The 70,610-nt window shown below is 51.7% G+C and overlaps 1 protein-coding gene across 3 annotated transcripts; it reads left to right on the forward strand.

Moving 5' to 3' along the window:
- Positions 1-21,474: 21,474 nt before the first annotated feature.
- On the forward strand, positions 21,475-55,422 carry GRID2IP (Grid2 interacting protein). Of its 3 annotated transcripts, XM_065892332.1 has the most exons (22): positions 21,475-21,891; positions 29,805-29,959; positions 37,902-38,150; positions 38,380-38,465; positions 40,992-41,061; positions 41,555-41,649; positions 41,981-42,164; positions 44,735-44,889; positions 45,900-46,055; positions 46,311-46,408; positions 46,588-46,705; positions 47,479-47,834; positions 48,249-48,665; positions 50,460-50,547; positions 51,341-51,418; positions 51,958-52,154; positions 52,482-52,637; positions 52,762-52,848; positions 53,714-53,843; positions 53,933-54,051; positions 54,950-55,114; positions 55,351-55,422. In XM_065892332.1, exons 1-22 carry the CDS (start codon positions 21,478-21,480, stop codon positions 55,420-55,422), a joined length of 3,645 nt encoding a protein of 1,214 aa, XP_065748404.1. In that variant the 5' UTR covers positions 21,475-21,477. The 3 variants fall into 3 exon arrangements, with proteins under 3 accessions (XP_065748404.1, XP_065748403.1, XP_065748402.1); XM_065892331.1 differs by lacking the exons at positions 21,475-21,891; positions 29,805-29,959 and adding an exon at positions 31,042-31,055 and having other exon boundaries at positions 45,903-46,055; XM_065892330.1 differs by lacking the exons at positions 21,475-21,891; positions 29,805-29,959 and adding an exon at positions 35,193-35,227.
- The last annotated feature ends 15,188 nt before the right edge of the window (positions 55,423-70,610 follow it).

The following is a 70,610-nucleotide window of genomic DNA, read 5'->3' on the forward strand; positions in this document are numbered from 1 at the left end:
CCTATCCTTCTTTTGAGGGGAGATGTCTGTGATCTCCAAACGCTGGCATTAAAGCGCTTCTCTTTTGCGGTCTTTGCTACCTACCCAGCTTACAGCTTCTTAATTTTTTTTTTTCCTTCTTAAATAACTTACCAAGCTGGGCACTTTCTGATACATTGTGTGAAAGGCCTTCACGAACTTGTGGACACAGAGTTGAAAAACAAAACCCCCAAATCAAAATGTGATACCACCAGGGAGGACTGTGGTTATGGATGGAGCCTCATCACGTATGCAGAGTGGCTGGACTTCATCAGTGTCTCCAGCTGACTCCTCACCCTGCTGGTTCATTCTGAGCCGGTGGTTAAGTATTTTAATTAGCTTTCCTCACTCATAAATGCCGAATTTTAGTTTTAACCCCATTCATTTTTTTTCTCTGGATGGTTTCATTTGAGCCTAACTTTGATCTTCGTTTGATTACCTGTGGTATTTTGCGCTGGACTGCTTTTCTTTCGTTTCTTAAAATTTATGCAAGTGATACAATGTTGTGTTCTCCTTGTAAAAGAGTCAAACTATACAAAACAAAACCAGAAACCTCCCTTGACCATCACCCCTCCCAAATCTCAGTCCCTCGGCAGGATTAATCACTTATTTAGTGTGTATCTTCCACGACTCTTTTATACATTTATACATATGTACTTATTAAACAAATATGTATTGAGTACACAGTATATGCCAGGCACTGTTTTAGTCACTGGGAGCATAGCAATAAAACAGAAAAATCCCTGAACTTCATAGTTTACATTCTAGATTGTACATACACATTTATAATTTTTTGTTTACCAAAATAGCATTATCTTATACATAATGGCTCTACATCTTGCTTTCCTTTTACTTCCCCCAAAATATGTCTTGGCAATCCTTCCACACCAATACGTATATATTTGCTATATCGTATTTACCTCATTATGTGCAATTCGTTGTTTAGCTGAGCCATAGCTCATCTGCCAGGGTCCCAAACTCTAGTGCCTACAGGGGATATGCAGGTAACAAATCAGTAAAGTGACAAAGTGGAGCAGGTGTGTTTTGTTCTAAGCAGAAGTAGCTATTTATTTACACAGACCAAAGGATTGTTAACTTGAATTCCAGTGTTTTAAGAGTATTTGAAAACCTGGCTTTTTATGACATAAATCAAATTTTTTAATGTTGGCAACTAATTCAAGATTTTAAAACACTATTCAGGCTAAGCACAACATACCTTCAGGACAAATCTAGCCTAAGGGCCACCAGTTTGTGACCTTTAATATAATGGTCCTATTACTAAACATTTAGGTTAATTTCACATTTTGCTATTACAGACTGTGCTGAAGTGAAAATACCTTCATGAACTTCGTTACACACAAGTAGGTGTATTTCTCTAGGACAGCTACAGGAAGTAGAATTTCTGGGCCACAGCATAAATAGGCATTTTAAAATTTAATAAATACTAAATGGCTTTTGCACTACAAATGTCTGAAAGAGCCTGTTTCTCCAAACCCTTGCCAACATTTGATAGATCGGCTTCTGGTTTTTTTTTTTTTCTTTTTGGCCCTGCCATGAGACTTGTGGGACCTTAGTTCCCCGACCAGGGATTGAACCCCAGGCCACAACACTCTGGACCGCCAGGGAATTCCCAGATCAGCTCCTTTAATATGTACGTTCTGATGGGTTAAATGGCGTTTTATTTATTTATTTGCTCACCACACACTTATGTAGCACCTACTGGGTACCAGGTACCGTTCTGTTTAAAATTTTAAAATATTTATCATTTAATCTTTATAGTAACTCTATGAGATAAGTACTATTATTAATATAATACCACTTTTATAGATGAGGAAATGGAGGCATAGAGAAGTTAAATAATTTTCCTTCAGGCCGTAGAGTTAAAAAGTATTAGAGCCATGATTCAAACTCAGGCCATTGGGCTAAAGAATCAGTGTGCTTAACTGCTGTGCTGGGCTGTCTTCACTACAGCTGGCTGGTTTCTAGTGATGTTGAACATCTTGTGTGTTTATTGGCCAATTGTCTATCCTCTATTGTGAACTGCTTACAATTATCCCTTGCCACTTTTATTTGTTTACCATTTTCTTGTTGCATTGTGGTAATTATTTACGTATTTTATGTATTTGTTAGGGAACAGGCTAAGGTGCTTCTCTTAGTTCAGGCTCCCTAAGAGCAAACCCCAAGACAAGGATTTGGTATAAGTAGTTTGTTTGGGGAGAGGTTCCCAAGAAACATGGTGAGGGATTGGGGGAGAAAAAGGAGAGGAAAGCCGGGAAAGCAGATGTTGATGAGTAGAGGGGGGCATGTGGGGCTCAGTCCCACTGGGGATCATCTGAGAGGCTCCACAGAACACACCTCAGGATTGTCCCACGGAGGAACAGCTACTTCTGGGACAGTAACTCCCTAGTCCTTCGGGCCCGCCCACACATAGGCCAGCCCAGCCCCACGTACAGAGGACACCTCAGGCAGACACTCAGGAAGCCATCCATCTCCACGGAGGGCTGTGGGGATACAGGCAGGGCACCTACAGTGTCTGCTCTGCTGTTATAACAGAGAGACCCCAAAACACAATGGTTTTATTAGGAAAGAAGTTTATTTCTTTCGCATGCGATAGTCCAGAGGTAGGTGGACAGTCCAGGCGTGGTAGGCAGTTCCGCTCCAGGAGATCCATGTGATCACACAAAGACCCAGATCCTTCCTATCTTGTTGCTCCACTGCTTGGTAAAAATTTCCAAACCTTCTCTGATTACATCACCCCTCAGGGACTTAGAATTTTTTTTCACAGAGCACCTCAGCCAAAAGAAATATCTAATAATCCCATCTGTTAAATAATTATCTCTGAACAACTTCATAAGTATTTGTGTCCAAACAACTTAGTGCCCCTTGCACACTGCACAGTTTATCAAACTTTAAAAACAGGTTGAAAACCACCATTCTCATTCCTGCTCCACATTCCAGCAGCACTTGCTTTCTAAATCCATCTTCACAAAGATGAGACGTCAGGAATTTCTCCATCTAACGGCTGAAAATGTGAACTAACTCAAGCTAGCATTTCATGTACAACACAGATGTTACTTTGTTTTCTCAAATTTTTAAGATATCCCATAGCATCCCCATGAGTTTGCTGTGGCACCCCCCCCCCCCACCTCCCCGGCACTTTGGGCACAGTATGGAGCCACAGCACTAGGGTGTTGCCCTTACGCCAAGGTCACTACCTTCCAGCCCCTGAGTAGGGGAAAGAAGGAAATGAAAGGCTGTTCACTTTCAAGAATGGAACTTTCCAGTTGCACTTAGCCTTTCCTGCTCAGATCCAATTGGCCAGAACTTAGTCACATGGCCATACCTGTCTGCAAGGGGAGCTGGGAAATGTAGTCTCTGGCTGTACTGCTGTGTGTCTAGCTAACACTTGGAAGGTTGTTACTTCTAAAAGGAAGAAATAGAGAGACATTATTCTCTATCTTATTCTGGATATTAATCCTTTGTCTATGATATCAATTCCAATTATTTTCTCCTACAGATCACATCTCTGTTAACTTTGCTTATGGTGTCTTTGTCATACAGAGATTTTAAATTTGGAAGTACTCACATTTATCAACCTTTTGTTTTGTGGCTTTTGGGTTTTGTTTTGTTTTATTTTGTTTTGTTTTGGCCGCGCCCTGCAGTGGAAGTGTGGAGTCTTAACCACTGGGCCGCCAGGGAAGTACCAAGGGGCTTTTGTTTTTGTATCGTATTCAGCAAGGTATTCTTTATTTCTTTTTTAACTTTTAGGTGTACAGCAAAGCGATTCAGTTAAATGTATACATGTATCTATTCTTTTTCAAATTCTTTTCCCATTTCGGTTGTTACATAATATTGAGCAGAGTTCCCTGTGCTATACATTAGGTCCCTGTTGGTTATCCATTTTAAATATAGCAGTGTGTACATGTCAATCCCAAACTCCCAAAGCGAGGTATTCTCCAATATTACATATACCAAAAATAAAAAGCACACACACTCATACACACAGATATATTCTGCAGTGTTTTCTTCTAGTTGATTTAAACTTTTATCTCGAATTCATCTGGAGTTTCTTCCCCTGATGGCTGAGATCATTTCAGAAGGGAAAGGAAACATTTAAACTGGTAGCCAAGGCATTATGTATCTATATATCTTTCTCCATTTACAATGGAGTTACCTTCCAATAAACCCACTGTAAGTTGAAAATATCGTTAAGTTGAAAATGCATTTAGTACACCTAACGTACCAAACATCATAGCTTAGACTATCCTACCTTAAACGTCCTCAGAACACTTAACATTAACCTACAGTTGAGCAAAATCATCTAACACAAAGCCTATTTTATAATAGTATTGAATATCTCATGTAGTTTATTTAATACTGTAGTGAAAGTGAAAAACAGAATGGTTGTATGGGCACAGTATGGTTTTAAGCGTATGTTGTTTACCCTCGCGATTGTGTGGCCGATTGGGAGCTGCAGCACACTGCCACTGTCCAGCATCACAAGAGAGTGTTGTACCACAATTCGCTAGCCCAGGAAGAGATCAAAATTCAAAATTCGAAGTCTGATTTCTCTTGCACCATCATAAGTCGAACCATTTTAAGTCAGGACTGTTTGTATTAAATTCTCAACTGCCTTACAACTCTCCTTCCTGCTTTTCATGGCAATCTTCTGCACACGTTCCACATGGAACAGTGAACACTGGTGTTTCCTACCCAACGTGTACACCACACACCTCCATGCATACTCTTTGGGTACGACTGAACTACCCCCACCTCTAGGAGTGGGTCTTAATTGGTCTCAGCCAATCAGGGTAATCCTATCCTCCTTATCACAGTAATTTTTCAAAACAAAAGCCAATGTCTGGAATGCATGACCAGCCTCTGGGATGCAGTGAACCAATTAGAATGAAGCTAGGATTCCTTTCCAAAGGTGTCTCCTCTCCCTTAGATTGACTAAAGATATTAAGGAGGAAGCCTGTACCTTCACTTCCCTTAACTCGTAACTATGAGGAAAGACAGCCTGAGGATAAAGCCTACATACTGGAGAGGGCAGACCCAAGAGAGGCGCAGAGAAATGAAGTCAGAGCCCTGATCAAACTCTGCCTGAAGCCCACCCCACATCTGGACCTCCTAGTTAGATGTCCCCTTTATTTTTTTAAACTATGTTGAGTTACATTTTCTGTAACTTGCAGTTGAAGGCGTCCTGATCCTAAAAGAAACAGGTAGTCACTCAGCTCTTTTTCCCCTACCTCATATTTTTCTCTTTAAACTCATTTAAAATTTTATAGAAATGTAGAAATAAACAGCAAAGAAAAAGACTGTATTTTACTATCATAACTGCTACTTTATTATTGTGTGTTTCTATAAACATGAAAATGTGAACTTTATATGCGTTTAAAAGGTTTACGTAGCTGTAACCGTAGTGTCTAGACAATTTTTAAGTTTTGCTTTTTAAATTTAGTTTATCATAAACTCTTTTACTCTATCTAGATAATTTTAATTATTATTCAGGGATACAACATAATGAGCTTAATCTTATCATTGGACATTTGTATTATTTCCTACTTTTCAGTATTATAGTTTTGCAAGTATTCATATTCATAGCTTTTATTTTTATTCAGTTGAATTACTTTCTCAGGACACATATCTCAGTGGTCAGTCAGTTCCTGAAACTCATGTATTTCTGGAATTTTAGTGTTTCCCTCTGTTCTTCAAAACCTCCAAGCATGAACCTTGACACTTGTACTTTTATAAATAGCAGAGGAGAATACATGCTACTTAAGCCTAAATCCAAAATTTTAATTCAAGTGTGATAGGAAGGATTGTATCACCCATGAAACATGTAGCAAAGAATCCCCCTTTGGAGCATTCCTAGGCCCTCCTGTCAACCCCTGAAACTGGACCTGTGGTATCAGTTTTTTACCTGCTACAAGATCGGTTGACAGGATCAACCACATTTTATACCGCCACCTCTTGTCCCCAAGGGAATGACTGAAGCAATACTTTGGAAAGGGGATACGGGACTTCATAGCTACCCTTGCAAAGACAAATATACCACATTATGCTTGTTTACAAACAGTGATTTACTGGTCAGGAGGAATTTTACAATGGAGAAAAAAAGAAAAAAATATATAAAGGAACATGACCAAAGTATTTTTTTTGGAGGACAAACATTGGGTCTGTATTTGCTTACTATTGTATCCGTATCAGCTATTTTGGTGCCTCGTTCATAGTAGATGCTCAGTAAAAACGTGTTGAATGAATGAAAGAAAAAGGATGAATTCTACCCAAAGGAAAATCTATATCCTGGATAGCAGCCAAAACAAAAATTCTTCTGGCCAGTAGGTGGGGCCATAGAGTGTCACCATTAACCAGCGTGAAGCATTACATAGGTGTGGCCAACTTAATACTTTCCAATGGGCCTTTGCTTCCTTCATTGCTGCCCCTTAAGGTAACTGTGTTCAGCTCTCAGTTCAAAGGGATTGTCAGAGCAGAATCTCCATTTCCCGATCACTTCTGGTCTTGTCTTAAGCCTGTGCCCTGTTCAGCTCTCCTCACCCCAAATGCTCTGTCATTCCGGGCACCAATACTGCAGTCCACTGTCAACTGTGGTATCTCTCAAAAGAGGGAATAAGAATAGCTATGCTAAAAAATTATCCTTCGTTTATCTGAAATTCAAATTAACTGGGAGTCTCGTATTTTTATTTCCTAAATCTGGAGAGCCTATCTCTAGCTACCTATCTTAATGCCTCTCAACAGAGATTCTCGTTTTCTACCCCAGTTGAGACCAAGAATTAGTTTTGCAGTTGGAATCTGGTCATCCCCTGGTAAGCAGGGTTGAGCAGAAGGAGAGTCCAGCCCTGGACATTGAGCTGGGGCTGAGCTGTCTCTGGCTGACCCTGAGACATTTTCAGAAAAGAGAAGCCACCTGACAGCCCAAAGAAAAGGCAGACAAGCAAGAGATTCCAGGCTGACTGATGGAGGATGGCCCCTCCCTTCACATAAAGTATACAGTTTGTTCTTCACTTGTTTGGTTTGTATGTTACACAGAAAGAGGCTGGAGAAAGACAAGGGATGATGTTGTGAATACTGTCTCAGAGCAGTGGGGAAGAAATGAGGGGCACTTCTTGGTCAGGGTCCCAGAGTCACGACTTCCTTGTTAATGCTCCCGACGCCAAGCAAATCAGGACTGACACTGGGCTCTGTGAAGGGCAGACATGAGTGTCATCCCAGGAGGAAATTCAGAATGAAAATATTCGGTGGGAAGTCATGTAGGGGTTAAGAAGATGAGTGCAGGGGCTTCCCTGGTGGCGCAGTGGTTAAGAATCTGCCTGCCAAGGCAAGGGACACGGGTTCGAGCCCTGGTCTGGGAAGATCCCACGTGCCGCGGAGCAACGAAGCCTGTAAGGCACAACTACTGAGCCTGCGTGTCTGGAGCCTGTGCTCCGCAACGGGAGAGGCCGTGACAGTGAGAGGCCCGCGCACCGCGATGAAGAGCGGCCCCCACTCGCCGCAACTGGAGAAAGTCCTCACACAGAAACGAAGACCCAGCATAGCCAAAAATAAATACGTAAATTTATTTTAAAAAAAAGAAGATGAGCTCAGGAATCAGGCTTCCTGGGCTCCAGTCCAAGATCCACCTCGTCTAGCTGTATGGTTTTTACTTAACCGCTGTGAGTCTGTTTCCTCATCAGTCAAGTAAGGATAAGAGACTCTACCTCAAGCGTTGTTGGGAGGCTTAAATGAGATACTGCACGTAAAGCACATTCGATCAACACTGGCCACTGCTACAGATGTTAACAAATGCGATCAATACAGGAGAACAAAGTGGGAGGTACTTCTGACCTCTGAAGAGGTTTGGGGTATCAGGGTTCTTTATGTTGCAAGTAACATTAAGCCCAACCCAGATGGGAATAAACAACAAAGGAGATTTCTTGGCCTCTGTCACTGGAATATCCAGAGATGGTGCAGGCTTCAGGAATGGTTCGAACCAGCAGCTCAGTGACATCATCAAGGACAGAGGTTCTTTTTGTCCCTCACTCTGTCATCCGAGTATCAGCTTCGTCCTCAGACCAGCTTTCCTTCTGGCGGTAGGCTAGCTTGCCAGCCACAGCTGGGGCTTCATGCTTCCCCATTCACTTCCAGATGTTTACCCTGGTGTTCCAAGTAGGAGTGCTGAGCTTCACCCTGGCTGGCTTGCAGCAGAGGCTCACTCCTGCACCTTGAAGGGCTGGGAAAAGGGACTGTGCCTTTTGGTGAGTTAAACAAGGCCCCCTGCTGAAGCTGCAGGGGAGATCGATTTCTTGCAAATCACGTGAGCTGCTCAGGGGAGAGGAAGATTCCAGACAGAGACCTGGGTAATACTAGAAAGGGCATGGATGCTGGGTAGGCACTCAATAAGTGGGCATCTAATAAGTTGTATCTGGGATGATGGGTACAATAAGTACAAAATGTTCCCCCAGTTAAGAGTGAGCCCAGGATGAAATAAGTTGCCACAGTGAAAACGTGGGATGAGTGGGGCGTAGCAGGAGCTCGTGGTGGATGCCCTTCGTCTCCCAGACTCAAAGGCAAATATATTAATAAAATTCCTTCCTGGCAAGCCGTCTCCTGGTGTAAGTTCGAGAAAATGTGTATTCAAAGGAAGAGGGAGGAAATTCTAGCCACAAAGCTGCTATCTCACAGTTCTGCAAGGTCACCCAGAATGGATGCAATTCCTTAGGAAGAGCAAGAGGCCTAAAGAGAGAAGAGGCAGAGGCTCTCCAGCATCACGGGGTGGCAGGCAAAGAGGGGCTGGCAAAGACAGCCAAGTTAGGGTGGTCCGCCAAGAGGGCCACCATGGAAGCCAAAGGAGGAAGTGTTCTCTAATCTCTCCAGGGGGGGCTCCAACAGGGGAGGCAAATGGGAGGCCCTGGAATGAGCGTCCCACAGACGTGAAGAAATGTCCCTGGGGAAGCGAGGTGCCCCCTATCCTGGCACAGGTTCTGGCGGCCCTTCCGGTCCCCCGAGCTACCACAGCAACACCTCTTGCTACAGATGGCACGTTGTGGGCTAGGAGCTCCAGAATCCGCAGGATTAACAGCTTACAAACTGCAGCCTGGAGAAGGCCGATCCGGATCCTGCCGTGTTGGGAAGCAGTCCTGCATATTAGCCCGAAGCCAGAGGAGCGGAGGGAGAGGCTCCTGGGATACACAGAGTGTGCTTTTGTCACACACAACACAACGAGGTCCTGCCGCACCCTGACCGTCCCACTCTGCTGGCGCTCCCAGGAGTAGAGCAGGGCGCCGAGGGGGCGTGTGTAGCCGACAGGAGCTCAAACTGCCCCCAAAGTCAGCTGTGCCAAACGCAACCTCCTTCGTTTCCCCATAACTGGACCGAGCTTGGCTCCCATGACCTGGGTTCTAGTGGGGCGGTGGGTCTGCTCCTCCAAGCCTTCTCCTAAGCCTCCCTCCTTGCCCACTGCTCCAATTCTTACTTCTTTTGGGTGTGAAGGAGGCTCTTGGTCCCAGTGAAAGCAGTCTCACTCTATGGTTTATGGTGTAAACCATAAGCTTTTGCGATAATTTTTTTTCCCCTTCCAAAATCCCCAACTTGACACCAAAAAAAAAAAAAAAAAGAGTTTGTATTTCAGAACTTGATCTTTCGCCAGACACACTAAAGTCCACGAAAGAGGTTGAAAGACCAAAAGGTGCTCTTTTAAGGCTAAGTCTCCCCATCACACACACACCCCAAGTTCCCATCTAAAGCTACCTTGACGACTGAGGGAAGAGCAACAGGTATAAGGGATAGGCAGGGCGACTTCTCCAAATCTCAAACTATTCTCCACCACATTTATTTAAGGACAGGTGCTGTCTTATTCCTGGCAGGACTGGAGACGGTTTACATAGACATACAAAACAAGATAAAATAACTTTCAAATGAGTAGAGGGGAAACAAGACAAAGGGGAAATGAGCGTAAGAAAGACAAGGTGCACCAGTGGGTGGATCTCACTTTCGTCGTGGAAGCAGGGGTGCCAGGAGAGGCTCCTACCGGCACTTGGCTCACAGACCAGCTCTACATGCAGCTCAGGCCAAGGCTCGTGCCAGGGGCTGAGCAGAGTCAATCCTGCCTGGACCCGGACGTGACAGCTACTTTGTTCTTCACTGTTGTTTTGCTAACGCTTCCTGTGACATGGTGGTGGGATCTACAGTCCCAAATGCTGCTCATCACACCACACTCCTCTCCAAAGAGCACCCCCAGCAACTCCCATCCTTAATTCACACCAGATCCGTGGTCAAGTAAGCCCCCAACTTTTACCCTGTTTACCACTAAGCCAACTCTCCTACTATCCTGTTGGATTGAAACGATTGTGGCAACCGGCATCCCTGACTCTGGAGGCTGAGTCCCCACCCACCATCTTCCTCAGCATCCCAACATTTACAGGCTGGGTGGGAAGATGAGTGTCTTTATCTGTGGTAGGGACAATGCCAGGTGCTTACCACCCGGCTGCCTCTTCCTGGGCACAAGGGAAGCTGACATGTCCCAGGCTCCTTTGAAGTTTGTTCTGGGCATTGAAAAGCAGGCAGAAGAAATGTAGGTCACTTCTAGACCACGCCCTTAAAACATTCCCGCACAGCCCTCTGGCAATCTCTTCCCCTTCCATAATGACTTCTACAGGAGTGACCACATGTTTACGATGTCGGCATCACAAGATAGAAGGATCTAGAACCCTGTGTCTTTTCCTGGAGGTAGCCCCCACCCCCGACCCAGGAAAGCCACCCAACCCATGCCAGACTGTGATGTAGGCAATAAATAAAACTTTATTATGTTAAGCCACTGAGACTGCTGGTCGTTTGGTACCACAGCCAACGTGCACCACCCTGACTAATACACTAGCCAAGTTGATGTCAGTCATCAAAATTCCATTATGACTCTGGTCAACTTCAGCTCTCATGTCACAGGGATGGACAATCATCTGGACCAGCCCCTCCGTCCCCTCAGTAGGCTGTTGCCTATTCCCCTGCCTTTGTTACCCAAGGTCCAAAGATACAATGCAGATATACTCAGAGGCTTTGGGTAGGAGTGTATGACATGACTGCAAGATATCAGTGCCCAGTCCTCAGTCCTGGGTGGCTGGATGTGTCAGGGTAGACTTGGCATGGAGAGAGGAAGACACGAGCCAATTTTAAACTGATGTCCGGGTCTTCCCACTCAATCCCTGTTTGCCCACATTTGCTCTCCTTGGCCAAGGCCACTCACCTAGCTCTTAACACATCCTGAGTGAAGAGCTCTTTAACCATATTCTGATGAAACTTCATTACAGCAATGCATAAGTTTGCTAGGGCTGCCTTAAAAATACCGCAGACTGGGTGGCTCAAACAATAGAGGTTAATTTTCACACAGATTTCAAGATCTGAGATCAAGGTGTTGGTAGGGTTGGCTTCTCCTGAAGCCTCTGTCCTTGGTGCTGTGTCCTCACATGGTCTTTCCTCTGTGCACATGAATCCCTCGTTGTCTCTTTGTGTCCAAATGTCCACTTCTCATAGGGACACCAGTCAGATTGGGTTAGGGGCCACCCTAACAGCCAAATTTTAATTTAATCACTTCTTTAAAGATTTATCTCCAAATGCAGTCGCATTTGGCGGTACAGGGGTTAGGAATTCGACATATGAACTTGAGGGGACACAATTCAGCCATAACAAACAAGATCCATTTTGTGGTGTTCACAGTCATATTCCTGTGGATTATTTAAGGAGAAAAAAGCATCTTCTTATGGGGGAAGTCAGATCAACTACAATATACTCTTAACAGGGCACCAGGACTGGGCTGGATGTTTCCAAAGTTTGCTGGAAGAAAAAACTTAGGAGAAAATCTGTACAACCTTGAGTTTGGTGATGGGTTTCTAGGTACAGCAGCAAAAGCATAATCTCCCCCCTGCAAATTTAATAAACTGGACTTTATTCAAATTTAAAATTTGGCTCTGTGAATAACACTGTAAAGAGAATTAAAATACAAATTACCCACTGGAGAAAATATTTGTAAATCACATAACAAGTGAAGGACTTGTATCCAAAACACACACCAAAAAACTCCTAAAACTCAACAAAAATTTTAAACAGACAAAATACCTGAACAGACACCTCACCACAGAAGATACATAGATGGCAGATAAGCGTATGAAAAGATGTTCAACGTCATTTGACATTAGGAAGAAGCAAATTAAAATATCAATGAGATACCACTATATACCTACTAGGGCTGAAACCCCAAATAACCTTTACAATACCAATTGCCTATAAGGATGTGAAACAACAGGAACTCTCGTTCACTGATGGTGGAATGCAAAATGATACAGTCACTTTGGAGACAGTTTGACAAAGCTAAAGTCTGTCTTACCATATGATACAGCAATCGTTTGTATTTATGTACAACTCCTAGATATTTACCCAACTGATTTATGTCTACACAAAAGCCTGTATGTGAATGTTTATAGTAGATTTACTAATAATAGCCCCAAACTGGAAGCAACCAAGATGCCCTTCATAGGTGAACGGATGGTGATCCATCCAAACAATGAAATGATGTACAAAAGTAAAGAGGAATGAGCTATCAAGACACAAAAACATGGATGAATCTTAAATGCATATTACTAAATGAAAAAAGCCAGTCTAAAAAGGCTGTTTGATTCCATTTATATGACGATCTGAAAAAGGCAAAACTAAAGAGACAGTAAAGAGATCAGTGGTTGCCAGTGGACTGAGGGAGCAGGATTGATCGAGCACAGGGGGTATTTTGGGGCAGTGAAGCTCCTATATGCTATAGTAATGGTGGACACATGACATTAATCACGTGTCAACATCCGTGGAAAGTTAGAGCACAAAGAGTGAACCTTAATGTATGCAAATTAAAAAATCATTTGGGAAGTCAGGGCATCCCAAGATGAAAGACAGAATGCGACCCCCCCAATTCAAACTGTATTACAAATGTATGAAATAAACTCAATGAAGGGCATGAGGGGAAAAGATGCTGACCTAACTTGGGAACTGAGTGGAGACTATATGACTAAAGGTGCAGAAACAAGGACACCCCAGTAGGAATGAGCACATCCAGTGCCAGATCTTAGTCTCTAATATCATTCTTCGAGAAAAGAAACCAGAGCTCCTCGGAGAAATGGCTGATTCTAGGGGTGGGATGAGCCTGGCCTGCGTTGTAGTAGCAGAAAATAAGACAGTGTAAAACACACGTATGATCTGAGCAACAAAATAAATAATGTAGGACTGGATTATGAAACAAAGTATAAAACAAAATATCCATGAGTCTATACAGATACAAATGATTGAATAAATCAACAGAGGAGAAGAGACATGTCTCCTATGCAGAAGGATCCCAAATAATTTATGTAGAGCGTAACTCCCCAACTTTAAGTGACTTCCAAAGAAGGCAGTGTGCAGGGGTGGGGGAGGGAGAGCTGTACAGGGGAGAAACCTGACAAACGGGACCTCAGTCAGGTGATCAAGTTAACAGCATGTAAATCACGTTGATAGCATGTTCCCTTGATACGCCGCGATGAGAATCGCAGTTTGCTTCTCTGGTCTTCCTCCCCCAAACCCACAACCAGTCTAACTATGAGAAAATATCAGGCATACCCAAGAGAGGAACATTCTGCGGAACAGCTGACCAAACCTCTTCAAAACTGTCAAGGTTAAAAAAAAAAAAAAGTACTAAAGAACATATTCAATGAATCTCTTATGAGCTATTTCCAAAAACAAACCAAAAAAAACCTGTCAAGGTTATCAAAATCAAGGAAACTGCCACAGATTGGAGGGGCCCAAAGAGACATGACAACTAAATGCGGCATCGTGGATGGGATCCTGGGACGGATAAAGAACCTTAGGTGAAAACTAAGGAAATCTGAATTAGCTGATAATAGTGGATCAATTTTAGTTCATCGGTTTTGACAAATGTAACATGTAGATAATGTAAGATGTCAGAGATAGGGGACATTGAATATGGGGTATACGGGCACTGCACTATTTTTGAAATTTGTCTGTGAATCTAAAACTACACTAAATAAAACTACTCTAAAATATAAAGTTTCTATTTTAAGTGGTTTGTGACTTTGGGGAACACAACTGAATTGTCAGAAGAACCGAATAATACTGGATATAATAATGATCACAATACTTACCATGTGCCATACTGGGGCCCATCCTGGAGATTCTCTTAAGGTTACTAAGGGCAGGGGCTTCCCTGGTGGCGCAGTGGTTGAGAATCCTCTTGCCAAAGCAGAGGACATGGGTTTGATCCCTGGTCGGGGAAGATCCAACAATGCCCCAGAGCAACTAAGCCCGTGTGCCACAGCTACTGAAGCCTGTGTGCCTAGAGGCCGTGCTCCACAACAGGAGAAGCCACCGCATAGAGAAGCCCATGCGCCGCAACGAAAAGTAGCCCCCGATCACCGCAACCAGAGAAAGACAACGCACCGCGATGAAGACCCAACAGAGCAAAAAATAAATAAATAAGATAAATTAATTTTTTTAAAAAAAGATTACTAACGGCAGCCTTGGGGAGAGAATACACTTCCTTCTGTTTGAGGCATACAGCGTGGCTTTATTTATTTATTTATTTATGGCTGCATTGGGTCTTCATTGCAGCGCACGGGCTTTCTCTAGGTGCCGCAGGCGGGGGCTACTCTTTGTTGTGGTGTGCGGGCTTCTCATTGCGGTGGCTTCTCTTGTTGCGGAGCACAGGCTCTAGGCGCGCAGGGTTCAATACTTGTGGCACGCGGGCTCAGTAGTTATGGTTCGCGGGCTCTAGAGCGCAGGCTCAGTAGTTGTGGCGCAGGGGATTAGCTGCTCCGCGGTATGTGGGATCCTCCCGGACCAGGGCTCGAACCCATGTCCCCCGCACTGGCAGGCGGATTCTTACCCACTGTGCCACCAGGGAAGCCCAAGGTTTTATTCATGTATTCATTCATTTTACAAATATTTATTGAGCACCTGCTACGCAGCCAAGCACTGTTTTAGGTACTACAGATACAGCAATGAACAAAAGAGATGGATATCCCTGCTCTCCTGGGGCTTGCACTTTAATGGGGAGAGACAGACAATAAAAAAGTTAAATCAATAGGCCACACGGCAGGTCAATTGGTGAGAGTGTTATGGGGGAGGGAAAACAGAAACAGGGGACAGAAGGAGTGCTAGGGAACCACTCACAGAACAGGAGACACCGGAACAGATTCTAAGGGGGAGGGGGAGGGGCGCGTGCAGACATATGAAGGAAAACAATCTAGGCAGAGGGAAGAGCTAGTGCAAAGGCCCTGAGGTGGGAACATGCCTGGCCCTTGCACAGAGGGAGAGAGCAAAGTGTAGTGTAGCAGGCGGAAAGCCAGGGATTTGCGAGGGGCCTGACTGGGTGGGGTCCTACAGGCCACTGTGAGGAATTAGTGCTGGGCTGGGTTTTGAGCAGAAGGGTGACACGATCTAACTTCAATTCAACAGATCATTCTGGCTGTTACATTGACAATAGAGTGCCGGGGGCAAGGGAAGACCAGTGAGGAGGCCGAGGAACCAGTCCAGGAGAGGGATGATGGCGGCTTGGACCAGGATGGCAGCAGGGGAAGTGGAGAGAAGCAGGTAGGTTCTGGTTATCATTTTAAAGTCCAAGATAGAGTCCGTAGGATTCAATGATGTTTGAATTTGGGATGTAAAATAAAGAGAGGGGTCGAGGGTGCCTGCTCTTTTCAGCAGCATCCACCAAGGGTCTCCAGAGGTTCCTTCTTCCACACCTACAGACATCCCCCTCCCTGACTCCCACGAAACCCTGGAAACCTGGGCCTGGCCTCCCCCACCCCCCACCTGCCGGCATGCCCACACCTTGGCTGGACCTTCTGAGATTGGGGTGGGAAATGCCCAGGACACATTGTGAGCCTACTGGGACATGCTGGGCAAAAGAAGGTGGAACCCGGAGGAGCATGGAGAAAGTATCTAGGCTTGGGGGGCAGAGATGTGCATTCATCTGCGGTCAGTTCTATAGGACCATGAGTCTCCCTGAGGGCTCAGGTCGAGGAGGGCAGAGATGGTCAAACACCATCTCAGCCACTCATGAGCTCGTGTGGCCCTGGACAAGTCACTTAACTCTCTGAAGCTCTGTTTTCTCCTCTCTGAACTGGGGCTAACAATTCTGACTTTGTTGGGAGAGTCGTGACCATCACATGCGATAACAAATATATGACAATTGCTGGCACACGATGGGGTCTGGCTCAGTGTGTGTTACTTTCCCAGCCTACATAAGTTACAGGGTTTAGGAGTGTACCCCTCAAGTACTTCAAGTTTCTAAACATCACCTTTATCGAGGTATAATTTATATGTAAGAAACTGCAGGGCTTCCCTGGTGGCGCAGTGGTTGAGAGTCCGCCTGCCGATGCAGGGGACACGGGTTCGTGCCCCGGTCTGGGAGGATCCCGCATGCCGCGGAGCGGCTGGGCCCGTGGGCCATGGCCGCTGGGCCTGCGCGTCCGGAGCCTGTGCTCCGCAGCGGGAGAGGCCACAACAGTGAGAGGCCCGCGTAACGCATAAAAAAAAAAAAAAAAAAAAAAAAAAAGAAACTGCATACATTTAAAGCGTACAGTTCAGTGAGTTTTGACAGGCACATCCCTGCCAAATTACCACCACAATCAAAATACAGAACATTTCCATCTTGTCCAGAAGTTTTCTCACACCCCTTTGCAGTTCATCCTTGCCTCTACCTCGGCCCCAGAAATCACTCATCTGCTCTCCAATGTTATAGGTCAGCTTGTATGTTATAGATTTTAATATAAATGGAATCATAGAGCCTTTCATTACCAGCTTCTTTCACCACGGAGCTTTTGAGGTTCATCCTTGTTGTTGATTGTATCAATAGTTCATTTCTTTTTATTACTGAGTAGCATTCCATTGTAGAGACAGACCACAATCTGTGTCTCTATTCGCCAGTACACGGGTATTAAGATTGTTTCCAGTTTTTGGCTGTGTGAATAGTGCACACACTCTTTTTCATATTCTTTTCCATCATGGTTTATCACAGGATATCGCATACAGTTCCCTGTGCTATACAGTAGGACTTGTTGTTTATTCATTCTATATATAATAGTTTGCATCTGCTCATCCCAAACTCCCACTCCATCCCCCACACACACACTCCCCCTTGACAACTACCAATTTGCTATGTCTGTCTGTTTCTGTCTCTTAGACGAGTTCATTTGTGTCATACTTTAGATTCATATCTTGATATACTTAGATCACATAGAAGTGATATCATATGGTATTTGTCTTTCTGTTTCTGACTTCCTTCACTTAGTATGATAATCCCTAGGTCCATCCATGTTGCTGCGAATGGCATTATTTCATTCTTTTTTATGGCCGAGTAGTATTCCATCGCATATATGTACCACATCTTCCTGATCCATTCATCTGTCGATGGATTCATGTCCAAGTCTTTGCGTGGGCATATGCTTTCATTTCCCTTGGATAAGTCCATACCCAGGAGTGGGATGGGTGGGTCATTTGAAAAGTGTTTAGTATGTTTAGCTTTTTAAGAAACAGTATTCCATAATGGTTGTACCATTTTACATTCCCATCAGTGCTGTTAGGTAACTTAATTTTGTACCATATAGACTCTGTCAGTCAGGAGGACAAAAGAGCAGCCCAAGTGAATCAGCCACGTGACTGCCCTGGTTTGTGTCCAATTACCATGCAGCACAACAGTTCTGCAGCCTAACAGGCACTCAGAGTTGTGCTTGAAGACGTACTCAATTACAGCATCAGTCACTCTTCCACCGGGCTCTGGGGACACTCCTGTTCACTCACAGTTTTTTTTTTTTTTTTTCCAATGAGCATATACTGTAAGCTTCCTAGCACAGTTTATAATGTACATGAGACTAGAGCACACATATATACACTTCTCTCTCTCTCTCTCTCACACACACACACACATGCACCTATGGTTAAAGCAGACTCTGGAAAGCATCCAGCTCAATCATGATGACCTATTAAGAGTACCTTCTAATCTGTCTGATCCCCATTCCCCACATCCTGAGAAAAGGATTTTAAAATAAACTTTTAATTTTAGAACAGTTTTAGGCTTGCAGAACGTTGGGAAGACAGTACAGAGTTCCATCTTACCCCGTACCCAATGTCCCCTATTGCTGTCATCTTACATTACTATGGTCGATTTGTCACCCCTAATGAACTGATACTGACCCATTATTATTAGCTAATTCAGATTTCCTTAACTTTTCACCTAACGTGCTTTCTCCATCCCAGGATCCCATACTGCATCTAGTCATCAGGTCTGCTTAGCCTCCTCCAGTCGGTGACAGTTTCTCATACTTTTCTTGTTTTTGATGACCTTAACCATTTTGAAGAGCTACGTATTTTCAGAATGTCTCCCAATTTGGGTTTTCCTGAAGTTTTTCTCGTAGTCAGACTGATTACGGGTTTTGCAGAGAAGTCCACAGAGGCAAAGTGCCATTCCCATCACAGCAAATAAAGGGTCCGTGCCATCAACCTGATTTGTCCCTGCTGGTGGTGACCTTGATCACCTGACTGAGGTCATGTTCGTCGGGTTTCTCCACTGCAAAATACTCTCTCCCCACCCTCGCATCTGTCCTCTTTGGAAAGAAGTCACTACGCTAAGCCCACACTTAAGGGTGGGGAGTTCCGTTCCACCTCCAGAAGGAGAAATAGCCGTCTAAATTATCTGGAATTCTTCTGTACAGGAGATATGTCTCTTTTCCTCATTTATTTATTCAATTGTTTATATCAGTGTAAACGTGCAGATATTTATTTTATACTTTGGGTTGTAACCCAACACTATGTTATTTACTTTTTTGCTCAAATTGTTCCAGTTTTGGCCACAAGGAACCCTTTCCTTCAGCTCCTGTGTCCCTTTGACAAACCCCATCGTGTGTGTGTGTGTGTGTGTGTTTAGCACTTCCTTACTCTCCAGCACTAGAAGATGCTCCAGGCTCACCTTGTATATTTCCTGCCCCAGCCCTCGAATCAGTCATTTCTCCAGGGAGCCCGGGCTCCTTTTACTGGGCAATGATATTAGAAATCAAGATCTGGCACTGGATGTGCTCATTGCTGCTGGGATGTCCTTGCTTCTAAGCCTTCTCAGCTGACAGAGCAAGCGAACTGATGTGCAGGTACTAACCTATGCCTATGCGCATATCTGTAAAGATTTCTCTGTGTATCTATCTGCTGTATAGTAGGCTAAGCATGAGTTCATACCGCTGTTCCTGACTAATCCAGTGCCTCGCGGGTCATTCCAGCTTTCCCCCTTTGCTCATCTGTAATCTCCCACTCCAACAGGGAGAAACCTGGCTCCCACGATCCACTGACTTAACTGTTCAGTGCCAGTGTGCACGTACAGTGTGGTTTCAAAATTGTCAACCCGCACCCCTGTAGGGAACAACTTTCCCAACTAGAGCACAGTGTTATGCACAGTTCCTTTTGCCTTTCGTTTTACAGACCCTGCTCGTTTCCAAAATTACTTAGGTCAGCATCTTTTCTCCCATCCAAACGTCTTTTTCTGGACTGGGTCTCCCTTTCTCCTGCCAATAAACCTGGCCTGTGGGGCTCCGGAGGTGGTGTCCTCCGTGGGGACTGGATCTCCATGCCCCAGTGAGTCTCATCAGTCCCCTGTGCCATCACCCCCACTCCCAAACAGCCCAGTTGAATCCTCTTGACCCACCTGTCAAGCTCTGTGACCTCAGGGGTGGACCTGGCCCCAGCCCCAGCTCCAGTCAGACTTCACTCCTGCCTGAGGACCACTGCGCATCCCCCAGGACCCTACAGCAGGGGCCGGCCACTCTGGGCCCTGGCCAAGCTGTCCAACCATCCTGCTGGTCCACCTGGTAACCGGGGCCTTCTCGGGTTACTCAGAGGATCACTTTGCCTTAGAAACTCCAGCTGTCACCTCGGACGCATCAGTAACCAATGCCAAGGCCCTGAGCAGCAGAGGGCCGGCAACAAGCGAGTGTCCCCAGGTGTCCCGCGAGCACTGTGCTCTGTCACTGCAGCCACTGCCGTCACCAGGGAGGAAGGTGAGCAAACCTGGAGGGAGGTGGGGGACCCAATATTCTGGGATGCCTGCCTCTCGTAAGCCCTGTTGGGAGCCTGGAGTCCTGTTTCCAGGGGAAGATGAGGGAGGAGAGTGACCCAGACGGGGAGCTCTGCACGGGTGAGAGAGGGCTTTGGTCAACCTGCAGGGCTGCGGACGCACTGGAGGGCTGGACACAGCTCAAATGCCCAGCAGGGTTCGCTTGCGGGCAGCCTCTTTGGTCGTGCAGGCTCCCCAGGTTGGGTGTAGATGTGTTAGGAGTTGCCTGTTCTGGCCTCTGATAGGCAGCCCTGCCAGAGGTCGCTGGTCAGAATAGGTGTGCGCAGTTTCCAGCCAGCCCCTCTTTGATCGTGGAGGAGCTGACTGCTTCTCTCGTGGTACAAGAACTGAGCTCAGGCCCATCCAAGACACGGGGATGCCCCCACCCCGCCTGGGCCCAGCAGACCCAGGAGTCCAGTGATACCACCATGTGACAGAGTAAGTGTCCCTGAGGCTCCATGGTGGCACCATTGCCTGGCGGAAGAGGACCAGGTCCCTTGGGGTGGGCTCGGGAGTGAGCCTGCTAGCCTCGGGGTATGGCAGCTCCCCCCCCCACCAAGTGTGAGGAGTTCTCACACCGTGCACTCTGGTGGCAGGTGACACAGGTTCTCACTGAATGTCACTCAGGGACATTTCCTCCCAGAGTCCATGATGCTCCTGGAAGCCTGGACCTCCTCCCTGCCCCCCAACGGTTCTAAGAAGTGTTCCCCAGGTGTCCTGGGAGAGGCCAGCTCCTGGGAGAGGGAGCCAGTGGGAGGATGACACCCATAGTGTGGGTGGAGGGCTCTCCAAACACCTTCGGAGGGCTGAGGGGTACCGAGACCAGGGCCTTCAAAATCCAGCCCTCAGACGTTCTTCTAAGCCAGCTTCAAGAAGTTCTCAGAACTATGGACTCTTACCCAGAAAACTAAGCCTCACCTATGACGTGTCAGCCTCGCCTCCCCAAGATGTGTTTGCGTCTCCAGCCCACACAATCATCTGCTTTTGGAGGACAGACTCACCTCCCCTACCCCGAGCCTGTCCTAAGGCCAGGAGCCCAGAGCCCCCAAATCAGCCATATCACGCTTCCTCAAGGAGGGCAATTCAAAGGGCAAATAACCCCCAAAGTCAGTAGGAATTTGTGAGCTCATACCACTGGGAAGTCCCATTGTCCCATGGAAGTTGGTGAATCGGGCACAACTGGATCCAAGAGTTCAGACAATATCCTAAGAACTCATCCTCCACACGGAGGCAGAGAGGAAGAAGTAGAGACTCGGACCAGCACAGGCCTTGAGTCTTCGAGCGGCACGCAGCCCAGTGTGCTGTCTCTCTCCCTCTCCAGCTGCTCGGACACCACTGCCATGCCAGCCACCAACCAGGGCTGGCCTGAGGACTTCGGCTTCCGGCTGGGCGGCTCGGGTCCCTGCTTCGTCCTGGAGGTGGCCGAAGGGAGCAGCGCACACACAGGGGGTCTGCGGCCTGGGGACCAGATCCTGGAGGTGGAGGGGCTGGCCGTGGGCGGCCTGAGCTGCGAGCGCCTCGTGCGCCTGGCCCGGCGCTGCCCGCGCGTGCCGCCCAGCCTGGGCGTGCTCCCCGGCCCCGACGGCGGCCCCAGCGTGGGATCCGGCTGTGCACCCTTGACCACAGCCTCGCGGCCCCCTCGCTCCGGCCGCGGCCTCTCTCTGGGCCGCGAGCTGCTACGCCTGGCCGGCCGCAAACGCCCTGACGCCGTGCACCGAGAGCGCAGGCGCAAAGCCCAGGAGTTCAGCCGCAAGGTAGGGCGCCCAGGGCAGGACGGGGCGGGGCCCTAGGAGGCGGGGCGGTCTGGGGGGCGGGGCTCTAGGGGCTATTGTTCTGGGGGGCGGGCACTGTGGGCGGGGCACGTCAGGGGCTTGATTTGTGGGAGTTGCTTTTTATTTATTGAGGTAATACGGATGCACAGCTCAGTAAATCTTACCTAGGCATACACCATTGTAACTACCACCCTGATCAACCTGTAGATTAATAGCATAAAGACAGTAATAGAATGCAGAGCATAGAATGATTCCTTCACCTTCTCCTTCATGAGAAGTTTCTCATGTGATCCTTTCCTTATCTGCCCCAACCAGAGGTAGCTACTATGCTGACTTCCATCGTTATAGATGACGTTTGCCTGTTTGTGAACGTCATATAAATGGAATTATATAACATGTACTCTTTGGTGCTGGGCTTCTTATGGTCATGTTATATCTGTGACTTTCATCCCTGTTGTGTGTGGTAGTGGATCATTCTTTCTATTGCCCGTATTAGTAACATACTGCCTTAGTCTACTGCGGCTGCTAAAATGAACTGTCAGAGTGTGAGTGGCTTATAAACAACAGGAATTTATTTCTCACAGTTCTGGAGGCTGGGAAGTGCAAGACCACAGTGCCAGCAGATCAGTGTCTGGTGACGACCCACCTCCTGGGTCACAGACAGTGGCCTTCTTGCTGTGTCCTCACAGAGTGGAAGGGGCTAGGGATCTCCCTTGGGTCTCTTTTATAAGAACACTAATCCCTTAATGAGGGCTCTACCCTCATTACCTGAACATCTCCCAAAGGCCCCATCTTTGGGGGTTAAAATTTCAATATATAAATTGGGGAGGGGGACACAAACACTCAGACCATAGTACATAGTGTTATTTTTATTTTTTTTTTATTTTTTATTTTTTTTGCGTTACGCGGGCCTCTCAATGTTGTGGCCTCTCCCGTTGCGGAGCACAGGCTCCGGACGCGCAGGCTCAGCGGCCATGGCTCACGGGCCTAGCCGCTCCGCGGCATGTGGGATCTTCCCGGACCAGGGCACAAACCCGCGTCCCCTGCATCGGCAGGCGGACTCTCAACCACTGCGCCACCAGGGAAGCCCCATAGTGTTATTTTTAAAAGAGCCACACCTGGGCTTCCCTGGTGGCACAGTGGTTAAGAATCCGCCTGCCAATGCAGGAGACACGGGTTCCAACCCTGGTCCGGGAAGATCCCACATGCCGCGGAGCAGCTAAGCCCGTGAGCCACAACTACTGAGCCGCTGTGCCACAACTACTGAAGCCCGTGTGCCTAGAGCCCGTGCTCTGCAACAAGAGAAGCCACCACACGAGAAGCCTGCCCACCGCAAGGAAGAGTAGTCCCCACTCACGCAACTAGAGAAAAGCCCATGCGCAGCAACGAAGACTCAACGCAGCCAAACATAAATAAATAAATAAAGGAACCACACCTATTTCAAGCCCCCACAAAACCGGGATCTGGCCCTGCACAGCAGTCTGGATGGCAGGCTGGCCACAGGAGGCCCAGGTTTGGGTCCCCCAAACCTCCAAAGGCATCGCCTGTCAGACTTTGGCACAAACAGGCTCTGAGTGTTCTCAGGTGGAAAGTTAGGACTTCCCTGAGGACTGAGAGTTAGGAGCCTGAAATGGCCAAGGCCTCCAGCCGAAAGAGGAGCCCAAGGCCTGAGTCACCTTCAGGAAGTGAGGGGTAGCCACCAGGAGAGGTGGGGACCCGGGGCTGGGAAGGAAAGGCTGAGGATGGTGTTGGCCTCAGGCCAGAATCCCAAGAAATCCCTGATTTGCGGAAACCTATCCCTTTACTGGACCAATCCAGGCAAGCCCGAGAAACCTGGGATGTGACACATATATGAGGAAGAGGCTGCCCAGTACGATCACGTCTACCGGGAAGGTCTCAGTGCAGCAACTACCTCAGGCCATCCGCCCTCGTATACCTACGCTCCAGGGCCTTCAGATGTGGTCCAAAGGCCCTCATTTGACTGAAACTCCAACTGAACAACAAGTGAGCCAGGAAAGAGTCTGGAGCCTAGACACTCCCCTCACCCTGCCTGGGGTTCAGGCCCCATGTGGATGCCAAGCCCAATGTCCTGGAAACTTCGTATCGGCTTGGTACTTGGGACACTTGAGTTCAGATACCATTCCTTGTCCTCCATGGAAGTGGATTTGCTCAGTCCTGCCCTTGGCAGGGTTTGGCCATGGGGTTTGGGGGCAAAGGGGCCAGGAAGCCATGCTGGAGTTTGGCCATTGCCCAAATGGCTCCCAGCTCACTGCCCAGGTATCAGATCCCCACCCACCTGGCCTCTTCCAGCACCTAAGCTTGGCCCAGTCCTCCTTCTAAACTGACCCCCCTCAGGAGCCTCACCTCTACCATGTGCCCCAGGATAAACCATTGTCTGGGCAGGACCTCAGCTGAGCCTTTCAGCCCCGTTCCCCCAAGCAGGCCAGCCCCTAGCCAGGTCCAGGCAGTCACTCACACATACACACAGGACTCAGCTCTGGCCTTCCTAGGTCACCAGAGTCCAGCTCCTCAAAAGATGTGACTTTTTCCTATCTCCATAATAAGCTCGCCCGAAACAACAAACATCAAAGATACGGATGCCTTTGCACCCACCACAGTTTATTTTTACCCCCACTTTTAGTCCTCTAAGTGTCCAGAGGGCTGACCTCTACATGAGGTCCCAGCATTCCAGACTCCTCCATCTCAACATGACGCTCAAAGATTCCCATAGAAGAGGAAGAGAGCATAAAAGATTGTGCCTCACAAAATTAAAATTCTAAGCAATACTAACAAGGAATATGATAGGGTGATAAGTGGAGGCGAGCTGTGTTCCATAGTAAAGTATCATAAATTTCTTTTCTTATCTAGGAAGGGGCCAGAGATTAATGTCAGACTTCGGGTCATTTTCTTTTTTTGGTTGTTTAGTTAAATACATGTGTTAATAATTTAATGGTAACTACTTAAAAAATTAAGAAAATATTCATTAAAAAAGAAAAGAAGATTGGGCCTCAACTCTTAAGGGAGGAATCCACCCGCTGCACCTCCCGTCAATGCTCATTGGCTAGAACCAGTCACACTGCTGCTTCCAAAGGATGCTGGGAAGTATAGTCCTCTGTGTGTTCCAGGAAGGAGGGGAGACCTAGAGATATTGGTGAGCGCTAGCACCTGAATCCATTCCAGCTGTTGTAAAAAACTACCGCAGATTGGGTGACTCATAAACAGGAATCTATCTCTCACAGCTCTGGAGTCTGGAAGTTTGAGAACAGGGTGCCAGCATGGTTGAGCGAGGGCCCTCTTTGGATTGCAGACTTCTGGTTTTGTCCTCACATGGTGAAAGGGGCGAGGGAGCTCTTTGGGGCTCTTTTATAAGGGCACTAATTCCATTCATGAGACCTCCACCCTCATGACCTAATCACATCCCAAAGGCCCCACCTCCTAATACCATCGCCTGGGGCATTAGGTTTTCACCGTACAAATTTTGGGGGGACACAAACATTCAGACCATAGCAACTAGTAAAGTCTGCTGTAATGCCAGATGACCTGCTGTAGAACCAAAGGTCTGTCCCAGACTCCATGCAATCCTTGGAGAGTCGGAAGGGGGCCCATCAGAGGCCCCAGAAGGGCAGGGTGGACATGCAGACTTGGCCAGGAAGCAGGGCCAGGGGTCATGACCGAGGGAGGAATCTGACCAGCTGCCCAGGTCAGCTGTGGTGCATTTTCTGGCAAGAGGGAATGGAGAGTGGTAGATTCTGGTTAGAGCTCCCCAAGCAGCTCCACAAATCCCAAAAAAGGGAAGATCAACAGTGTCTGTGGAGCGCCTCCCCCCACCATCCGCCATTGGTTTTGAACAAGCAGCTCCCAGATTCTCGCCAGCACTCTTCCTGCCCCAGATTGTCCTCCTTGAAGAGTCTGATATTTAATAGAAAATCCATTAGTGTCCCGTGATGGCGCATCATGCTTAGATGTAGGTTGAGAGCATCTCGGTAATAGCTGACACCAAAACCGCACTGTGGCAGGGGCCCCAGGAGGGAGGAACTATTTTTTCCTCTTTCTTACATAAAACATCTTTCCCCCTAGCCATGTTCTCCTTTGAATCGAGGCTGCAGCTGACTTTGATTTCAAAGCCACTAACCTTCCTCGGTCTGGCGGGTTCTCGAGGAGGGGTGCCTGGTACTGCAGCCTGCCCCACGCACTGACAGGGAAAGAAAGGTCAGCGGGGGAGCTGCAGGAAATGCGCCTCGAGAACGGCTGGCCACTTGCCAGCTCTTTGGTTCAGTTCTGTAAACGCTCACTGAATGCACCAAGCCCTGTGCTCGGGTCTGGATAGGAGTAAGATGTCAGGTCTATGTCTCGGGCCATCACACCTGGTGAGGGAGACCTGGTGTGCAGGTGCCGGGACTCAGGCATGCACAGAATGTGGCCTCTGGCTGGATGCCCTGGAAGCCACCTGCTAATACCTGCTCATCCTCTATGGTGTCACCACCTCTGGAAAGCCTTCCTTAATCCCCTTGTGCTACCACGTAGAAAGCAGCTGGATGTACAGTTCTGAAGTTCAGGAGAAAGCTCTGGGCTGAAGATCAAGATCTAGGCGTCACCATCTGGGGTCCTTGTCCAGAGCGGTGTCAGGGAGCACTTGTGGCAAGTCAAGGGGTGGACTGTGGCAGGTAAGGACAGTCATATGGAAAGAGCAAGTATAGACAGTTCTGAGCAGGAAAAAGAAGAGGATGGTGGGGTTGTGGGATCAGGGAGGACTTTATTTACTGGGAGAGATGTGAACATTTGTATGAGCTGAAGGGAAGGAGGCTGTGGAGACACTGAAATCCATGCATTTTGCCGCTGTTGATCGTAGCCCTCTGATGAGCGAGGGCTGGGGAAACGGCTGTGAACAGGACTGGAGGGGAGCCTGCTCTCATAGCTGCTGACATGCCTGTGGGGAAAGAAATGATGAGCACGTGGACAAATCAATAAACAGTTATTTCAGATGATGATCAATTAAGGGAGGAAATAAACAGGGAGATGAGAGAGTGATGGGGCCCCCTTGAACGGAGTGGTCAGGAAAGGCTCCCTAAGGAGGGGACTTTCAAGCTGACAGCTGAGTGACAAGTAGGTGGCAGGAAGAGAGGGTGGGGACTCTGGTGTGTGTGTGTGTGTGTGTGTGTGTGTGTGTGTGTGTGTGTACAGTGTAATGTCTGTGGCCTTGTGGGTTGGCCTTGCCCAGGAGAGTGGAGGGTGGAGGGGAGGGATGCTGGGTCTGTTGAGAAGTTTGGAGGTGGATGGAAGGGGGTACCGAACAGCCCCACTTCTGGCCGAAATTGCACCTGCACGGTCCTGAGAGAGATGCATGGCAAACTCCCAGACTCACCAAGTGGCCCAGCCTCCACCCCCGCTTCAGGGTTAGCTCAGGACGTCAGTACCCAGAGGCACCCCCAGACCCCGGACTAACAAGGCAGGGATCTCCTGGAGTATGGACAGACAATGGTTAACTGCTGCATTTTTTAAAGTATTAGTGGGAATTCCCTGACAGTCCAGTGGTTAGGAAGCTGAGCTTCCACTGCAGGGGGTGCAGGTTCGATCCCTAGTCGGGGAACTAAGATCCCACATGTGGTGAGGCAAAAAAAAAAAGTATTGGTGCCAGGCACAAAAGCCCACATAGTATATGATTCCAGTCATAAGAAATATTCAATGTGAGCATCCATAGAACAGAAAAATAGATTAGTGGCTGCCCAGGGCTGGGGAAGTAGGGAATGGGGAGTGACCGCTTAATGGGTACAGCGTTTCCATTTGGGGTGATGAGAATGTCCTGGAACTAGAAGGTGGTGATGGTTACACCACACTGTGAATGTACTTAATGCCACTGAATTGTACATATGAAAATGGTTACTGTGGTAAATTTTATGTTATGTGCATTTTTACCACAGTAAAAAAAAAAGGGAAAAAAAGAAGCAATGACAACATGTATGCCTTTTCCTGACTGTATAAGTCATATAAGCTCACTGTTTAAAAAATGGAAACCATTGACATAAAAATAATCAAAATCACTATAAACCTTAGTGCATATTCCCTGTGCAGACATATGTGTAATTATCTATGATAAAAATGTAATACCGTGTGTTCCATTTGATAACCTGTTTTTTTCACTTACCTGTTTATCACAAACATTTTCTATGTATTTTATAACAGCTTTAGTGAGATGTATTCATATACCATACAATTTATTCATTTAAAGTGTACACTTCAATGGTTTTTAGTATATTCACAGAGCTGTGCAACTATCACAGAACTTTTAGAACTTTTTAATCACCCCAGAAAGAAGCCCTGCACCCATTAGCCATCACTCCCCATTTCATGGTTTTTAAATAAAGACCTACAGCATCATTCTCTCTGGCCAAATGGTACCACATTGCATCAAACCTTAAACACTGTCAACTGCAAGATGCACTTGTTTTATTTACCACCAAGAAAGAAAAATCCCTGCCAACTGACCCGTGACACATGCTTCCTTATCTTCTTGTCACTTAATCTGTAGTTAGTGGAAGAGGGCTTTTAGACTTATTTGGACATATTTAGTACTCGCAATGTATATGACTCAATGGAAGTAACAATATGAAAGCTATGACCAAATTCACACATGCACAGGAATGACAACCAGCCATAGGACACAACCTGATTTCAGAGATGTTAAAAATTTTTTTTAAAAAGTGCTCACCCTAGAATCAACGATATCCAATATTGCAGAGTATGGAGTGAACTTGGCTGTGAAACAACAGAAGTTGACCCCGCTAACTGAGGCAGAAAAGGAATTTGTGGGAGGAAGAGTTCACAGAATCAGTGCTGGAGACCTAGGCTTAGGACCAAGAAGGGATGGGCCACCTGGAGCACAGCTGTCCTAAACACCCTTCAGGATGAGTCTGCTCAGGGCGCGCTACAGGGCTCTGCCACTGCCCTGAACAAGCTCCGTGTCCCCACATCTCTGCATCATTCCTTCAAGAGCAAAAGCCCTGGGCAAGAGCCTCCGATTGCCCGAGGCTGCAACATAAGGCCCAGGACCTTGCCTCTCACCTGGTTGGGGATTTCCTCCCATCTTGGCTGCATAGCCAAGGAAATATCCCCCAAATGGATGTGCTACAATTATTTAGCCTGTAATGTCAGATATTTATACTGCTTCCAATGTCTCAGTATCATAAACAATGCAGAGGTGAACCTCTTCACTCATGTATCGTCGTGCACTTGTCAGGACACGTCAAGGATACATTCGTCGATGCACGATCATTGGATAAAATGACAGGCGCATTTTTAGGCTTTGGACACTCTTGCTGCCCATGTCCGGTAGGCTCCTCTGAGTAGATGAGCTCTGTCTGGCCTCAGCTGGTTTACACAATAAGGTGAAGAAAACAAAAGTCCAGAGGGAGCATTGAGGAAACCAGAATTTGGGGTGACACGTGCACCCCAGGGCCTTTTTGTGGAGCCAGAACGTTCTCTGTGGGATCTCTCGGCGGAAGAGTACGGTGGAAGGGGATATGGTGTTATGATGATAGTAACTAGCAATTACAGAGTGCTTGACGTGTTTTAAGCCCTTGCATGGATTCCTTTAATCCTTACGATATTCAGTAGAAGGGCTGTCTCTGGGTTTGAATCCTGACTCCATGGCCTTGAGTAAGTCACCCCACCCCTAGCAGCCTCAGTTTCCTTAGATACGGAACAAGGATACTGGCCCCGCCCACCTCGTTGGGCTACTGTGAGCTCTGAAATGGCATGGTCTGGGTAAGGAGCTCTCACGGGGGCCCAGAGGGGACTGCCATGTCAGCTGTCCTGGGGGAGAAAGGGAGGGAGGTGACTGATTCCCTGGTGTTCTGCCCTGGGACCCTTGTGGCCACTCATCAGACCCTTCCCCGCAGGTGGATGAAATCTTGGGGGACCAGCCGATGACCAAGGAGCGGATGTTCGCTGCTCTAAAGCAGTTCGCGGCTGAGCAGCGGGTGGATGAGCTGGTGTGGGCGCTCACCCTGGTGCTGCCCCTCGAGGCCCGTGGGCCCCTCCTGGAGAACCTCAGGTACCTCAATTGGGGGACAGGATGGGCAAGCAGGGGTGTCCACTCTCCCACCACCACCCCGGGCTCTGCTGCTGCTGTTGCTGCGTGGCCCGCCCCTGAGCTGGACCCCAACACCCCGTCAGCTCCAGGATATGGGTGGGCCAGTGACCCCGAAGGCTGCTGGGAAGGGCAGCTGTTGGCTTTGCTGGCCACCAGGGCATCACTTTGAGTGAGAAGGAAAGGGCTGCTAACTGCTGGGCTGGGACGGGCTGCAGAGAAGACCCACCTCCTGAGCTCAAGTCACAGTCTGCCCTGCTCTGTCCCAAAACCCAGATCACAGAAATCTCCAATGCGACACCAAAACAATCCTAGTTCTTCACTGAGAGGGAGTAATGGCGCAGTGTCAAGGCAAGGAAGCCTGGAGCTGTGCTGTGTCCATCCCGGGCACCGCCCCCCTCCCCATCCTATAAACAGTGTGTTCTCTCTGCCCTTTGATGATGACAGCTGCGTGCCAAGAACCTCGCCAGGTCCCTAGACAAACACTCTCTCACTGAATCCCACCAGCACTATTATTGTCCCCATTCCACAGAGGTAGACTGAGGCTCAGAGAGGTTAAGGGACTGGCCCAAAGTCACACAGCAAATGAATAGCAGTCACAAGAACATGAACCAGTTAGCTGTGCACTTTCTGCTCAGCTTTGGACCTTCTAAATTCCTCCTTCAGGAAAAAAAAAAAAATCTCCCAGTAGGTCCACACCTGGGAATCTCCTGAAACCGGCCCCCCACCTCCACCCCCATCCTGCCCTGCACCGCACAGCTTTGATTAGGCCCCCGTGGGCCTGAATGATGTGTTCCCTGCACGGGTCCTGCGGGGCTGGCTCTCCACCCCCTGCCTCCAGGGCCTGTGACGCTCCCCCACCCCCGCCCCTCCCCCTTCCTGGGCTCAGCCCGCCCCCTCCCCTCGCTGCCATTCACCCCGCAGCCTGCCCCTCCCTCTGGGCCTGGCCAATGTCAGGGACCGGGCTGGCCACCCCCACTCCCCAAGCCCGGGCGCAGCGTCTCCGCTCTGCAGCAGAGTACAGAAGGCCACCAAAAGAGGCCACCATGAGCTGCCTGGGGTGAGTTAGGGGCCTGCCCCTTGCTGGGAAAATCCGGAGAGAAAAAAAGTGATTTCTAGAGCCAAATTTGCAGAGCAGATGATGCGCTGGCGCTGGGGAGGTGATGGATGGGCAGCCCCCCACCCCGCCCCTCCGCACCAGTGCTGGGCCAGGGGCCGGGCGGCCAGGCTGTCCCTGGGAAGTTGGCATGCAGGTCTTAAGGCTGTTAGCCGCCAGACTCAGCTGGAGGCCCCCTCGGTCCCTCATCTCCCTCCGGCGCTGCCCAGGCTTCCGTCCCTGCCGCCTCTGCCGGGTCAGCCGGTCTGCCTCCCGGGACAGCCCCTACGCCCGCCTTTCCCGTCCGCGGCTCGTCCCCCGAGCGGCCGGCAGAGGGTCAGGAAGAGTCGGGGTGGAGAGGCACCCCCTTGGGCATGCTCGATTTAGAGCCTGGGAACCGGGAACCCTGGACACCTGGGATGCCCAGTCCCCGCAGCGTCCCCGTCCCCGGGGCGCTGCTGGGGAGGATGAAACAGCAGCCTCTTGTCCGAGCGTCAAGGGCGACAGGAAAATTGGGGAGGCTGCTGGAGGGGGGGGCGGTGCCCAGCTGGGCTCTGCAGGGAGAGGGGTGCCCTGGCAGCCTGGCTTCAGCCACCCATCCCGCTACCTCCCCACCCCCCCTCCACCACCCCTCTGGTGTACTGGTGTACTCTGGTGCCCATGTACTGGGTTCCAGGGATGAAGCGATGATCCCCACGCAGCACCTTCCCGAGAGAGCTCAGAGAAGGCATGGAGGAATCACAGACAGTTTTCTGTGATTCTGAGAGCTGAGCATCAGCCGAGGGGCAGCTGAGAATGGACTCAGCACAGGGCAGTCAGGGCAGGCTGCCTGGAGCAGGCAGCAAGTTCCGGTGCTGGAGCCTAGACAGTGACCGGTGGGGTGTGGCATGCACCCTGTGGAGGTGGGAAGATAGTTCATCAGGGCCAGGCATCTAGCCACAGAGGTGGAGCCCGGACAGCCAAGGCGAGGGTGGTGCCACACACAACCCAACCCTGGGTACCCAACTGTGCCTAGCTGTGACCCACCCTGCCTCGGTAGAGGGCCATGAAGGGCTCTGGCCTTGGGACCCCCCCGACTGAGGAGAGACAAGGCTTGAATGAGAGGTGCAGCAGCAAAGATACACGTGTGAGCGTGTGTTGTGCTCATGTGTGTGCACCCTCGACAGAGGCTGGAACCCACCCAAACCACCGTGTGGCCTCTGAGGGGTGGTCCCAGTGGCCCAACTGGAAGACTTGGGGAGAAAGGAGAAGGAGCAGTGAGACCACGAAGTTGGGCCATCCAGTGCAGTAGCCACTAGCCACATGTCACTCTTTAACATTGAATTTAATGGCTATCAAATAGGACTTAATATTCAGCGTGGCCTCATCGTCTTAGCATGGCTGTGAGGGTGAGATTTGGGTCAGTGGCGATGTTGTGAGTAAAGGGTCTTATCTTTCTTTACGACAGCCGTTACCCCTGTGGCTCAGAGCCTAATTTGGGTCTATCCCCAAAGGGATTCCAGTCTGATGAAGTGATAAAATGACTTTCTAATTAGGGCAGGCCAGGTAGTTTGGAAAGCGTGACGTGGATAGGAGGGAACAGGAAAGCAAAGTCAGCTTTGTGCTCTGCTAGTACGCCTCCACCACACAGCTGAGGTGGTGGAGGAAGCTGTGCTTTGAATCCCAGCAGACCTAGCGAACCCCCAGTCCACTCACTGGCTGTGTGACCTTGAGCAGTTTCACTAACCTCTACACTTTATCCATAAAAATGGGGTTGGTCATTTCTACGTGTTCCCCGTGGGGTTCTTGGTAGGAAAGCATGTAAGTGGACTCTGCCAATGGCAAAGCAGAGAAGAGATTAGTTGAGAACCTGGGGGATAGGGTGTGAGCACCTCCTTCACCCTCCTCTGCTTTAATGATAAGCGCCACCATCATACAAAGCTCCTTGGAAAATTCTATGACACTGTGTAGGGGGAAGTGCCAGGCATCTCGTATGTGCTCCGTTAAATTGGTTTCCCCTAGGGAAGGTCTCTTTCTCCCTAGAGAAGTTCCTTGACCATGGCACTATCGACGTTTGGGGCCCCGTGTTTCTCTGTTGCTGGGGGCTGTCCCGCATGTTGTAGTTGGCAGCATCCCTGGCCTCTGCTCACTAGATGCCAGTAGCACGCCCTCCTCCCACTTGTCATTTTGTGACAACCAAAACTGTCTCCAGACAATGCCAAATGTCCTCTGTGGGGCAAAATCGCCCCCAGTTGAGAAACACTGCCCTGGTGTGACCTGCCTTTGGTAGCACCCTCTTGCTGGGGCAGACACTTCAGCAGGACCAGCCTGGCCCACCCTATACTGCCATGGGTCATCTGGCCAGATGCACCAGCTGCCGGCCCCTTTGGTGCCTTCACTGTGCTGGGGGGGGGGGGTGGGGGGGGTACCTGGCCCCAAGGCAGCGAGTGCACTGCTGGCTGTGTCTGGATTCCAGCAGGAGCATCGGCTCCATGGTCGTGTCTCCAGTGCCCACGGCAACGTGGACGGTCTTCACAGCCTCAGGGCCATCACAGCTGGTACCAAACAACCAGAAATGGCTCGATCATGATGGGACGGCTGTGGCCCTGTGGATGACAGGGAGCTGTGCTCACCGTGAGGACTTTCAGACACTTCTCCCCCTGGCAGGGCTGAGGTCAGGCACGGGGAGGACACTGAATGAGCACCGGCTCAGGCTTCCTGCTGTTGCAGGGGAGACATAAAGCCGTGAGAGGTCACCCCAGAGTGGTGGCCTCCCTGGGGCCAGGCATGCAGGGCTGAAGTGTGTTGGGCAGCATGGCCTGGATAGAGGACAGAGACTGACCGTCAGGTCTGCAGGGGCCTCCCTGTGACGGGCTGCGGGAAACACGCAGGCAGGATCATGGAGGATGTTCCCCGCAAAGACGGAGGCGGAGGCAAAGTCCCCAGGGTTTCCTGCCTCTGCGGTTCCAGCCTGTCTGGGTGGTGGCCGCCTCCTTGTGCCAACCCCCCTGCCCCCAGCGCCCTGCCACTTTGAGGCTGTCCCTGAGAGACCCCTCCCAGGATGCCCTGGGCTGGCTCCCCGGCATCTATCCTTTGGTCCTCAGAACTCAGATTCTCACCCTTTCCAGCCTAAAGCTAGGACTCGGATCAGCAAGAAATGACAATGCAGTGGGGGCCCTGGGGCCTGCTCCTGCTTTGTGGCAGGCCCAGAGCTGGAGGAGGGGTCCAGGCCCCCTTTCCCCTTATCTCCGTCTCTTCCCCTTAGCTGCTCCTCCCCTCCCCTCTCCCAGTAGGACACGCCCATCCCGGGGAGGCCCTCTGTTCCCCCCACTGCCCTCACCTGGGACTTGCCCCAACCTGGCCACCCCCTCCTCATTTCCACTCACTCACCAGGTCTCATTAACTTGACTTCCTGTGTTTTAGAATCTGGCCACTTGTCCCATCCCAACATCCTTTGCTGTGCCCCTCCCAGCATCACCCCTCCCCTGGTGTACCAAAACCTTCGGGGTCCCTCCACCTCCCCTTAAATCCTTATACCCTCCCGCGGCTCCTCACTGTTCGGGAGTGCAGCTTGAGCGGCTGACAACGGCATTCAAGGCCTCCTTCTCTAGCCCCTTCTCCTCTGGAGCTTCCCCCTGGGTGGGAAGGGAGGGTCTCTCTGGACGACACCTGCTGAGTCCTCGAGTCCCAGCGCAAAGGCCACCTCCTCCAGAAAGCCTTCCCAGGCTCTGCACAAGGCAGTCGGAGCTTCCTCTGAACGGTCGGGTTCGGCCTCGCTGCATTCGGGTGTTGGGGACTCTCCGGAGCGCCGCGGCCCGAGGGGTCGGAGGCGAGGCGCCTGGGGAGGTGCTCGTGGAGGGGGGCCAGAGGAGGCTGCGTGACGGCCTAGACCAGCCCCAGCTCGCGGGGAGCTGACTGAAGGGTCCCCCGGAGGGGCGGGGCCGGGAGGGGCGGGGCCACGCGAGAGGGGGCGGGCGCGGGGCCTCGGGCCCAGCCGGCTCGGGAGGGGCCGAGCGCGCTCGCCCAGCAGAGGCGCGCGGAGTCTCGGCGCCCTCGCTCTGCTCGCGGGCTCCGCCACCCCCTGTCCATCGGCACCTGCCGCGCCGCCGTCGCCGGCTTCAGATGGGGAAGGACCAGGGCTTCTCTCGGCACTTTCGGTAGTTTCCCCACTGCGCCCAGAGGCCCCGGGAACCGCGCACCCTGGTGCGACGCACCCGCCTCCCGCTGACCTGAAAAGGGGTGGGGCTGGGGCACCGAGGGGCTTCGCTGTCCTGGGTGGGCACCCACCGAGCCTGGCTGGGAGCGGGGGCTTGGGAGGGCAGGCATAAACCGGAAGGTTATTAAAGGGGCGAGTTTCCCGCGCTAGGCACCCGGAACCCGTCCGAGGCCCTAGGGGTCAGGATCCGGGTCGGGGATCAAGGGCTGGGATTGAAAAGCCCTTTTTCCTTCCTACGACTGGACTGACTGAGGGAACTGGGCAGAGAACAAGGCGGGGAATGTGGTGGAGAGAGAGGACCCTATGGGAGCCCCGGGTAGGAATCTGGAGTTGGCTTTAGACCTGATCCCCCAGAGAGAAGAGAACTGACTCTGAGTGCAAGGTCATTGTGTGGCACCCAGAAGAGCCCTGTGGCCACAGAGAAGCTTCTTGGCATAGCAGGGACCTGGGAGTCCTGAGGCAGCCATAGCCAGGCTGTCAGGTCAAAGGGGCATCAAATCCATCAGCCACAGTGGTCCATGAGACCCCACCCACTGCATCTGGATCTGCTGGGCCAGTCAATTCAGAGCAGACCCAGGGCTGGGGTGCCTGGGCCAGACCGAGCCGCATGGAGGGCCCACACCAGCCAGAAAGGGCGTCTGGCACACCAGGCAGCCTTGGCTTCCTTCTCAGCCCCAAGAACACCAAGGAGGGAACGGGCCACCCAACTTTCTCCTACCTATGCAGTTGGTGACTCACCTGGCTTCCACTGCAGGGGCAGGGTGGCGGCTGCCACCCTCTATTGCTGCTAGAGGGTGGCAGGTTGGACCTAGGGGCTGGGGGTGTTGGGCTGATACCTTCTGGAGCCTGGTGCCGGAGCCAAAGTGTAAGGTAGACAGTTTCCGGCTTGTCATCTCTGCTTTGCCTGAGCATGAGGCATGTGGGGAAGGTGCAGGCCAGGCGGAAGGAGAAGTCAGGCTCTGGAGACCTTGACTGACCATGTGGGGAATGCGACCGAGGCTCTAGATTTTCGGGAACCACTGGGAGTGGGCAAGGATGAGTGTATCAGGCGATGACTCTCCTGGCAGAGTTGAGCAGGCCATCATTCTAACCTCCTGGTTGCCTGGAACATGCAGATCTGAAGCAGAGCTCACTGGGGGGTGGGGGGCAGGCCCTGATGCACCCTCCTCCCCGAGGATCCACATCCCTTCCCTCCCACCAGGTAGCTTAGTCTGTCCACTGACCTTATTAAACTACCCACAGAGATCGGGGGAACTTAGCGGGGGCCACCGTGCGACATCAGAGGCGTTGTATTTCAGCTGTGGCTGCAAGGCCTCTGCTCCCTCCCCTCCTCCCATGCCCTTGGCAGTGGCTCCTGGTCGAAAGAACAGGAAAGGGAGCCTTGGGATGCAGCCAGGGAGGCCTCGATAGCAACCAGACCTTCAGGGGCCCTCGACAGAGCCATGCCACAGTGCGGAGGTCCAGAGGCTGGGCTTCCATCTCAGCTGTGCCAAGGGCAGCCGAGTAACCCTGGAAAGTTAGGGATCCTCTCTGAGCCTCAGAATCCTCTTCCATGGGCCAGGGAGTCCACCAGGATGTTAACTGCCATTACTCAGAAGTATGGGTGGGCCACTGGTAGACCCCCGTTTACTGAGTCTCTGAGCCCCAACCACGTGCCGAGCCCTGGCTGGTCACTGTCGGTCACACCCGGGCTTCAGACCCAGCCCTCTGAGAGCTTCCAGCCTTGCCGAGGAGACCTATGAGCACCAAGGAAACATTCCAGGGTGTGGACCCCAACAAGGGACTGTGTGAACCTCCCCACTGCCTCTCATCACTTCCGGGGTGACTCCTTTTAGAGCAGGGTCCACAGTGCCTTCAGCTTTGAAGCCGAGCGCCTGGCTGGCACAGAGAGCAGAGACTTCCTAAAACATGTTGGACAAAGCAAGGAAGGCCAGTGTTGGGTGTTGAAGGGTGAGCCCGGTTTAGCTAGAAGAGCAGAGAGAGTGTGCTAGGTGGGGGCCACAGCCTGGGCAAAAGTGTACAAGACAGGACTGGATGTGGTGGTCCTGGTGCTTTCTGAGGTGGCAGCGGTAGAGAGGGCTGCTGGGAGAAGCAAGCTGGGAGCTGGGGAGTCTGATGAGGGTCTGGGCGAAGTCTGACCCCGGAGCAGATTGTGGCTTCAGTTTTCTCCAGCAGAGCTGCCTGGAATCAGGCAGGGAGATGGTGGGTGGTGGGGACCCCTATCTGCTGTTTGGCCTGGTGCGAGGGCATGAGATGAGGGAGTCTGGGAGAGGCCAGAGGTGGGAAGACAGAGGCAAGAGGAGGAACGGGTCCACGGACGGGCTTTGAGGGCACTGAAGGCCCCGAGGCCAGAGTAACGGGGACAGTGGGAACGAGACTTTCCCTGAAGTGCAGCAAGCAGGGCGCCGTGGCCTTTGTGTGGCCCGGGCCCGTTGGGGCGCAAGTCCGGGCACCGAGGGGGACACTTGGGGTGTGGGCTGCTGATTCCCCCGCCACCCTTGGGTGGAGGGGAGAGCCAAGGGCAGCGCCCACGAAGAGAAGTCTTTGGGCCGAGGTTTGCCGAGTTCAGGGCGCGATCAGGGGGCGCGCCCCGACTCTGCTGTCCTCGCCCGCAGGATCTTCATCCCCAAGAAGCACCGGGCGCGCTTTGACGAGGTGGTGTCTCAGGGTCTGCTGGGCAAGCTATGCCGCGCCCGGCGGGCGCAGGGCGCGCAGCGGCTGCGCCGGAGCCGCAGCGAGGAACGGCCGGAGCGCCTCCTGGTGTCCACGCGCGCCAGCGCCGCCCCGCGCCGCCCCGACGAGCCTCCCCAGCGCAAGGCCGCCTCTCTGCTCGGCAGCCGCGCCGGCCCCGGGGGCGCGCGCAGGTACCCGAGACGAGTGGGCGCGGGCTGCGGACGCCTCTCGGTCGGTGGGCTCGGCATGGAGACCCGGGCGGAGGGTGCGGGGGCGAAGCGAGGACACCTGGGGGTTGGGGTCCAGGAGAGGTGAAGGGGAGCGGGACACTGGACGTCGCCATCTCCTGCACCCCCCAGGCTCCTCTCCCCAGGGGAAGACGCGCTGCCCACCCCCCACCCGCCCCTTCTTTCTCCCCAGGACGGTCCGAGTCTACAAGGGCAACAAGAGCTTCGGCTTCACGCTCCGCGGCCACGGACCTGTCTGGATCGAGTCTGTCCTGCCTGGTGAGGTGTGGGTGGGTTGTTCAGGATGGGGTGAGGGAGTCTGTTAGGCCAATGCTCAGCAGCCCCTCCCCCTTTCAGGTACCAACCTCAAGTAGCCTGTGTCCTCTGAGTGTCCCAGAGCAGCAGATCCAAATCACCCACCTTCCCCAGTCAGGACGAACCCCCTCCAAGTTCAGGGTCACCCCTGTGCCACGTGAGCCAAGTTCTCCATCCAGATCTTCCCTATGTCCACAGGGAGGGCAAGGGGCACTGCCTGAGACACGGGGGCAGCCGGGACAGAGCTGGTGCCCGCCCAGGCTGAGCCCCAGACAACATTCCCATTCCCTGGGAACTGGGCACTTGCTGGGCGGGCAGCAGGGCTTCAGGGCCTCTTCCCACTATATCCAGCCCCCAGCCCCCCAAATCTGGACTCCCCTCCTCCTCCCACCTGGCCAGCCCCTTCTTGCTCCTGGAATGGTGCATCTTGAAAAAGGCAGTCTTCTCAGTGAAGGAATTCCTTCTTCCCACCCTTCCAGTGGGGCGTTGAGGGGAGGGAGGGGAGAAACCCATTTATTGTGGAGGCAGCCCATTCCCTTGTGGAAGGTCTCCGTGGACAGACATGTCTCCTGGTACCGAATTGATCTCTCCCTCCCTGTAAGCAGCCCACAGGGCTGGGTCACCTGCTCTGTCCTGTCCCCATCCCCTCCCAGCACCTGAACACGATACGCCTAGGGAACCAGCCCCATCGGTGCCCCTGCTGCTGCTGAGTTCTTTCTACCCTTCTGCATCTCACATCTCCAGTGCACGGATTTGTGAGAAGGGCTCTTCTGATCGCTGGGAAAGTGCCTCAGTGCCTTTGCATCACTGTTCCGGCCTTCGGATCATTCTGAGACCCAGTCCATCTTGGATTTGTACATCACTAAGTCATTGACACACTGTTGTAGAGAAAAGGCCCAAGGCTGCTCTCTGGGGAGCTTCCTCTAGACATGATTAATCTCTCCTCTTTGGATATGTCTCTTCCAACTTTGCCATCACCCCCACCCCCACCTCCCTGCCTCTCCCACATGTGTAGCCAGAGATACTTGGCCTGGGGCCATGTTAAAATCCAGGGGTGCTGTTCTCCCCAACCCAACCTCCAGGCTGGTAACCCCATGCCTTCCTCGTCATAGGAAGCCAAACGGGTGCTTCGATGGGAGCTTTTACAGATGAGGATACAGGCTTGAGAGACTCTGGCAAATCAAGGACTAGAACCTGGGATCTCCTGACTCCTGATCCAGTGATCTTTCATCCCTTGCTACTACCTCTCTGGCCTTTCCACCCCAGCCTGGCCCAAGCTTCCAGGCAGGCCATGTTGGATTTGTCACCATCGCCCTTGCCCCCTTTTCAGTCCCAGGAAAAAAAAAAAACCCCTGGCCCCCTCTGTCAGGAAGTCTTCCCTGATCATTCCCCTTCCTCTCCTGACGAATCCCACCTCAAGAGAGAACCAGTTGCTCACAGTCTGAGAGTATATTTAGGTATCTATCATTTCCCCCCACTTGCTTCCAGATCAAATTTAGAGTGATGAATAATGAAAGAGGCAGAAAGAAAAAAAGTCTGTATCCACAGGAGCAAACTTAGCAGCTCCCCCTTCTCCAGGTATCAGGTACTGGGTTAGGGCTGACCTGCAGGGCCATTAAGGCAGAGTGAGAATTAGCTGCTCCCACGTGCTGAAAATGTAGGTTTTATTATTAAGACATGGTGAGGTCAACAGGTCAGGAGATGACTGCCATTAAAAAGATGGTGTGTTACAGCTGCCAAGAGGAAGGGGCACGGCACACCATGCCACAAAGGGCCACACAGGGAAGCACCAGGATTGGTCACGAGGCAGAGGGAGCAAGAGAAAACGTGGGCAAGAGTCCTTTTTTTTTTTTTTTTGTGAATAAATGGGTGAGGCAGGGTAAGCCAGCTAAGCAGGTTTACCCGGACCGTGCGAGTCCCATAGAGGAAGGGTGGGGGAATGGGCTTAGGATTGGTTGGTTGGCACGGGAAAGATGCACTTGCAGACCAGTCGTGTACCATCTCTAGGGATTGGCTAGCCCTAGAGGGACAGTCCCTCCAGTGTCAGCAAGGTCCCAAGATGTCGAAACATGATTAATTCTTCATGTTTCCCAGCCTGAGGGAGGAGCCTCCCTCTAGACACATTTTCTCCTAGTGACAAAGGCACAGAGGAATTTATGTTGTGGACCTTTGTACGAGGGGTCGAGAATAGAGTATAGAGTAGGGTCGTCTGCGGATGTGCACACCTTCCTTTTCTGCTCTCCTCCCCCAGCTCAGGGCTGACCAGTGGTCCACGCCGGGTCCCGAGCACTCCCACCCTCGCCAGGCTATCACTCCCTGCTTCGAGCAGCTGGGAGCAGAGGGGCGCTGGCTCTAATGTGGGACTGCTGGCCTGAATTTGGCTCTCCTCTGCCACCCGTCCCACTTCTCGCCTGTAAAACAGGAGGACGACACAGGGATCCCTGAGTGGGTCACTGCTCAGCTGACCGCACCCTCTCTCCTTGCTTCCAGGGAGCCCGGCTGACAATGCTTCCCTCAAATCGGGTGATCGGATCCTCTTCCTCAACGGACTAGACATGAGGTCAGAGGCTATTGGGGTCACTGGAGCTTGGTGGCAAACAGTCCCCAGGACTCCTGACTCTTGGGATACCCCGGCCATGGGCCTCTGACCAGCTGGTCCCCAGTTTGTCCCTCTTCTCACAGGAAGTCTTGAATCCACCCTCCCACCCTCTCCAGGATGTCAAATCGTCCTTCCAACCAGGAAACACCCCAGCTCCGTGCAGGGGGCACAGAGTTGAATGGATCATGTGTGTCTGACCCTTAAGAGGGGACCCTGCCCAGGGGTGGCATGGTCATGACCCCTTCTGTACCCAGAAGTGTCCAGCTGGCCCTGGGCCTGGAGCTTCTCCTGCAGAGGAGATTAACAAGCAGGAGAGGCAGGGCCCTGGCTTCTGGCCCTGGCCCAGCCGTGGGCTTGCTGTGTGGCCTCCACCGGCGGGACAGGGAGGTCTGGCGGGTGGCTTTGGGCAGGGCTCATCCTGGGCAGGCCCTCCTGGGCCATCTCTGCTCGGCAGGAACTGCTCCCACGACAAGGTGGTGTCCATGCTGCAGGGCAGTGGTGCAATGCCCACGCTGGTGGTGGAGGAGGGGCTCGTCCCATTCGCCAGCGGTGAGACCCCCACTGGCCCTTGGCCGCCTTGGCCCACATACCCTGCTGGGGTCGCCATGGGTGGGATTTATGATTCTACAGAGGACTCTGCTTGTCCCCCATCTCTGCAGCTTCCCTCTCCAGGTGGTGCTGTAAAACCCAGTGGGGTGGCCTCAGGGACGCTGCCTGGGGCTCTCCCTCCTCCCCCAATGGGGCACATCCCCAGGTGTGCCTCCCAATGCATGGCGCTCACCCCAGTTCGGGAGGTCCCCTGGCCCCAGCTGCCAGGAAAACCGCGCCTGGCCTGGGGACGCTGGGTCACCCGGGCCTCTCCTTCCCGTGGCCCCTGCAGACTCCGACTCGATGGATTCTCCCAACCCGTCGTCGGCACTCACCTCCCTGCAGTGGGTGGCGGAGATCCTGCCGTCCAGCATCCGGGTGCAGGGGAGGACCTTCAGCCAGCAGCTGGAGCATCTGCTCACGCCCCCCGAGCGCTATGGGGTCTGCCGGGCCCTCGAGAGCTTCTTCCAGCACAGGTGGCTGGGCCAGGGCGGGGGTGGGGACCTGCCCAGGGTAGACCCCAATTCCTGCCCGGTCTCACCATCGGGGTCTCCCTGCCTGAGCTTCCTAAGCCCCCTTCTCCCGAGGGAAGCTCAAAGGACCCGAGTTGGGGTGGGGACCATCGGGGCTGCCCTGGAACAAACCCTGACTCTGAAACCTCCTAGCCAAGTGCCCTGGGCAAGTCACAGCCTTCTCTGTAAAGTGAGGCAGGCGGCGACCCCCTGCAGGGTTGTTGGCGGGACCCTCACAACACCCCCCGCTATGGGCACTTGCCACCAGCCCCATCCTGTTAGGCTTGGTTTAGCACCTTTCTTTTTGCACCAGCAGCAGCAAGAGTGCTTATCACACGCCTTAACTTAGCCCAGAGGGTCGTTTCATGGTCCCTGCAAAGCCAATCACTTGTTCATTCCCTTTTTTTGTTTAAACAAAAATGTATATTTGTTGAAATATAATCCACATATCATACAATTCACCCATTTGAATGTACAATGCACTGGTTCTTAGTATATTCACAAACACATGTAACCGTCATCATACTCAATTTTAGAACACTTTCATCAGAAAGAAAGCCCCAGCCCTTTCACTGTTGCTCTCACCCCCTGCCACTCCTCCTTCACCTTAAATAACCACTAATCTACTTTCTGTCTCTGTAGACTTCCCTGTTCTGGACATTTCATATGATGGAATCATACAATATGTGGACTTTCATGTCTGGCTTCTTTCATTTAGCATGTTTTCAACATTCATCCAAGTTATAACACCCACAGTCGGTCCTTATATCCATGGGTTCTGCATCCATAGATTCAACCAACCACTGAACAAATATATTTGGAAAAAATTCCATAAAGTTCCAAACGGCAAAACTTAAATTTGCCAGAGTTCCCTGTTTGTTTTATGTTTTATTTATTTTTTTATAAATTTATTTATTTTATTTATTTTTGGCTGCATTGGGTCTTCGTTGCTGCATGTGGGCTTTCTCTAGTTGTGGCAAGCGGGGGCTACTTTTCATTGTGGTGCGCAGGCTTCTCATGGCAGTGGCTTCTCTTGTTGCGGAGCATGGGCTGTAGGCACGTGGGCTTCTGTAGTTGTGGCTCGCGGGCTCTAGAGCGCAGGCTCAGTAGTTGTGGCGCACGGGCTTAGTTGCTCCGCGGCATATGGGATCTTCCTGGACCAGGGCTCGAGCCCATGTCCCTTGCATTGGCAGGCGGATTCTTAACCACTGAGCCACCAGGGAAGTTCCTCTCTGTGAGTCTTAGGTTCCAATTCCTTGTTGATTTTAGACATTGTAAATATCTTCTCCCATTTGCTACTCTACTGTTACTTCCATTATATCTAATATTTTGTGTGTGTGTGTGTGTGTGTGTGTGTGTGTGTGTGTGTGTTTGCGGTACGTGGGCCTCTCACTGTTGTGGCCTCTCCCGTTGTGGAGCACAGGCTCCGGACACGCAGGCCCAGCTGCCATGGCTCACCGGCCCAGCCGCTCCGCGGCACATGGGATCTTCCCGGACCAGGGCACGAACCCGTGTCCCCTGCATCAGCAGGCGGACTCTCAACCACTGCGCTACCAGGGAAGCCCCATTATATCTAATATTAACAGCTCCAAGTTGTGCTTCTTTGAACAAGTATTCTTGATTTTGTATCATCACATTCAATACATTTGGGGCCTATGGCTTTGGCTTTTGAATTTTTGTTTAAGAAGTCCTTCCTTGCCCCTTGGTCAAAAGATATCTCCTGCATTATCTTCTATTAATTTTATAATGATACCTTCCACACTTTGGTCTTTTATCCACCTGGAGTTCACCTTTATGCGTGGTGTTACATGAGGATCAGTTTTATTTTTTCCATACAATGCAGCGATCAGCAAACTATTTCTAGAAACGTCCAGATAGCAAATATTTTAGGCTTTGCAGGTCATGTAGTCTCCATTGAAACCATTCATCTCTTCTGTTGTAACTTGAGAACAGCCATAGACAAAATATAAACCATAGGCTTATATAAACCATGTTCTGATAAAACTTGCTTTACAAAAACAGGTGACAGGCCAAATTTTGGGCCTCGGGCCATCGTTTGCCAGTCCCTGATATAGTGAGTCAGCTTTCCTAACACTTTCTATACGTTTTAATCTTCACAACAGCTCTGCGTGGTAGATGCTTTCTTTTTTTTTGGTGTAGCACAACTTGTGGGATCTCCATTCCCCGACCAGGGATTGAACTCAGGCCACAGCAGTGAGTCCAGAATCCTAACCATTAGGCCACCAGGGAACTCCCCAGTAGATGCTATTTTTATCTCCCATTTTACAGAGGAGGACACTGAGAGCAATTAGTAGCAAGAAAGGTCACTTGGCTGGTTAAGTGGCAGAGCTGGGATTTGAATCTGGGCAGCCTGTCCGCAAAGCCTACCTTCCTTCCCACTTCTCTGTCTTGGGGAGGAAGGGAAGGGCATGAGGCTGAATTCTGTGGCCTGGAAGTGCCCCCTTGTCCACCACCCTGCCCCCTCTGTTGAGCCCCTGAGTCATGAACTCCTTGCTCCTGCACGCCACCCCCAGGAACATCGACACCCTGATCGTCGATGTCTACCCGGTGCTGGACACGCCCGCCAAGCAGGTCCTCTGGCAGTTCATCTACCAGCTGCTGACTTACGAGGAGCAGGAACTCTGCCAGGAGAAAATCGCATGCTTCCTGGGCTACACGGCCATGACAGGTAAGCAGCCCCTCCCCCTGCCCAGCCCGCCAGGTAAAGGCCAGACACCTGCTGTTCTCACCTGTGAGGTATTACAGCCAACCCGGGCTCCTCCCACACACAGACGCACCCACTTGTCCTGGAGATGCACACCCAGCACACCGGGGCTGGTCCCACGCTTTGCCCACGGATGTGCTTTGCCAACTTGACCCTTAAGGCAGCATGACCTTAGACTTTAGACACCCCACCGAACGCCTAGGGTCTCAGGTTTCTCACCCACAAAATGAGGGTGACCACAGTGGCTGTGCTTTGCACCCTGGGAAGTGTGGCACAGATCAAGAAGTTCACGTGGACACTGTTTACAGACCTGGATTGTGAGCGCACGGCCAGGTCACACCTGCCTAGTGTGCTCTGGAGCCCACAGACTCACACAAGGGCCTACGGGGCCCCGTGCAGCCTCAGCTCCCCGCTGCTGCCCCGTCACTGGGTGCCCCCGTGCCCACACCACGCACGCGCTTCATCACTCGGCTGCGGGCATCGAAAGTGGGCTAAACCCTGGGCACCTGCCGTTCGCCTGCCCGTCTCTGTGCTGGCCCTTGTGCGCCCACCAACCCTAGTCCTGGGGACCCAGAGTTTGTTGGGGGGTTGAGGGTTTGAGCTCAGGTGCAGGCTGGGCAGCAGATGTCCCACACATCTGCCCTGACCTGGAACCTTCCATTTCACTCTGCAGGCCCCTAGGGGCAGCAGCGCCTGCGTGTTGAGACCTGGGAATCAGGGGGTCCTAGGCTCTCGGCATGAGAAGGGGCCCTGAGGGTGGGTTGTGGCCACCTCCGCCCAGCCTCTATCCTCAGGCTGGCACCACCCCCATGTACCTCCTGTGCCCAGAGCCCTGCCTCTCACCCTAGGGTTCCCAGCTGTCCTAGAGCCGAGCAGGCCCAGGCTCACAGGTGGGTGCCCTCACCCTCCCTGTGTTTGGAGGCTCCTTGTCAGGCTGAGAGGACAAGGGGCCTGTCTCCCCTTTGGTCCCACAGCAGAGCCAGAGCCCACACTGGACCTGGAACCCGAGCCGGAGCCGGAGTCGGAGCCGGAGCCAGCGCCCGAGCCCCAACCACGGAGCTCCCTGAGGGCCTCCTCCATGTGCCGCCGCAGCCTCCGGTCCCAGGGCCTGGAGGCCAGCCTCAGCTGTGGTGAGGCCCTGGACCAAAAGGCTGGAGTGGGTGAGAGGGCGCGACAGGGCTCAGTTTTCCCACCTGCAAAATGGGCTTGGCGAGATGAGAAATCCCTGGGAATGGGCTGAGCAGTGGCCCCTCTGGGCCCACAGGGCTTGGCGGTTCTTTCTCCAGAGGCCCTCGCTGGGTCTGGGCTGGGGCCTGCGTCTTAGAGCTCAGGGGTGGTCACTAGACCCCCGTGTTGTGGACTTGGCCCTCCTGATTCCCCGGCAGGGCCCAGCGACTGCCCGGAGATGCCTCTTCCTCTGATCCCAGGCGAGCGCCAGGCGGGCGATGGCACATCCCTCCCCGAGACCCCCAACCCCAAGATGGTGAGACCTTCTCTCTGCCCTGCTTTTGGTGTCAGTGGGGAGCTGGGAATGGGTGGCCCACGGAGCTGGGGCAGACCCTCGCCTCCCAGGCCACCCAGGCCTGGCCTCTGAGGCCACGTTAGGGCCACATGGGGGAGGTAAGGGCAGGCTGGACCCATCCCCACCTCCTCTCCCCAAAGATGTCGGCTGTCTACGCAGAGCTTGAGTCCCGGCTGAGCAGCAGCTTCAAAGGGAAGATGGGGACCACCTCCAGATCCCGTGCCTCCCCACCAGTGCCCAGCATGGCAGGCACAGAAGGTAGGGGCTCGCCAGCCCCGGCTCCCGAGGGCAGCTCTGGCCTCCGGCCTCCCGGCTGGCTGGCTGGGTGTTACCACCACCTCCAGGCATATCCCTGGACCTCCCTCTTCGCTCCATGGCTATGGGACTGAATGCTGGGGAGCCCTGGCAACCTCCATAGCTAGGGTCCATCAAGGTCCGGGTTGTCCTGGCCCCTCCCATGTCCCCTCTGATCCTCACCTCTGCTATGGATCTAGAAAAGCAGAGGGCCGCCCCCATAGGAGTCTCCAAGTTCTCATGTGACTGTCCGATAGACTATGAAGCGCACGCATTTTGCTCTGTGAGTGGCACAGCTGGGAAGATGGTTCTTCACAGACACACATGGTGGTTTCTCGGCAGTTCAGAAGGCAGGACCCCTGGGTGATGTTTCTGTGAGCCAAGGGCTTGCTGGGTGCGGGAGGTGCCCCATGACCTTTGGTCTGGAGACCCCCTCACCCTTGACTTGTGTTCAGTGGGTTCCAGGTGGGACCGTGGGATCCTGTGTAAGATGAGCTGGGGTCTGCCTGTCCTGGGGCCAAGCAGTACTCCCCCGGCCCACTCCGGCCTTTGATCACCCTAAGGGAAGCCTGGGGACGCAGCGTCATCCAGGGTCTTCCTGCACTGTGTCCAGAGGAGGAAAGGAAGGTGTCCAGGGACACAGAGCCAACCTGCCCTGGGGCCCCTCCCCTCCAGCCCGCACCTGGAACCCAGGTACTGACCCAAGAGGGGTCCTCACGTTCCATCCCCCACCCTAGGACCCAGGACCCTGTCCAGCGTCTCGTGGCCCAGCGAGCGGCTCCTGCCCTCCCCCTGCTACTACCCGCTGTGCTCAGAGGGCCTGGCCTCCCCCAGCAGCTGCGAGTCCCACCCCTACGCCAGCTTGGACAGTAGCAGGGCGCCCTCCCCACAGCTGGGCCCCGGGCCCCTCCGCTCCAGCAGCACCCCCAGCCCGGACCCCGGCCGCCCGCCCAGCCGCAGGAAGCTGTTCGCCTTCGCTCGCCCTGTGCCAAGCCGGGATACTGACCGCTTCCTGGGTGCGCTCAGTGAGCAGCTGGGGCCCCGGGTCACCATCGTGGATGATTTCCTGAGCCCTGAGAATGACTACGAAGAGGTGAGCACGCGGGCAGATGTGCAGGGTACGGGGGCCTACGTGGGGACGGTGTCCACAGGCTCCTGCAAGAGGCCTGCCGCCCTGGGGATGTGCCCCAGGCTCCCCCTCTCCCTGCCCCAGTCCGTCCTAGAATCTGTCCCAGGACGCCCCGCTCCCTGGCTGCAGCTATCCCACCCTGGGCTCAAGCTAGGACCCTGTTTGTCCAAGGCCGCCCCATATGCCCTGTCTCAGGTTCCCTACACTCTGTCGGGCTGTCGCACCACAGCCTCAGGCTAAGCCCCCAGCCTCTCCTGTCCCATCCCCGGGCCATGCCACCCCCTGCCCCAGACTACTCCACTCTCCCTCACCTTGGCCCAGGCTCCAGTCTCCCTGGGCCCAACCTGACCCTCCCCTTGCCTTGCTCTGTCCCCCCAGATGAGCTTCCACGACGACCAGGGCAGCTTCGTCACCAATGAGAGGAGCAGTGCCAGCGAGTGCGTCAGCAGCAGTGAGGAGGGCAGCTCCCTGACCTACTCCTCCATCTCCGACCACATCCCCCCGCCCCCACTCAGCCCCCCGCCACCGCCACCCCTTCCCTTCCATGACCCCAAGCCCAGCTCCCGCACCCCTGATGGCCCCTGGGGCCCCGCTCCGATGCTGGCCAAGCCCCTCACCCAACTCAGCCACCCAGTCCCTCCACCACCCCCGCCACCCCTGCCCCCACCTGTCCCCTGTGCGCCCCCCATGCTGTCCCGGGGCCTGGGCCACCGCCGCAGTGAGACCAGCCACATGAGCGTCAAGCGCCTGCGGTGGGAGCAGGTGGAGAACTCGGAAGGCACCATCTGGGGACAGGTAGGTGACCCGGGGGCCAGGAAGGCACCATCTGGGGACAGGTAGGTGACCCGGGGGCCAGGAGTGCTCTGCGCCGGGGGAGGTGGTCTGGGCAGCAGCAGTGAAGGCAAGACCCTTCTCCAGGCCTCTTCCAGCGTCAGCTGAACATCCTCTGGTCCCCATGCTGAGCAGAGGATGAATGAAGGCCCAGCCCATGAACACGCCCACCCTTGGTGGCTGACACAGGCACCGAAGCTCAATCTGTGTCCCTAAGCCAGTGACACACTGGGGACATCCAGAAACAGCACCACACTCACCCTTGAAACCTATCACTTGAGATTTGAATAGTTCCCTTAGGCTCTTAGAGCCAAGAGAAGGACATCTGGTTAGAGAGTCACAGACCTTCGAACTGTCTGCCAGTCTACGATCAGTAGTTTATTCACAGGAGCCAAGACTGAAGGATTCTTAAAAGGGAAGCTGTTCCAAACCCCTGCACACCAGCCTCCACCCTTTCACTCTGATGCTTGAACTTCCTCCCAAACAACACTGCCAATATATACTTGAACCCCTTTAGTGATGGGGAGCTCACTACCCGTCAAGGCATCCCTTTCCTCACTGGACAGTTTTCACCATCCATCCTTGTATTGCTCTGAAATTTTGTCTCACCAAGATTCCCATGTCCTGCTTTCTGTCCTGCCCTTTGAAATCAGGCAGAGCAAGTATATTTCCTTATCCACAGACCAACCAGCCTGTCCCATGAGCAAGGTTCACCCCATCCCTGTTCTTTAGGTCATTCCCCTAGTGTGTCGTTTCTAGCCTCATAGTCTGTCAAAGGGCAGGTCCCAAATGGAACTCCTAATGGGGCTTCACCAGTTCAGAGGAGAAAACAGTGCTCTCATCTCCTTTGACCTGGACATCATACTCCTTTTAACATGGCCTGGGAACCCTCCAGCTTCTGGGGCTGCCCCATCACAGTGCTCATTCCCACCGTCATCCTCAACCCTAGTCCCTTCCTCTTCTTGGGACCAACAGCATGTCCTTAACATGCAGCCACACTCCACTGGGGCATGCTTGTCATTTTTTCCCATTGCCACTTCCTGGGTCCCAGTCCTGTCTCCTGCCTTCCCAGCCAAGTTGGCATGAGCCCACACCTCTAGGGAAGCTTTCCATGTTGCTGATAGACAAAGTCACAAACTGGGACCTACTGGGTCCCCTGGAGACCTCACTCCTACCAGCCTCAGATGGTCCTTGAAGCCTTGCTCTGAAGAGTGGTCTTTCCACTGGATTCTGAAGGTGGACACAGGGACAGAAGTCATGCACATGGCCAAGTCCAAATCCACACCAGGTGTCCCTGGCCTGCAGCCATGGCCCTTCTAGACTGTCACCTCTCACCCAGGTCATTTGTTAAAACCACCTGTCCAGTTCCTAGCTCCTGGCATTTCCCTGCTTTAGTTTCCCCAGAATCGGGAACCCAGAGCAGCTCTGGTGAACTCACTCAAAACAGACCCAGACCCCTTAAGCCTCCTTGGTGGGCTCCAGCCCCTTTAGAGCCCCTCTACCCCCTGCCCCAGCGCAACTTGCTGGCTTCTGCATGGAGAGTGCTACCGGTGTGAGTGGTGTTGACCACAAGAGGGGCCGGCTCACCGCCTGGTAACTTGGATGATTTAGCTTCTCCTGCAGTCTCCTCCTGCCGCTGGGTTTATCCCAGGGCTTGACGGAGGCTCTCCCTCCTGGAGCTCACAAGGCAGCCCTTAGAGGGTAGGGGAGGTGGAGGGCGGCAGTTCTTCCTCGTTCTGAACCTCCCCTCCCTCGCAGCTCGGGGAGGACTCTGACTATGATAAGCTGAGCGACATGGTGAAGTACCTCGACCTGGAGCTCCACTTTGGCACCCAGAAACCTGCTAGTGAGTGGCCTGAGGGCCCTAGGGGAACCCAGATACCAGGTCCTCTGTGGCAGCCCACCCACTACCTTCTGTGGCGTCCCAGGGCTTAGAGTCCCCAAGGTCTGCACGGACCGCCATTTATTTACTGTGTCCCTGAGTTATTGAACTTCTCAGAGCCTCAGGTTTCCTACCTCAAAATGGAGATAATAAGAGCTGACATGTGTTGCATGCTTACCAAATGTCAGACACCCTTGTTTCTAAATTAATCCTGTGACAATTCTGCGAGGTAGGGACTGTGATCCCCCTATCCTCCTGATGAGGAAGCACAAAGGGGCTAGGTAATTTGCTCCGAGTCACACAGCCACAATAAGGTAGACAGATATCCCTTCCAAGTCTCTCTCTCCCATTACCCCTCTCAGGGTATCTCCCTGTAGTTGTTGGGTGGGGCTCCAGGCAGCCAGGGATACTGTGTGTAGAAAGTGGTCCCGGGATTGAAGAGAAAGGCCGCTGTCCGTCCAGGAAGCATCTGCAAGGTCGAGAGGTGATTGGTTCTCCTTATGGGGCCAGCTCAGTCCCAAGGGCCCAGGGGAGAGAGGATGGGGGGCGGGGGGCGGACACACGCCACATCATGCACACTGTGTTAGACTGGACCCCAGAGTCCATGAGTGAGGGGAGTGTGGACACGTGGAGCTGATTCAGTCAAGTCCATGGTCAGGGGCGTCTGGGCTGTGGGTTGTGGCCACACCCCTCCTGGGCCCTCGCACGGCAGCCTCAGCATAGCGTCCCCTCATTAAACCATCAGTTTCCCTTCCAGAGCCGGTGTCCGGGCCTGAGCCCTTCAGGAAGAAGGAGGTGGTGGAGATCCTGTCCCACAAGAAGGCCTACAACACCTGTGAGGGGCTGGGGGTGCCGGGTGGTTGTGGGGGGGCACGACGCGACCCCCCACCGGGCCACCGAGCCTTGGATCCACCCCGGTGGATGATCGAGATTAGGCCGTGGGGGCCCCAACACCTGCCTCCCGCGCGGTGAAGACCCTCTCCCAGGTCCCAAGGCCAGCCCGATCCCACCGGGCGCAGGTGCCGGCCTTGGCTCCACCCCCATCGGCCCCGCCCTCATCCTGTAATCGGCTCCCCAGTTCCGGCCACGCCTCCAACCGCATACCCTACTGTCCCCGTCTCAGGACCCTCCCTAGTTCCCTGGCCCCAACTCCGCAGGCCCCGCTCAATTCCGGGTCTGTCTCTTTGAGAGCCCCGCCCTCGCCCCTCAATAGGTCGCGGGAAGGACCCTCCCCTCCTCTGGGCAGGCTCCTGCTCCGCCCCGGTTCCTGGCCCCCCGTCCCCCGACACACCCAGGAGCCAGGGTGGATCTTGAAGCCCCGCCCACTCCCCGCCCGGGCCCTGCCCCGGCTCACCCTCGCGGCCCCGCCCGCAGCCATCCTGCTGGCGCACCTGAAGCTGAGCCCGGCCGAGCTGCGGCAGGTGCTAATGAGCATGGAGCCCCGGCGCCTGGAGCCCGCGCACCTGGCGCAACTGCTGCTCTTCGCGCCAGACGCCGACGAGGAGCAGCGCTACCAGGCCTTCCGCGAGGCGCCCGGCCGCCTCAGCGAGCCCGACCAGTTCGTCCTGCAGGTGCTGCGGCCGTGACCCCCGCCCGGGGTCAGGGGTGGCTGCCCAGCGGCCTCGGCCTCCTTTTGTCGCGGCTTTCGCTTTGTGCCTTTGTGCGTGGGTCTCGCTCCCCTCCCGCCACCGCGTTCACGCCTCTGAGTCCCGGTTTTACACCTGTAACAGCCAGTTCTCACTCAGGGTCCAAGGTAGATGGGATGAGGGTGCCCCCTAGAGGTTGTGCTTGTTTTCCTGAGGGAATACCGGGCAGCCCGCTGACCCTCACCCCAGGCTGCCCCGGGGCAGCGGGTCTCCTGGCGGGATGGATGAATCCTGGCCCTGCCTTCCTGTCAGATGCTGTCGGTTCCCGAGTACAAGACCCGCCTGCGCAGCCTCCACTTCCAGGCCACCCTACAGGAGAAGACAGAAGAGATCCGGGGCAGCCTGGAGTGCTTGCGCCAGGCCTCCCTCGAGCTCAAGAACAGCCGGAAGCTCGCCAAGATCCTGGAGGTCAGAACCGCCCCTTCTCAGATCACTCTACCTGCCCCTCTGTCCCCTGGGGCTTCCAGCCTGGAGGTTCATCCTGAGAGGGGCCAGGGCGTGGGGTAGGACCTGCCCACCCTTCTCTCCACAGTTTGTGTTGGCTATGGGCAACTATCTCAACGATGGACAGCCCCAAACCAACAAGACCACGGGCTTCAAGATCAACTTCCTGACAGAGGTGAGGGGGCCTGTCAGACAGTCACTGATTTGTTTGCTCTACCATTGAGGCCCTTCCCCACCCCCGTCCCCCCCCACCCCGGAGGAAGAGCTGGCTGCCCTCAGGCCAGGATGTAACAGAAGCAAAGTTTGGGGGTTGAGGGGATGGGGGGACAAGGTGGCGTCTCCAAGCCAAGCCTCAAGATCTGGAAAAATGGAGTGGTGGGAGAAGAGAAGGGCAGGGAGGGAAGGCTCCAGGAGGAAGGGGCGAGTCCCACCTGGTGGATTCTGTGCCCTCAACACCACCACCACCATCAGGCCAGTCCTACCCCAGAAAGATCTAGGATCAGAGAAGGGACAACTCAAATATCCAGCCTTTCCCCTGTGTTTCTGGGACTTTTCCCCCATGACGTCTTCGGGTGTTTTCAAAAAGAGAAAGAAAAACTCCCTTTATAGATATGAATGGTTTAGGGTGTCTGAGGCTCAGATGTGCCACAGATGGTTCCAGAAAACCACAAAAGGGAAGAACTGTGAGTGATGCTTCCCGCTTTCCCTGGGGTTAGAGAATTTTGGGCTCTATCTTTTGATAAGGGCAAACTCACAAGGACAGAAAAACCTAGGGTCGTCCCCTAGCTGGGGGCTGGGGGCCTGGTTCCTGGGGGTCTCAAAGATCTGGGCCAGGAAACAGGCCTGTGGCATCCCAGCAGATGAGAGCTTCAGAGTTAAGGATTACTAGCCATCAGCTTATGAGCTTTGGAGTTGGAGAGTTTTGGGGGCCAGGAACTGACGCCACAGCCCAGGGGAAGCAGGGAGGAGAGCACTTGAGGCCGTGTGATCAGGAATCTGATGGGGTCCTTGAGGAAGATATATGTTGGGGTCACTTGCAGCTGAACTCCACCAAGACGGTGGATGGGAAGTCCACCTTCCTGCATATCCTTGCCAAATCGCTGAGCCAGCACTTCCCAGAACTCCTGGGCTTTGCTCAGGACCTGCCCACCGTGCCTCTGGCTGCCAAAGGTAGGCTCGGTGGATGGGTAGGGAGGCAGAGGCACCGCTGTCCTGGGCTGGGAGGGCAGCCCCACGAGGCTCTGTTGCCTACCCTACAGTGAACCAACGGGCCCTGACCAGTGACCTGGCTGACCTCCACGGCACCATCAGTGAGATACAGGCCGCCTGCCAGAGCATGTCCCCCACCAGCGAGGACAAGTTTGCCGTGGTCATGGCGGTATCCTGTCCCAGTGCCACAGTGGACCCTGGGCGGGGGGGTCAGGTAGAGCTGGCTGTAGCTCCAGTGGCCAGCAGAGATTCTGGGCAGAGGCTGCTCTGGGTCCAGGGGTTCTGGAAGGGGGTCCGCCTTAGGTCATTTAGAATCTAAGTGCTTATGTCAAGTCTGTGTGTAACTGAGAAGGAGGAGCTCTTTTTTTTTTTTTTTTTTTGCGGTACGCGGGCCTCTCACTGTTGTGGCCTCTCCCTTGCGGAGCACAGGCTCCAGACGTGCAGGCTCAGCGGCCATGGCCCACAGGCCCAGCCGCTCCGCGGCATGTGGGATCCTCCCGGACCGGGGCACGAACCCGCGTCCCCTGCATCGGCAGGCGGACTCTCAACCACTGCACCAGCAGGGAAGCCCAAGGAGCTCTTCTGATTGGCTACATTGCCCCCTCTGTCCTCGGGGGTGGCAGAGTCCAGACTTAAGTCACAAGATACAGGGAGAGGCTTGTCAGACTTGTCAGGCCTGGCCAGTCAAAGGCAGTCAGGAGAGGGGAATATTCCAACTGAGCACACACAGTGACAAATGCTATAGAAAAAGAGAAACAGAGAAAGGGGGCCACTCTAAGTGGGTGGTTGGGGAAGAGAGGGTGGTAGCATCTGAGCAGAGCCAGGAGGGAAGAGAGAGCTGCCCCACAGAGAGAGGAGCAAGTGAAAGGCCTAAGGCTGGACTGGACGTGGCAGGTGTCAGGACGAGCTTGGAGGGCAGTGGGCAAAGGGACTGGAGCCTCTGACCAGGGCATGGTGCCCAGGTGAGCAAAGGGCCTGGGGTAGACTGGAGTGGTCGCTGTTTGGGTCACTTCCCCGGGGACCTGCCCCAGGGACCTGGGGCAGTTTCCTTAACAGAGGCCCATCAGTCCTTCCTGGAGACAGCCCAGCCGGTGCTGCGGGCGCTGGACGGGCTGCAGCGGGAGGCCATGGAGCAGCTGGGCAAGGCGCTGGCTTTCTTCGGTGAGGATTCCAAAGCCACCACTTCCGAGGCCTTTTTCGGCATCTTTGCGGAGTTCATGAGCAAGTTCGAGGTGAGCCACGGTGGGAGGCCCTGAGGAGAGAGCAGGGCCATAGGTCCAACGAGGGGGGTTCCTCTGTGAAGCTCGGGGTGGGAAAGGGCCCCTAGTGAGTGACACGCTCCCCCAGTGGGGCGGAGCCAGTAGGCCTCCGCCCCGGCGAGGGAGGGGGTGGGGGGAGACGACGCAGGGAGGGGGCGGTCCCGGGACCACCGACCAACCCCCGTCCCCACGTGCTCCTCCCTCCCCAGCGAGCGCTCGGCGACCTGCAGGCCGGGGAGGGCACACGCGGCTCTGGGATGGTTTCGCCCCTCTCCTGGTGACGGCGGCGGCCTCGCGTCCTCGGCGGCCCGAGCGCGGAGCGGACGCCGCCCGCGTGGCTCGGAGCGGCCCGGGTGCGGGAGTGGGGCCCAGCCACGCGCGCATCTCCAGCTAGCTCAGCCGTCGAGCTCCGGCCGCCCTCGAAGGTGCGGAGACCCCTTCTTGGGGCCGAGCCCGGGGCTCCGAGGGTTGGGAGCGCGGGGACGGAGCCGGCACGCCGACTCCCCGGGACGCGTGAACTACCCGCCGCCAGGTCCCGCCGGCTTCCCGCGCCTTGTCCACTCCCCCTTCTCCGCCCCACCCCCGCCCCCTCCCCGCTCCCGGGCCTTCCAGCAAGGGCTGGCTGTGCACGCCCTCAGGACCTAGGGGTCCCGGGGAGGGGCCGCTGCCACCAGCCGGTGGATTCCGAGATGGCTGCGGCACTAGGGCGGCGTCTTGGCCAGAGGGTGCCCGGCCCCAAGGAAGGCCGTCTGAACCTCTCCTGAGCCTGCTCCCAGTGTGCCCAGGGGACGCCCTCGCGGAGCACGGACCCCGCAGACCTTAGACTGTGGAGAAGGAGGCAGACGCCCTTGAACATGCCACACCAGTGAGCACGATAAGGCCTGGAGGTCTCTCACCCAGCCCAGGGCCTCCTGGACTACTTGGACGAAGGCAGGCAGGCTGGAAGGAGAGCCCCAAGTACAGGGACCTGGGGGGGGGGGGGGTGGGTGTGCACCTAGCCTGGGTCTTGGAAGCCAGAAGAAACCTCAGCTGGCTGCAGAGGAGAGGGCTGGACTGGAGAAGGCAGGAGACAAGCTGGGCAGAGATACAGGAAAGCATTAGGAAGACTATATCAGACTGCAGAATTGAAGTTTTCACCCAGCAGACAAACTGAAATCCAGTTTAGAAGTGGTTACTTGGAAGTGGGGAGTCTGGGAGTGGGAGGGGGGATGTCACGGTAGGGCAGAGAGAGCAGAGAGCTGCTCGGGTGATGGATGAGCGGGACTTGGTGGCTGGCTGCCAGGTTTCTCACCTGGGTGGGTGGCGATGATGGCGTTCCCTGGAACAGGCCGTGTGAGCAGAGCAGGCTTAGAGGCAGTAACACCACCTGGGACATATTTGGGATCTCAGAGTCTGTTTTACATGTGTGTCTGGAGCCCCTGGTGAGGACTGGGGATAGAGGAGGGAGCTACCTGGATGCTGGGAGCAGAGGGATGCTGGGGGCATCCTTTCCTTTCTTTGTTTCACCCTTTCCATTCTCCAATCGACAAATCCTGGATCAGGCAGCTTCCCGTTACCTCTTCCCTTAACTTTCTTCCAGAGAAGTCTGAAATGGACTTTAGAAACCATCTTCTGGCTTTTTTTCCCTCCAGTATGATTGAATAGCTGGTGTTGCCCCTGGACAGTATTCGGGACCCATCCAGTTCTACCCGGTCTCCCACAGACCCCTCGTTGAGGCCATGTATGTTCTTCCTTTGTTCCCCGCTCACAGCCACCATATAAAAATATCTAAACCAAATTGTGTAATTCAGGTGGGGGAAATGAACCCAGATTTGGCTAGTGGAGGGCATTTCTCCCCAGCAGCTCAAGCCGGATAATTTCCATAACTTCCCAAAGCCTTCGTCTCTGAGAAACATGTCAAAAGGTCCATTAAAATCCTGGTATGAGATCCGTAGAGACTGTAGACTCCACCAGGCTATGAATAGGCATGACCCTCCAGGCCCAGGTGTCCTGTATGGCATTTTTCCGCAAATTAGAAACACACACCCTCTTCAGGTAGATCCAGCCCCACGCCAGGGGACTCAGGTTGGCAAGCCAATCGCTAGCTGGGTTTTCTCCCTATAATGCCTTGTAACTGTTACCTATTTCCCACACAATGCTGTGTAACAAACTGTCCCAAAACTCAGTGACTTAAAACGGCAGCCACTACTGCTCTTGAGTCCATGGGTCCTGCTGGGCAGTTCTGATCCGAGCTGGGCTCAGTGGACTCACCTGGGTGTCTGTAGTCTTCTGTGGGTCAGCTGGGCAGCTTTGCTAGTCATGCAGGGCTCTTTCCATGTCTGGGGCCTTGGTTGGGACAGTTGAGATGGCTTCATGTGGTCTCTCATCCTCCAGCCAAATGGCCAGGACAGTTCACATGGTAAGGTCAGGGGCCTAAGAGAACAAGCAGAGACACAGAAGACGCCTGGAAGCCTAACCTCGGAACTGTCACACCATCCCTTCCACCACGGTATATTGTCAAAGCAAGTGACAAGTCCAGCCCAGATTCTAGGAGAGGGGAAATAGGCTCCCCTCTTGATGAGAGATGCCGCAGAACTACATGGCAGAGGGTGTGGATTCAGGGTCAGGTAGAGAGTCAGGGCCATTGTTGCCATCAGTGTACCACGTACCTCCGTGGCCAGGCACCCTGGTGCACATCCCAGCCTCCTTCAAATCCTCAGCGGCCCCGGTCCTCGCTGGACCCAGCACAGCACCGATTACTCATCTTCATGTGTCCTGCAGGTGCCATGCTTTTCATTCTCTCTTACCTAGGCACCCATGAGTTACCTGACTTCTCTCCAGATACACTAAGTCCAGGGGCACAGTGGTCTGTGCCTGCACCTGCCTAGCAACCAGTCTCCCTTCTGCTGGCGAAAGCTCCCTGTTTTTCCTTTGGGAAATTATCCCTCCTCTGCTCCCAGGCCTTGGAGTGTTGCTGATTGGATTAAGGATGATCTTGTGACTCTGGTTGGGTGGCTCAGAGTCAATTCAAGACTCAAGTTGGAAGTGTTTGGAAAAGGAGGCTCCTTACTTCTGGATGAATTGTTGGGTGTAACGAGGGTGGAATCCTGGAAGGAGCTGCCAGGACTACCACGTGGAGGGCACCTGCCTGGGTGTAAAACCAATACAGAAGAAAAGGAGAGAAGAGCACTCCATCCATCTCTTGTCCCTGGATCCAGCTGTGCCTGAAGCAGACATCCCAACTTTTCAGTTTCCAAGCCAACAAATTCTGCCACACCACGTGTGAATTTTTTTAATTTCTTTTAATTTTTTGGCTTAGGCTGGTTTGAATGGGTTTCTGTCACTTGCAATATTAAGAGGGTTGACTAACGTACTCATCAACAGATCGTTATAGATGTTCAGTCTTTTAACATTCTCAGTGCATTCTCTTCCTTCATAAATGCAATCGCCAATACTATTTGACTGCCTACCATGTGCCAGCCACGATGCTGGGTGCAGATAACCTTATGGGTCAGCCTGTCTGAGTTTCGTTTCCCAGGGTTCTATTTCATGGTGATTCTACGCCCAAGTCAGTACGAGACCCTATATGTGAGCCAATATGTGCGCCATACCCTCCGCCACATTCCTCACCAAATGACAGGGTGTGACAAGCAGGAATGTATTTCTCTCTCGATGATACTAATAAAATAGCCTAGCCCAATTACACACCGCCTTTCCTAACAATCAGTCAATGTTTACTAGGTAGTGTGCTCCATGTTTTTACATATTTCATTTTACTTTCACAGTAACCCTCTCAGGTGGGTTTTGTTATCTCCTTTTTACAAATAAAAAGTCTAAAACTCAGGAGGGTTACGTGACTTGCTTGATGGAAAATCAAGTCTGTCTAAATCCAAGGCCCATCCTCTTAGTGGAAATATCTTCTTTGTTTTGCTTAACATGATTTTTAAAAACATCTATCAGCCTTCCAGGGGCCACAGATTCTGGTGACTTCGACATAAAGAAAGCCTTTACCTCTTTTCTCACCCCCTCCTATTCCTCCCTGTGTTAATCTTCTTAGGCTACCATAACAAAATACGATAGACTAAGTGGCTTAAACAACAGGAATTTATTCCCTCACAGCCCTGGAGGCTGGAAGTCCAAGGTCAATGTGTCGGCAGGTTGGGTTCCTCCTGAGGCTGCTCTCCTTGGCTTACAGATGGCCGCTTCTTGCTGTGTCCTCGCGTGGCCTTTTCCCTGTGCATCACTGGCGTCTCTTCTTGTAATGACACCAGTCCTATTGGCTTAGAGCCCCATCCTTATGACATCATTTAACCTTAAGTACCTCCTCAAAGACCCCATCTCCAAATGCAGTCACCTTCTGAGGTACTGGGGGCTAGGACTTCTGCATATGAATTTGGGGAGGGGGACACAATTCAGCTCATACCACCTTCTTACCAGGTGCCAAGGATATAATAGTGCTAGTTCCAAGGAGGCCTCAGAGATCTCTGGATTCAGCTGATGTTCCAAAGAGAAAGCCTTCAATCAAGCGGGATTTACTCACCTTCTCCCCTGCAATCTGCAAACTTCTATGTACTTGCCCTCATCTTCATCCCATGATGTTCAGGCATTGCTCTCAACTCCAATTCGGAGCTAATTCTTCGTCCCATATCCCCGCCTCCCCAAGCTCCCAGGGGTCCCAACGCACCTGTGACCACAAGTCATTTTCCACTGGCTCTTTCCCCTTCACCAATAAACATCCCTCTTCCTGCAACCCTCAAAGAACAGTCTAGACCCTAGTGGCTCATGCCCTCTCACTCCCTCCTTTAGACCAAATTTTTCAGAGCTGTTGTCTACTTGCTACCTCTGCATCCTCACCATCCACTCACCTCTCAGCACACAGCAGCCTGGCTTTCTCTCCTGTCACTCCCCTGAACCTGCTATCGTCCCGACAGGAAACCACAGGAAGCTCTAGTTGTCCTTATCTTCATTGATCTTTATTTAAGCAGCACTGTTTGCCCTCCCTCTGCAAATTCTCACACACCCAGGCTTCAGCTAGTAGATGTCTACTCACTGAAAGCCCGTCCATCAGCCTGATTTCCCATTGGCCCATCTGCTTCTAGCCTTTGCATACAGCAAGGTTCCGTAATTGCCTATTAAATCAAACAAATAACACAAAGGTGAGGGTGACCAAGCTGCTCAAGAAAATGAATGGCTCCTTTCTATGAAACAGTTTGGCCACATATATCCAAAGCCCTAATGCAAGGGTTGCGGACGGAATGCCCACGGAGGCTGGACGAGGAATGCAGGCTTGTGAAGAGGGTGGTGTAAGAAGACAGCTACACAGGACCAAGGATGACAGGTAACTGACACGGAGGGACAGGGAGAGACAGTAGGGAGGGCTGGAGAGCGGATGCTCTGTCTGCGGGGGCCCCGCTGCACCCTCTAGTCAGTGGACGTCCATGTGAGAAGGCACACCTTGGGATGCCTGATCTTCAGGCTTTCGCAAAGGAAGCTAGAAATCCAGGTTTCTATTTCCAGTGTCCTAACGAAATGTTGGCAACCAATTCAAAACTTTAAGGAAGATGATCAATTATGAGCCAAAGAAAACGTTTCTGTGAGCCAGATGGAGCCCAGCTGTGAGTTTGCAGCCCCCTGAAATGAAGCATGTCTGCCAGCTGACTCATTCGGGCTATCCTGGGGTATAGTGGTGTACCCCCTAAAAAGGGATTCGATTCACTTTTAGATGTTAGCAAGGGAGCTGTGTTTGAAGCTAGTTGGCCGTTCTGGTTTCTGGATGGAAAGATGCTGATTACCTTATTTTGAAGATGCTCTTTGTTTTAGGAAATTCACCCAGACGGTGGTGAGTCACAGGCAGGCAGGACCCACGCAGTGTTCTGCGGGGAAACCGTGATGTCACCAGGAAACCGAGTGCTGTGGTATAGACCACTGGCTTAAGGGTCTGTTGGTTGTGTGAATTAGCGAACTCTTTCTCTTGATAGTGCCCTAAAAGGGAGGGAAAATATTTTCTCTAAAGAGATGTTAACTGGATTCCTGATGTCCCCGGCACTGAATAAAAGCACTGATGGTGTGTTCTTGGACCATGTGGGGTCAGTGGGGGGTTTCCGCAGAAGGAAATGGATGACCCCAATGTCCAACATCTAGGAGCTGGAAGGACTGGAGGTTGCGGAAGAGGAGAGTCCTCGAGGGAGGAGCTGGGAGCTCCCGCACTAGCGGGAGGTAAGCTGGGCCCTGCGGGGAGAGGCCCTGATGTGGGATCAGAGCATCACCTGGAAGCACTGCCCTCCCCCTCTGAGCTTTAGGCAGACTCCATCGTGTGACCTTACTTGTGTTGGCAGGACTTGTACGTGTTAGGAGGGAATTGATTCAGGAAACACAAATAGCTTGGGCAGAAGTAGTGCCTCTGAGTGCAAAAGCTGGGCCGAGGTGTCAGGCCGCTACCAGAACAGATTTCCAGCACATGGCCACATCCTTCAGGGATTCCCCCAGAAGCTCCTTGAGGAGGGGAACCCCAGGAGAAAGACCAGACTTCCTGCTGGTTTGAGCCATTTCATCTGTTTTGCTGTTTCTAAGCATCTGTTATCAGCCATTGAATCTACTTCGTGAGAAAGTTATCCTCAGGTCGTCAGGGTCTTTAAGCAATCATTAATCCTGATTGGTGAAGGCACTTGCAGAAAGTTTTTCTCTTCAAATAATTTCATATTATTCATAAGTGTATATGTGCATGTGTGTGTATATACACACATAGTCCTTCTGAGAAATCATAGACTCAGACATAATGCGCAGAAATAAATCTCAGATCTAACCTCATACCCATTCAGAGATTTACATTTTCACAACAAACTTACATGCTAAAAGAAACAAGAAGAGAAAAAGGAATACGATTTCATGTCATTATGTTACACAGCAGACTGAAATGTGTACAGAAGGTTTGGACGACGCTTACTTAGAACTGAAACTCTATCTCATAAGCTCAAGAAAAGAGTGAAAAGAAATTACAAATCTCTTAGGTATGACTATGTCATTATGAGCCAACAAGCCATGATTTTTTAGCAAAAAAAAGTAGTTCACAAAGCCTAGTCTGTGTGTACCCATAAAGATGCACACATACTATATCCAAAATGGAGGGAGAGATGAAAAGAAGACAGCTTTTTCAAAGTATTTGGGTACTTCCAGTGTTTAACTTTCTACTGCTCTGATAAAAGATCGTTTTATGCATGTTTCTAAGAATGAAAAGTGGTCGTGTGTTCTGAATCTTTTTCACTTATGAAAGAAAAAAAGGAAGTGACAGGACCCCAGTCATTGCTAAAATACACAGGTATATGCTGTATGTAAATATTTACACAATTTGGCAACATCTCACTATACAAATCAATTTGTTTTGTGACGGTTGCCAATAAGTGGTCCCAAATATTGAGTAGTCTGATATTTTTACACTCATCAGTAGGTAGAAGTATTTGAAATACAAAATACTTGCAGTTTTCATGTTACATATTAGTTACCCCAAACCATCTAAGAATCCCAAAAATAAATTAGAAGATTTACACCTGTATCAAGAATATAGAGCCATTTCTCAAGAAATTCATCGCAAAAAAAAAAAGAAATTCATCACAAAATCTTGATTAGCCTTTCCTTACACTAAGCACTAAGTGATATTTCTGAAAAATGCTGTGTAAATGGACACTCATAACGCTGGTTCAGGAGCTGAATTACTGAGTCGGAAGGGATTGCCGGTATAGGAGACATTTTTTTGTCAGTTTCTTTTCCTGCTTCGTGGAAAACTCCATCCCGGGAAACAATCAGGCCCATTGTCCCCTAGCTGTAGAGCTTCTGGCTACTGAAAGGCTGGCAGCTGAGTTCTTGTGTTTCCCTGGGGCTCCCAAAGTTTCCACCCCTGCAGCATTCTTCTCTTCACATCCTGAACTGTGATTCTGTCTTGCTTCTTGCGCCTTCTTTCTTGGATCATTTTCGTTCTTCCTCAAGTACATTTTTTACTTTAGATTTTTTTTTTGTAGTGAGGGTCTGTTGGTAGTAAATTCAGTTTTTGCATCTGAAAATATCTTTGTAACTACCCACGTTCTTGAAAGACAGTTTCAGTGAATATACAGTTCTGGGTTGACAGTTATATTTTCTCATCAATTTGAAGATGTTATTCCACTGGTTTCTGGCTTCCATGTTTTATATTGAGAAGTCAGCTGTAAGTCTAATAAGCATTCTGTTGCAAAAGGTAGGTGTATTCATCTACTAGGACTGCTGTAACAAACTGGGTGCCTTAAAATAACAGAAGTGTACTCTCTCACAGTTTGGAAGACCAGAGGTCCAAACTCACGTCAGCAGCATTGCCTCCCTTCTAGCCTCTGGTGGTCATTAGGTTACCAGCAATCCTTGGCATTCCCTGGCTTATAGATGCCCCACTCTATCCTCCACCATCATGTCATGTTTTCCCTGCCTGTCAGTGTCTTCACATGATAGGGTATGTGTGTGTGTGTGTCTGCATCTCTGTGTTCTCTTATAAGAACATCTCTTATAAAGAGCATTATGACCCACCCTAATCCAACGTGACCTCACCTTAACTAATTACATCTGCAAAGATCTTATTTCCAAATAATGTCACACTCTGTGGTTCCAGGTGGACAAGAATTTGCAGTAGGGGAGGGAGCATTATTTGACCCAGTACAGTAGGTTATGTCTCCACCATAAATATATCAGATACACAGAAAAGTCTCTGTGCTTGATTTCAAAGCTTTCTCATTGCTCTTGACATTCTTCTGTGTCTCGAAAGATATTTCATTCTTTTATTTATTTGTTTTTAATTTTAAAAGTTTTATACAGTGTTTAAAGTTTACTTTCCATTTACAGTTATTACAAAATATTGGCTATATTCCCCATGTTGTTCAATAGATCCCTGAGCCTATCTTACACCCAATAGTTTGGACCTCCCACTCCCCTACCTCTATATTGTCCCTCACCTCCTCTCCCCACTGGTAACCACTAGTTTGTTCTCTATATCTGTGAGTCTGCTTCTTTTTTTGTTATATTCACTAGTTTGCTGGGGTTTTTAGATTCCTTATATAAGTGATATCATACAGTATTTGTCTTTATCTGTCTGGCTTTTTTTTTGCCATGCCACACAGTTTGTGGGATCTTAGTTCCTCAACCATGGATTGAACCTGGACGCTGGCAGTGAAAGTGCTGAGTCCTAACCACTGGACCACCAGGGAATTCCCTGTCTGACTTATTTCACTTAGCATAATGTCCTCGAAGTCCATCCATGTTGCTGCAAATGGCAAAATTTCATTCTTTTTTCATGGCTGAGTAGTATTCCATTGTGTATATATGACACATCTTCTTTGTTCATTCATCTGTTGATGGACACTTAGGTTGCTTCCATATCTTGGCAATTGGAAATAATGCTTCTGTGAACACTGCGGTGCATGTATCTTTTTGAATTAGTGGTGTTTTTTTTTTTTCTTTCTGATATATGCCCAGGAGTGGAATTGCTGGGTCATATGGTAGTTCTATTTTTAGTTTTTTGAGAAACCTCCGTATTGTTTTCCATGGTGGCTGCACCAATTTACATACTCACAGTGTTAGGGGGTTCCCATTTCTCCCCTTCCTCTCCAACATTTGTTATTTGTGTTTTGTTTGATGATAGTCATTCTGATATGTGTGAGGTGATATCTAACTGTGGTTTTGATTTGTATTTCCCTGATGATTAACAACGTTGAACATCTTTTCATGTGCCTGTTGGCCATCTGCGTTTCCTCTTTGGGAAAATGTCTGTTCAGTTCTTCTGCCTATTTTTAAATTGTGTTGCTTGTTTTGTTTGTTTGTTTTTAAGATTTTTTTTGATGTGGACCGTTTTTAAAGTCTTTATTGAATTTGTAACAGTATTGCTTCTATTTCACATTTTTTGGGTTTTCTGGCCATGAGACATGTGGGATCTTAGCTCCCCGACCAGGAATCAAACCCACACTCCCTGCATTAGAAGGCAACGTCTTAACCACTGGACCACCAGGGAAGTTCCTGGTTGCTTGTTTTTTTGATGTTGAGTTGTATGAGCTGTTTATGTATGTTGGATATTAATCCCTTATCAGTCATATCATTTGCAAATATTTTCTCCCATTCAGTAGGTTGTTTTTTTTGTCAATGGTTTCATTTGCTGTGGAAAAGATTTTAAGTTTAATTAGGTCCCACTTGCTTATTTTTTATTTTATTTCCTTTTCTTTTGGAGATGGATCTGGAAAAATATTGCTGTGATTTATGTCGAAGAATGTTCTGCCTATGTTTTCCTCTAGGAGTTTTATACTATCCAGTCTTACATTTAGGTCTTTAATACATTTTGAGTTTAGTTTTGTATATGGTGTTAGAGAATATTCTAATTTACTTCTTTCACATATAGCTGTCCAATTTTCCCAGCACTACTTACTGAAGAGACTGTCTTTTCTCCATTGTATATTCTTGCCTCCTTTGTCATAGATTAATTGGCCATAGGTGGTGGGTTTATTTCTGGGCTCTCTATCCTGTTCCGTTGATCTATTTTTCGATTTTTGTGCCACTACCATACTGTTTTGATTACTGTAGCTTTATAGTATAGTGTGAAGCCAGCACAACATCACTCTGCTTCATTCTATGGGTTAAGGTGAGTCACAGGCCCAACCCAGACTCTGGGTGGGAGAGACTACACACGCCCATGCATACCAGGTGGCATGGCTCATGGGGGTTACCACACATGGACACCATCCTTGGCAGGCTATTGTGAAGCAAAGAGGTGGAGAGCCTCTTTCTCTACCCCTTCCCCAGATTTTGCTCCTTCAATGCAACCTCAGAGCAAAATGTCTAGAACCCCAATTACAGACTCCAGTGGTCCAGCTGTCCCAGGCCCTCAACCTAGACCTTCCAACATGATGACAAGGCTGTTCCAGTACCAGCCAAGTCCCACTCACTCTTCACATACAGAGAGTCCCCTCATGGGCTCACAGGATTGTCTGGAGCTGGACTTCCATTGCTTCCCCTCCAGACTTCCCAGGCAAGTCTATATTTACTGACACCGCAATTCAGACATTGTTCAAATCCTCCCCCATCTTGCCCCATAATCAGCAAGCCTCTACAACTCCAAATCTCCCCTGGGAATTGGGGAATCCTTGTGGGGAGGCCCCCCTACTCGATACCACATCTGCTCTGAGCTTCAGCTCTAGAGTTTGGACTTATAGGTGACTTCCCCCCCGTTATTTTTACCTATTTTCAAATTTCCTATAATGAGCATGGACTCCCTTTTACTACAAAAAGGATATTAAAAAACATTTAAGAAGAGAATTCCCTGGGGGTCCACTGGTTGGGACTGCCGAGGGCACGGGTTTGGTCCCTGGTCAGGGAACTAGGATCCCACAAGCCTTGTGACACGGCCGAAAAAAAAAAAAAGAAAACAAGTTTAAGAAGTACCATGAAAAAAAAAAAAAAAAAAAAAGAAGTACCATGGAAAGATGATGTTCAGGAAGAGTTAATGATGTGGAAGAATGGTTATAATTTTTAATTATTCAAAAACAAGGTGCAATTTTACATTTTACTATATATACATATATATGGTACATTTAAAAAAATAAATTTATTTATTTTATTTATTTATTTTTGGCTGTGTTGGGTCTTTGTTGCTGCACGCGGGCTTTCTCTAGTTGCATCAAGTGGGGGCTGCTCTTCATTGCGGTGGGCTTCTCATTGCGCTGGCTTCTCTTGTTGGGGAGCACGAGCTCTAGGCCCGTGGGCTTCAGTAGTTGCGGCTTGCGGGCTCTAGAGCACAGGCTCAGTAGTTGTGGCGCACATGCCCAGTTGCTCCGCGGCATGTGGGATCTTCCCAGACCAGAGCTCAAACCTGTGCCCCCTGCATTGGCAGGCAGATTCTTAACCACTGCGCCACCAGGGCAGCCCCTAGTACATATTTTTTAAACGACAGGACAAAATACACGTTGGCAGCTACTTACCATGAAGTGAATGAAGCTTCAGCTCCAGGGCCCCTCACTTGCACAGGTTACTTTGAAGACCCTGGGAGGGGCTCTAACTATGCATTCCCAGGGTCATGTGTTTTTGCAAATTTTGCAAAAGTGAGGTATTTGAACCACAATTGGTTAAGATCACTGACTCCACTCTACCAGCCCCCGCACATTCTAAGTGTTCATGGAGAGACCCCAGGCATTTCTGTGGTCTGGCTAAGGGGAAGTTGCATTGGGGACATATTCAGTTTAGGTTTAGTGGGACACAGTTAGAGGACCCACAATCCTGTACACATCCAGTTATGTGACTGCTAGCTGTCCCGGTGTCTGAATTCACCTGGGGCAGGTGTAAGGCCAGAGGTCAGATCATCATACAGACACGTCCCATAGCACGTGTCAAAGGTTGGGCTCTTTGGAGGCAGATATTGAGATAGAGCCTGTGGTGCAAGAAGTTTACTGAGGATCGAAGCCTGGGAGGGGAAGGAGTGAGAACATGAACAGCAACACAGGTCTGACACAGCCTTAGCCGACCAGGTGGAAACTCTGGAGCGAGGTTTGTCCACGGGGGTGTCCTGTGAGCTGAGGGGCAGGGCCTTTATGCTCAGTGGCTGGGTATGGCTGCCCTGGGAAGGGCGTGACCTGGGATGAAGCAGCTCCCAGTGGATGGACAGACCGAAGTTACAGATGCTGTACCCTGACCTCACTCTACTCAGCTGACCAAGCTCTCCACAGCTACACGGGAAGTTCCTCCTCCAAGGGGATCCTGGTGGTGCATCGTTGGGTTTCATAGCCCATGCTGTTCGTACGCACACACCTCTCTCTCTCTCTCTCATATTTTGAGGGTTCTGATCCTGCAGGATTTCAGTCAGCCTTTCTTCTTGCTTTCCTTAGAAGAGGGAAGTTAGCAGGATGAATTGTAGCCATTGTCACTGGAGGCAGCCCCAAAGCTGCAAGGGATACCCATCCTCTCCCTCCTCCATTCTAGACTCCCCTCACCTTTAGTTACTACCTCTGCTGGCTTTGATGGCTTACCTGGGGGCATGACCCAGACCTTCATCTCCCAGGGACATGCCCTTCTCAGGCTGGGGCTGCTGTACCCATTCATTTATGGTCATAATTGTGCAAGGGACTACCAGGAGGCTCGGAGTAGATCACCCGAATTTTATGGAGTAGCAGCGGCGCTACCTCCTCTTGGTATTAGGGTCAATTTCCCTGTCAAAGTGGGGGCTCTTCTTGCCAGTTGGTGTCTGCACATAAGAAGCCCAAAGTACCCAGGCAGCATCTGTGGCTTATCATCCCATCGGACTCTTTTGTGTCCTTTGGTGGAAGTGTCCCCCTTTGGGGACCAGGACTCTAGCCCTGCAGAGCCCAGAGTTGCGGCAGCAGAAGTGATGGGATATCCCTTCCAAGATCAGGTTATAAAAAGACTGTGGCTTCCGCCTTGAGCATCTTCTCTTGCTTTCTTGCCCACTTGCTCTAAGGGAAGCCAGCTGCCATGGTATAGCTGCAGTAGGGTGAGGCCCACGTGGCAAAGGACAGATGTCTCGTGCCAGCAGCCAGAGAGGGCCCAAGGCCTACCAACAGCCATACCAGTGAGCCTGAAAGCTGATCGGCCCCAATCATCCTCCACTCAAGCCTTGAGATGACCACAGCCCTGGTCAATGCCTTGATTGCAGAGCTCCTGAACCAGAGGCCCCCAGGCAAGCTGCAACCAGATTTCTGACCCACAGAAACAGCGAGGTAATGAATGTGCATTGTTTTCAGCTGCTAAGTTTGGGGGTGATGCGTTACCCAGCAACAGATATGATACATGGGACCACTCCTGCTTCCACCCCTTGGTGTCCAGGTCCGTGCATTCTTCCTTGTGAGGACACAGTGCCAGGCAGAAGTTTAGGGCACACGCCATCCTGGGGGATGGCACCTCATCTTGCCGAGCACTGCCCTTGAGCTGGCATTTCAGCTGTACCATCCACAGGCTGTGCCATCACATCACCCCTAGATGGCAGCTTCTGGGTGGTGTGGTGTGTGATATCACCAGCGGTCCAAGGGGTCACGGGCCCACTTCCTACTTCCTTTGCTGAGGAGTGGATCCTCCGGTGGGTTGTAGTATTACGGGGGTCCCATGCTGGTAGATCAAGCACTCAGTAAGCTCTCAGCGTGTGGTGTCAACAGAGCTCTGCATGCAGGAAAGGCAGGTGTTAGCTGATTGGCAACCTTGTTAGAGGCCCGATCCTTTGGCCCCTGGGAACACCACATTTGTTTTGGTTTTTGTTTTGGGGGGTGGGGGGAGTTGTGTGTGTGTTTTTTGTTTTTTTTTTGGCCATGCCATGCTGCGCAGCTTGTGGGATCTTAGTTTTCCGACCAGGATCTAATCACCTGCTTTCTTGGACCCCCACCTCCAACTGTCACGGGGTGGGTTCTCCAGAAGCAGCTGCCACCAAGATGGTTTGGGGTATGAGATGTTTATTAGGAACCTGAACCTGTGGAGGGCAGAAGAGGAAGCAGGATTGGGAAGATGGAGAAGTCAGTGGTTACACAGGCCCAAGAAAGTCACGGCCACGTGATGCGGAGTTTGAGACTGAGTGTGGTCCACTAGCATGTCCCTCTTCAAGGTGACATGGCCAGGCCTTGACACCCCATCTCACTCTCCGGCAGCAGGTATGGGCTTGGGTGAGGTGTGACCTTGGATGAGGGGTCTCTCTGTAGCTGCCAGCTGGATCCTGACCACACTTCTGCAGCTGGGGATGCATCTCTGTGTCTAGTGGGGCACAGACAGTGTATGCAGTACAGAGGGCGAGAAGTTAGTGTGCAAAAAGTTCTTCCAACCAGTAAGAGGGTAAAATGGTAGGTGGACGATTGGGTTCTCAGTGATGCTCCATAAAAATGGAAAATCTCTCCTGTGTCAATAGATTCAAAAACCCAGTGTATACAGTTATGGACACAGGATTCATTTTTGCGTTCATGGAAATCCAGTGAGGTAGAATGATCACAGTTCCTCTGTACCTCTGTGTGAAGCACAAACCCTGGTGGAACTCAAACATCGCATGGGTCTTTGGATGAAGTTGCATGCCTTATGTATCACTCCAGCACTGGTTTTCTGTGACTGGGTAACAAATTACCCCAAAATTTAGCATCTTAAAACAGCAAATATTCATTTTGGAATGAATATGTATTTTGGAAAGCCAGGAATTTGGGAGTGGCTCAGCTGGGTGCCTCAGGCTCAGGAAATATCATGAGATTAGGTAAATAAAAATCTAAAAAGTTTACAATTTTCCTGGTGCCAAAAGGGAAAAACACCCTCCCCCCAACACACCTTTTCTTTCAGCATTTCCTTTAGAAAACTTGTCATCTTAACTCCTTTCTCTGTCTCTTTCAGGCACATAAATCTTTTTAAAAACTAAATAAGCCTCTTGTCAGTTTTGCATCCTAGGACTGTCCTTGGCGGGTATTGGAGCTGTCTCTTTGAAATACAAACACCAAGGCTTCCTGTCTATGTGGGAGTTTAG

The sequence above is a fragment of the Phocoena phocoena genome, chromosome 15, assembly GCF_963924675.1.
Source record: "Phocoena phocoena chromosome 15, mPhoPho1.1, whole genome shotgun sequence".
NCBI lineage: Eukaryota > Metazoa > Chordata > Mammalia > Artiodactyla > Phocoenidae > Phocoena > Phocoena phocoena.

Coding starts and splice junctions, on each gene's coding strand:
- GRID2IP (XM_065892332.1), top strand. CDS start 21,478: ATGCCAGCCACCAACCAGGGCTGGCCTGAGGACTTCGGCTTCCGGCTG. Junction 47,835..48,248: donor CTGAGAATGACTACGAAGAG/GTGAGCACGCGG, acceptor CTGTCCCCCCAG/ATGAGCTTCCACGACGACCA. Junction 53,844..53,932: donor CGTGCCTCTGGCTGCCAAAG/GTAGGCTCGGTG, acceptor CCTACCCTACAG/TGAACCAACGGGCCCTGACC.